The 60948-nt window shown below is 31.9% G+C and overlaps 9 protein-coding genes and 1 non-coding gene across 21 annotated transcripts in view; 4 read left to right on the top strand and 6 right to left on the bottom strand.

The window, feature by feature from the left end:
- Positions 1 to 239: 239 nt before the first annotated feature.
- On the bottom strand, positions 240 to 4546 carry LOC105185819 (uncharacterized). The gene is made up of 4 exons (XM_011145607.3): positions 4352 to 4546; positions 2449 to 2708; positions 1189 to 1534; positions 240 to 729 (listed from the first exon to the last, which is right to left on the bottom strand). The coding sequence occupies exons 2-4, from the start codon at positions 2680 to 2682 to the stop codon at positions 359 to 361; spliced, it is 951 nt and encodes a 316-aa protein (XP_011143909.1). The 5' UTR covers positions 2683 to 2708; positions 4352 to 4546; the 3' UTR covers positions 240 to 358.
- Positions 4547 to 17431: 12885 nt separating this feature from the next.
- Positions 17432 to 21248, bottom strand: LOC105185818 (uncharacterized). 4 transcript variants are annotated; one of them, XM_011145605.3, is made up of 4 exons: positions 20255 to 20601; positions 19540 to 20034; positions 19292 to 19375; positions 17432 to 18451 (listed from the first exon to the last, which is right to left on the bottom strand). In XM_011145605.3, exons 2-4 carry the CDS (start codon positions 19570 to 19572, stop codon positions 18254 to 18256), a joined length of 315 nt encoding a protein of 104 aa, XP_011143907.1. In that variant the 5' UTR covers positions 19573 to 20034; positions 20255 to 20601; the 3' UTR covers positions 17432 to 18253. The 4 variants fall into 4 exon arrangements, 2 of the variants coding, with proteins under 2 accessions (XP_011143907.1, XP_019698204.1); XM_019842645.2 differs by lacking the exon at positions 20255 to 20601 and adding an exon at positions 20151 to 20242; XR_003112583.1 differs by lacking the exons at positions 17432 to 18451; positions 20255 to 20601 and adding an exon at positions 20823 to 21248 and having other exon boundaries at positions 19540 to 20012.
- A 2047-nt stretch (positions 21249 to 23295) lies between these two features.
- LOC112588138 (U2 spliceosomal RNA) lies at positions 23296 to 23488 on the bottom strand. Its single transcript, XR_003112590.1, has one exon. It is a non-coding gene; the product is annotated as a U2 spliceosomal RNA (small nuclear RNA).
- A 1285-nt stretch (positions 23489 to 24773) lies between these two features.
- Moca-cyp (nuclear cyclophilin protein Moca-cyp) lies at positions 24774 to 30614 on the bottom strand. 3 transcript variants are annotated; one of them, XM_011145603.3, is made up of 9 exons: positions 30487 to 30614; positions 29460 to 29764; positions 29269 to 29356; positions 28508 to 28537; positions 27383 to 27528; positions 27089 to 27182; positions 26651 to 26906; positions 26373 to 26468; positions 24774 to 25789 (listed from the first exon to the last, which is right to left on the bottom strand). In XM_011145603.3, exons 2-9 carry the CDS (start codon positions 29740 to 29742, stop codon positions 25088 to 25090), a joined length of 1695 nt encoding a protein of 564 aa, XP_011143905.1. In that variant the 5' UTR covers positions 29743 to 29764; positions 30487 to 30614; the 3' UTR covers positions 24774 to 25087. The 3 variants fall into 3 exon arrangements, with proteins under 3 accessions (XP_011143905.1, XP_011143904.1, XP_011143906.1); XM_011145602.3 differs by lacking the exon at positions 30487 to 30614 and adding an exon at positions 30307 to 30456; XM_011145604.3 differs by lacking the exons at positions 29460 to 29764; positions 30487 to 30614 and having other exon boundaries at positions 28508 to 28641.
- A 594-nt stretch (positions 30615 to 31208) lies between these two features.
- On the top strand, positions 31209 to 33498 carry LOC105185830 (XK-related protein 4). The gene is made up of 5 exons (XM_011145628.3): positions 31209 to 31442; positions 31585 to 31893; positions 32096 to 32417; positions 32595 to 32750; positions 33007 to 33498. The coding sequence occupies exons 2-5, from the start codon at positions 31591 to 31593 to the stop codon at positions 33495 to 33497; spliced, it is 1272 nt and encodes a 423-aa protein (XP_011143930.1). The 5' UTR covers positions 31209 to 31442; positions 31585 to 31590; the 3' UTR covers position 33498.
- A 3544-nt stretch (positions 33499 to 37042) lies between these two features.
- On the bottom strand, positions 37043 to 37962 carry robl (dynein light chain roadblock). 2 transcript variants are annotated; one of them, XM_025296877.1, is made up of 4 exons: positions 37850 to 37962; positions 37587 to 37615; positions 37442 to 37520; positions 37043 to 37305 (listed from the first exon to the last, which is right to left on the bottom strand). In XM_025296877.1, exons 1-4 carry the CDS (start codon positions 37941 to 37943, stop codon positions 37094 to 37096), a joined length of 414 nt encoding a protein of 137 aa, XP_025152662.1. In that variant the 5' UTR covers positions 37944 to 37962; the 3' UTR covers positions 37043 to 37093. The 2 variants fall into 2 exon arrangements, with proteins under 2 accessions (XP_025152662.1, XP_011143903.1); XM_011145601.3 differs by having other exon boundaries at positions 37587 to 37762; positions 37850 to 37933.
- Positions 37963 to 39242: 1280 nt separating this feature from the next.
- Mms19 (MMS19 nucleotide excision repair protein) lies at positions 39243 to 43701 on the top strand. The gene is made up of 11 exons (XM_011145597.3): positions 39243 to 39495; positions 39639 to 39877; positions 39962 to 40294; positions 40386 to 40980; positions 41152 to 41433; positions 41516 to 42231; positions 42312 to 42569; positions 42647 to 42811; positions 42895 to 43113; positions 43276 to 43396; positions 43518 to 43701. The coding sequence occupies exons 1-9, from the start codon at positions 39390 to 39392 to the stop codon at positions 43087 to 43089; spliced, it is 2889 nt and encodes a 962-aa protein (XP_011143899.1). The 5' UTR covers positions 39243 to 39389; the 3' UTR covers positions 43090 to 43113; positions 43276 to 43396; positions 43518 to 43701.
- Positions 43702 to 47304: 3603 nt separating this feature from the next.
- Positions 47305 to 50370, top strand: LOC105185813 (cuticle protein 67). Its single transcript, XM_011145596.3, has 2 exons — positions 47305 to 47451; positions 49885 to 50370. The coding sequence occupies exons 1-2, from the start codon at positions 47440 to 47442 to the stop codon at positions 50266 to 50268; spliced, it is 396 nt and encodes a 131-aa protein (XP_011143898.1). The 5' UTR covers positions 47305 to 47439; the 3' UTR covers positions 50269 to 50370.
- A 1309-nt stretch (positions 50371 to 51679) lies between these two features.
- On the top strand, positions 51680 to 60153 carry LOC105185811 (probable cytochrome P450 6a13). 3 transcript variants are annotated; one of them, XM_019842649.2, is made up of 7 exons: positions 51680 to 51771; positions 54008 to 54374; positions 55500 to 56022; positions 57491 to 57712; positions 57868 to 58119; positions 58222 to 58422; positions 59503 to 60153. In XM_019842649.2, the coding sequence occupies exons 2-6, from the start codon at positions 54042 to 54044 to the stop codon at positions 58386 to 58388; spliced, it is 1497 nt and encodes a 498-aa protein (XP_019698208.1). In that variant the 5' UTR covers positions 51680 to 51771; positions 54008 to 54041; the 3' UTR covers positions 58389 to 58422; positions 59503 to 60153. The 3 variants fall into 3 exon arrangements, with proteins under 3 accessions (XP_019698208.1, XP_019698207.1, XP_011143895.1); XM_019842648.2 differs by having other exon boundaries at positions 59489 to 60153; XM_011145593.3 differs by lacking the exon at positions 59503 to 60153 and adding an exon at positions 58512 to 58855.
- A 401-nt stretch (positions 60154 to 60554) lies between these two features.
- The window catches only part of LOC105185810 (uncharacterized), a 2690-nt gene continuing 2296 nt past the window's right edge, over positions 60555 to 60948 (bottom strand). For 3 of the 4 annotated variants that reach the window (XM_011145590.3, XM_025296908.1, XM_011145591.3), the window contains one exon: positions 60555 to 60869. In XM_011145590.3, coding sequence (XP_011143892.1) covers positions 60668 to 60869 — 202 coding nt within the window. In that variant the 3' untranslated portion in view covers positions 60555 to 60667. The remainder of the gene's footprint in view (positions 60870 to 60948) is intronic. The other variant, XM_011145592.3, reaches the window with a different exon arrangement.

Here is a 60948-nt window from a genome sequence, read left to right as displayed (position 1 = left end):
AATATAAAATTTATATAATAAAAATTTAATTATTAATTTAATTATTAAATATTTATACAGTACTTTCATAGTTGATAGTTAAAAGTTAAAAATCATAGTTAAAAAAATTTCTAAAAAAAAAAAGAAAGCAATTCTACGGATCAATCACCTTATGAACAACAAACTTTTCGAATCGTTAAATTAAATATTTAGATTTTTCTTTTTTCTTGAAACTTTGGTATAATCGATATCTCTGAAATGTTAACTACTATAAATATTCTAATTTGTCTTATTTCTTTTTAAGATATAAAAATATCAAAATTCTTCGTAACAATTCCTTTTCCCAAAATAGTGGTATTGGCAATTGAGATACAGAGCTCTACAGTTGCAGATGCGTGCTTGATATGTGATTATGATACTTTTTATGTCTCGGTGGTGCAACTGGCGGAATATCTTGAGTCAACAATCTCCTTGCCATGAGCCACTTTTTAGCTCGGCCGGCGTGATAGTAATATGTATAAAGCAACGCCATAGCGGCCAGCACCACCAACAGACATGCACCGGCAATGATAATACTGAACAATAAGTACGGCCCAGATTTCGGCAACGGACTTGTATCTGTCGGCGATTCTCCCGTAAATGTAGTAGTTGGCTGCTTCGGTAATTTCGGCAGTAATGATGTCTCATTATCATTGATGGTGATGTCGGCGCAGGCACGGAACTCCTCCTGAGGGCCACATCCAACCGCTCCTGCACATTATTATTGTGCATAGTATCAGAAACTTATTCAATGTAAAAGGCCTAGACTCAATTTGTAACAGATTCCTCTTTTATAGAAATTTTACATTGTACATTTTTATAACTAAGTTTAAAATTAAATTTCTAAAGCGCTTTCATTCGTGAAGTAAAATAAATAATATACAATCTCATGATGTTAACTTCATTAAAGTTCAGTTCACAAGAAGTTTTTATTCGCACATAATTTTCAAACTATAGGTTCTTCAACAGTTTCGTTGTGGAAAATAAACTATATGAGTTACGAATTATTAACAGTGCATTATGCTTTATAATAATATGCTTGATAATAATAAAATCAGCGTCAACTTTCAATACTTCGGTCGTTCGCTGGGTTATGCATTCGCATTTCAATAGTATTGCGCGCATGCATTCCACAACATTCAGCAGCATCAAAAAACAACTGTTATGTACCTGTGCCGTTTCCACAGTCGCCCCAGTTATTGCCTGCGACATATCGCCACTGGAAAACACATTGAGCGCAGGTCAGACCCTCCGGCAGTTTGTAGTAGCTCTCGAAAATTTGGTTGCCAGGACTGGGATAATAACGGATAGATCCGTTTTTGGTACGGAGTAAATGCTGGTCCAAGCAGTCTTGGGTGACCTCCCGGTCGTGATAAGACATCGCGCACGTACGGAACTCGAAGTAGCCGTGATGATTCGCCGTCAACTCCACACGCACCGGTATGATAGATCCAGTACGATAACGACGGACAATCACTCCGTTTCCATACTTGCCACCACTTTCATGCAAACGAGGCTGACAAGGAAAAAGAAAAGGAATAGAATATATTAAAATGGAAATTTAATATCGTGTTCTTTTAATATTTTAATATTTATTGTTTTTTCTTTCTTATCTTTATTTATTTTGTATTTTATGTATTTTATGTATTTTATTAATGTATTTAAGTTAATATCGTGCACTTTTTAATGTATTTATCGTTTTTTTTCTTTCACGTATCCTTCGCGTATATTTGCACTTCAAAAAAGGCCAAATTGATTTTTCAGTATAGTCATAAGTCGTAAATATTAGTAGAAGTTATAAAATTTGTATACTTTTTAAGATGTGAAAGTCTGGAAATTCAACTTAATAACTTATAAATTCTTATGAATTCAACTTATAAATTTCATTTTCCGATTATTAAAGTATTGATGAATCATAGTATAATTAATGTGTGATATACATCATATTTATATATGTCGAATAGAAAAATGTGCAAGATAACAAACATGATGTAAATATTGATAAAAGAAAAAAAAAGAAACATTTCTTTCCATTTTAGACTACTTTCATACGTGCAATATCAGGAAGTTGCTCCAAGAAATGGATGCGCATATCAAGATCAAACATACCGTAAAAAGTGCCTCGAAAATACAATTGGTCGGTTACAAGGGTACGAAATAGGTTCATGAAAATTATGAGAAATATGATTAATAATTCCCATTTAGATAAAGTTTTTTTTTATATGTCTGTATATGATTCTATAATTTAATTTAAATAATCCTGATTTGAGAATCAAAATTTGCAATAATCAATTTTTATTATCTCGATTTTTATTATCTCGATTATTATTTTATGATTGTTCACGGCTACAATTAACAAGAAACTAATGTATTTGTATTGCAATCTTTTTTATTATTTTATCATTATTTTCTTTTTTTACAAAAATTTACCGTTGAAGAATCCCAGGGATCTCCGCAAATGCCACATTTTCCTTTATTCCGTTGCCACTGCCGGGTGAAACCACCACAATAACATTCATGATCATTGTAATCGTGTGGTGTATCAAAGCCATACCTCCACATAGAGGCTCTCGATGGTGGCTCTATCAGTCTTCCATGGGCAGAAACTTTTTTAACAACTAGCATGTTCACGATTAACGTCAAACTAAGCACAAAGAGACGCATATTGATTGTAAGAGATGAGCCGACTTCTGCAAAAAAATTTAATCTCTAGACGTATCAAGTAAATGTAATCAATTGGTTATAGATGCAATATCGGGAATATATGATTTTTACATGTTCGAATGTGTATTTAAATTAAATTTTTCTTTTTACTGAATACGTAGTGCATATCGATTCACAGAAAATGTTGTAGATCGTTAATTATATTATTAATCCACGTAGTATTAACATAAAAAATTATGACGATTATCTCATCCGAAGAGAATTCTGTTATAACATACGTAGCTGTACCAATATATTTATTGGTACAATACATAATTATCCCAAATATTTATTCGAATGTGACGATAAACGACGTCTTAACGATGTCTTATTGACGTCATAATGATATTATTAAGACGTCACTTCACGTCATTTTGCTACTGGGGATACAATTAAGATATTTTCATTTTACGACTTTGCATGGTTTTATATTTACTTGTGAGTAATTCTATTTTAATACAAAATCATGTAGAATTAATTCTTAATTCATATATAAAAAAATCTTTTAAATTTATTGTAACATAAACATGATTATTTAATAGCAAATTTTTTTTGTTTTTATGGATTTTATCATATACTCTGAATAAACAATAATTTATAAATAATATTTCACAATATATATATATATATATACATATATATTTATATTTTATAATCAATTTATTATAATTGAATATAGTTTTGCAATTTATTATTTTATGATTTCACAAAAAATATTCAATTGCAAAAACGACGGTTACAATAATATATTTTCAGGTTAACAACTATATATAGAGAAGACTGAGTAAAAGTTTAACGACCTTTCTCATTCACACAGAATCACATAAATATTTTACTCGGAAAGTAACAAAGAAAGATACATATAAATTGCAACGACGAGTAGTAATAGACAACGTAACGTATATCAGCAAAATATAAATGCAAAAGTAAATATTAATTAAGATTATATATAACTTGAAAATTTCCGGTAAATATATATGAAACACAAAATTATAATTTTTAAGTTTGTTTTTATATACATCTTTTAAATTTGATTTTATACACATCTTTTTGTTGTAGATTTTAATATTGTCAGTTGAAATCGTTTTTTTTTATCACTAAGATTTTTATCCATTTTATAGCAAACTGTTATATAGATATTAATCCTACCATTTAATTAATCACGTTTCATAGCAACTTGAGGAGGAAAACATGTGAAGTCGTCAAGACAGAGCATTCGAAAGTTATGAGACACAATAACGAAGGAGCCACTGAACCGGTTATTATACCGCTACCTTCATGCTATTCCGGATATGGTGGAAATATTCACGAGTATTTCAAGATGAATGTAGATATTTCATACTGAAGATTAAATAACTTCGACAAAAATGACTATTTCTATTATTTTTAATGCGTATAATCGACTACAATTTCTTTATATATCTAATATAATTATCTTAAGTCGATATTGTTTCAAGATGAAAAATGCAAAACTATAAAGCACTGATGATTCTTTCGCTTCACATGTCTCGATTTTTTTGGTTGCATTCTGCGAAACAGGTCGATGTGTGCCTCTTTTTCGACTTCTGATTAAAAATAATTATGTATTGATGGCGATTATGTGTCCGAAATACGTACTTTTTATACTTACCAGTTAGTGCAAGAAGCGAGGGCTCTGCTTTTCTATGACACTATTATCTAGCATCAGCCGTGCCTGTGAGTCAGACTTACGTAGTGAACACAGTCCAGACCTCGGAAACGGTCGCTCAATGACTGAACTCAACTTCGCTGGAACCGACCAAGTATACTCCGACGTCGATCGACAGTGCAGGAGTAGGTCATTAGAGCGAGGTGCCCGTTCGCATTTAGAGTACGGTCCGGTATCACAAATGAGGATGTGTATGCAAATAGTTTCAGACAATTTAATTATCCGAAAATACTACGAAAATACGTACTATGCATAACATCCAAATTTGTGTGGCAAGGTGTGCTTTTTTCTCTTAATTAGGAATTTATATAAAAATTTAATATTGTATTAAAATTATAATATCTGCAATATATATTTTATATTTTAAATATATATATTTTTTTTCTTTTTTATGCGATCACACTGCCCTTGTATCACAAGCATTAATTTAATTTTCTTTCACTAATAACATAAAATTTTTGTAGATATTTTTAAAATATATATATTTTTTGTTTATATATATATACATACATACATATATATATATATACATATATATATATGTACATATTATAAAACCTCACGAATTCCAACGGACATATTTCATTGTGAACTTCCGCTTAGCTATCAATAAAATGAGCAATTTGTAATTATAACGCAATCACGTTTTCCTACTAATTATTCTCAATAAAAATTCTCCCTTCCGTCAACTGTTGCTCACGGTCCTATACCAGGTAAAAGGATTCAGTTCCTTGAACTAAATAAAGGACCATCGACGTACGTCCGCGCCAGATAAAGGGGTCATTCCGATCCTTGATCTGCACCGCAGACTTGCGAGTATGTCGGAGCTTGTGAAAGCAAGCGTCAAGTTACGTTCCTCCTCCAGGACGTAACACTCGCATCATCAATATTGTAATTCTTTCCCTTTCAGTCAATACCATTTTGGCGACTACCGAAGGTAATTTCTTACTTTGCAAAAAAAATTACTTTGACTTGATATACGAACAAGTAATTTGTTACTTGTATGACGAATACGATCTGCATCTAGTATCTAGCAACTAATAAATTTTCTTCGATAAAGAAGGGTCTGATAATCAAAAACCCGTCGACATATTTTTTTGGGTATAGTATATGTGGAGATCACATCTGTGCTACCTTCCTTATCGGAGAATAAGGATGAGCTCGTACAAATGATTTGTAAGTTATAGAGGAAATTTTAATAACGTAAATAATTATCAAGAGCACCTCCCTTCTTCCAATAAAAATTGACGTAAGATATAATTGCAAAACTTGTTTAATTTGTAAATTAAATAAGAAATAGGATATTACACAGACCTCTGTAAAAATTATCTAAACATCTTGATTATTATTTCCAATCTTCCTTAGTAGAAAATTTTGAAAAAGATATACAAAAATTACTGTGTTATAAATTTACTACACATATGGGACCTAGAGAAACAATCTTAATAATAACTTATAATAACTTAATAAAACTAATTCCTTAAACTTAATATTTGTATTATATAAAGATATTTATATATTGAATTTTAATATTCATGATATTCGTAGATTTTTCGGTAAAATTTATCCTTCAAATAGTAAATTTCGATTTCTAACGTTGCCGGAAATCGTTTCTCAATGAAGCGAAATAAATATTACGATTCAGGACGATACCTTCTTTTTATATAGCGCATCGCTGCATCACATAAATCGTCTCATATCTATGCATTTGTACCACTATTGGAGTAAGAATACTTTCCCACGACAACAATGGAAATTGAGCGGAAAATATTGAACGCTGCAATGGTTAATGCCGAAGTGCAAATAATTTAGAAAGGAAGCGAATCCCCTCTTGTTTATGTCCTAGCAATTTTCATGGTTTCTAATCATCAGAGATTCGCTCGGTTTATCAATGACACGCTCTTCGATCATACATTCAAATACGGAAACGACAAAGAAATTTCTCGATCTTCACCGGTCAATCAACTTGCATTAAGTTGAGAAGCGATTCTTACAACTAGTAATACGAATAAAAGCATTTTTTAAAGATCCTAGACTACATACCTAACGATCTCGGATTCTTTAGAAGAAATTATGCTTTAGAAAATTATGTAAGAATTATTTTATTAATATGAATTTATGTTAAGACATTCTATGTGATATATTGCCTATAGTTAATTAATAATAATTCATTGGAGCAAGTATATATTTTTTCGTTACTGTAGCAATTTTAATTGATATATAAAGATCACAATATATAAACATTAATGTTTAATAAAATCAATAAGTTTCCATTGCGGCGAGAAAACCGTATTCTTTAAAAAAAAATATATATATACCCATGTGTATAAATGTATATAGATTCGTACAACACAGATAGTTACAACAACATTGCTGCAACGTTACAATATTGCATATGTGTGTGTCTGCATTATTACATTGCATATGCAATGTTGCTACAATCTGTGCTGTTGTACTATCTGTGGTGTATAGAGAGTGTCCCATTTCAAATAACGATCTTAAATATCTCTTGTACAATATATTTTAACGAAAAATGTTTCAAATAAAGGTTGGAGGGTTCAAACAGGATCAATATACAATCTTATTAGATTTTAGATCCAGCACTTATATTAAGTCCAATAAGATTTAAATTAAATTTTTTAAATAGGAACCCCCTTCTTTAAATTTTTGTAAATTTAGGTTCTACGTCTTAAAATAAAACAATTTAATTTTTATGATTTTTTGTTTAACCTCTTTCAATAGGCTCAAAATATTATTCGGAATTATTATTAAGTAATTTATTCCAAACATCGATCTTTGAGCATAAAATCTTAAAAATTACAGATTTTAGAAAAAAATTGTATACTTTAAGGTTTGAAGCGATCTAATAATTCTATCGAATGTTAGGTTCAAGTGCCAACTTAGCTAGATAGACAAATTTTGGCATATTGTCTGCATATAGATACGTAGAAATTCTAAAACTAAAAATAATAGCATAAATACGTAAAAATGTGTCTTCATACAAGAAGCATTGTAGCAGCATATAAAAAAGCAATCTAATGCTATGTGTTGAGTATGCTACGCAATTAAATTACAATTATTACAGCAATAACATCTGTATATTTTGTTAATATTTTGCTGCGAAGTATGGAATAATAAATACGTATTTCTTACAAGTATACCATTATATCATATAATCGGTATTATATCATATTATACCGATCCAATGGTATTACAAAATATACATTGAATGCATGCATGCTATTGCCAATATGTCTATATATCTGGATAAGAAAAATAAAGCCTAAGACGATTTTTAAATAAAACTTACCAATTTCTCTCTTTTCTGTTTATAAATTCTTTTTGTTTTAATTGCAATATTCAACTTAGAAGTTAATGTTTTATATCTTTATTAGTTCTCTTGGTTTCAGTTGATTTTTAATTTTTAATTAATATTTTGTTTTTCAATTAGTTCGTATTTCGCATTATGTATCAAGGAATTGTAAGAATTGTGTAAAGAGAGTGTAGCATTATCCCAGGCAGAACAGAAAATCATGATGATATTAAAATGACGTCAAAATGACGAGAAAAACTTATTTTTTCATTACGATTCGGTTATTTTCTCGTCATTTTGATATTATAATTTTATACTCTACTTAGGATTGCACTCTGATATAGCCAATGAAATCTATCTTTAAAGGAGTCATCTAGTGTAAATGACCATATTTTCAAGAATTTATTTTTATAAGAAAAATTTATTTTATAAAAGTAAAGCTTTGTGGAAAGTTTCGGACAACTTTAAACTATAAATGAGTATTTTTAATTTTTTTTTATGTTTTAAAATGGCGGCGCTATGGACTGACGGACGAATGCATTTTTGTCATCTGCGTACATTCTGTTGATTTCTTTATTGATCTGAAACATAATAAAAGCAAAATATCAAGATTTAGACCTCTTTTTCTTCTATTTAAACTAAAAAAATATTCAAGAAGACTCGAATTGAAAAAATAACACGTTTTTGAAAAAAAATGCTAATTTCTGAATAACAATTTGTTTAAAAAAATAGGTTTTTTATAATAATTTTTAAAAACAAGTTAGTTCACATAGAAGTGAATATTGTTAGTAATATATATGCGAAATTCCAGCAAGATCGGTCGATTAGTTTTTGAGATATTTTGTACGCAAATAAAAAAAATGCAGTTCTGAGAAAAAGCCGTTTAAAGTTTTGAAAAGCGATAACTTTGTGATTTTTTTTAACTTACCGCCTATTCTGCGATTCCAGGGCCATATAAAAGTCCTTCAAGTTGTTCGTAGGCTTCCTCCTCCTCATCTCGTTCCTCTTTTCGGGTTTTTCGAGCTTCTTTAGTAGATAAAGAGTTGCACCGGTTCTCACATTTTACACGGCGCGCGTCCATGTAATCGGCGAAGGTCTTGCTCTGCCTACCTATAACGACTTTTAAACAGTTCATAAGCCGTAAAACTGATGAGTAGCCTTCATTAAAAATGCAGACTGCTATGTACCCCGTAATCTCTACCGTTTTCTTGCCCGAATGAAGATGTTTAGGATCCAATCTCCAAATGGTTGAGTTGAAGCTCTCGTTCGCATTTTGCGTGTGACCACCCAAACATCGCTCAAGTAAGTCGTCTCTAGAAAGATCTTCGTAGATGGGGAGAATATGTTTTATGACATTTCAGAGCCGATTTCCTATCCTTTTCTGGACGTGGCCAACACACTCACTTTTAATTACTGGAAAGTCATTGCCATACGGATTGAGATCTTTAACACCATTAAATGTTTTTGAGTTCCCATCACCAATATAATTACGGTATTTGATGCCGTACTTTTGCATGAAATTCGAAAACATTTCTTTTATCGCGCTCACTTCCATAGCGCACGCGGAGCCTTCATGATTTTTTGCGCAGTGTTCTATATGTTCAGCATACCACTCGGTATATTCGTTGCTGTCTTTATCGAGGTGTTTTTTCTTGTTACACTGTTCACAGTAGCTACTTTTCACAATTAAATCGATGACTTTGCCCGAGTAGTATGCTATAAGCGTTGTCACACCGAATAAAGATTTAAAACTTGCGGCGCGCTCGAAAACCGAGGGCAGGTATGTCACGTAAATTCTCTACAACTTTTAAACGGTTTCGAATTTCGCTTTGAAATTTTAAACATGTATTTTTAAGGTATTTTAGAGTTATTTTAAGTAGTTTCAAAAGGTAGGTAGTTTCAAAAAATTTTTTTCACATCATTTTACTCTGAACGATCCCCTTAGACACAGAAAAGGCTCACCAAACTAGTAGAGACAGAGAAAAGCAACCTTAGAGCTTTCTCTCTTCGTGTTGCGTACAGTCAAGTTCAATTTAAATATTGAAGATATACACATATACTTGTAGTATAAAACGTTGCTGCTTGGAAACCAAATATTTTTGCAATATTTTATGCGACAATTCACTATCATATTTAATTAAACATAATATTTACTACAATATCATTTAAATTGCGCTTTTCGATTAAAGTGCATGATTTCACTTTTAGTCTGACTTATACTTTCACATTTATACGCATGCGTTGAAGCCTGTAGAAAGAGATAGATAGCCCTAAACATCTATCTATACCCAGGTAAAACAGAAAAGCATGATATCAAAATGATGAGAAAATAACTGAATCACGATGAGAAAAGTTTTACTCATTTTGACGTCATTTTGATGTCATCATGATTTTCTATTCTGCCTGAATAATTGCATTTAGTAGAAAAAGCTACTTTATAACTATTATAAAATTTGTGAATCTAATTGGCACATACTTTTAAATTTGACTGAATCCAAGAGCACGTATTAATCAGATTCACGAATTTTACAATAATTGCAAAGCAGCTTTCTTTGCTGAACGTAGCCTATCTCGTTTTCCCTCAAGGCGTTATAGCAATGAGCTTTCTAGTATAGATATACAAAGTATGTTTCAGATTATTCATTTATCCTTTTTATTTTGAAAAAGGATACTAGAAAGTTGGGACAACATATTTACCACAAAAGCCTATCTGAAGTTTCTGATAGTGGTGCTTTGACTTTTAGGAAACCCTAGGAAATACCGAAATCCAGTCAGAATCACAACGTTGATTCGATGTCGATAAGAATTGAATTAACGTTGATTCAACATTTGATTAATCATTTCAACGTCAAATCAACGTCGAATCAACGTTATAGTTCTGACTGGGAGGAAGAGACTTAAAAATTTTAAACAGCAATATGGGACAATATGAGTATTGTTGGATAAAGCTTTTAAAAAAAGAAATAATTTTTGCTCGAAACAAAATTAAATATCACTTGGATGAATGAAAAGATAGTTACAGATATTCAAAATATCTGCCATTTTTCCAAGCAGAACATAAAATCATGATGACATCAAAATGATGAAGAAAATTCATTTTTTCATCATGATTTGATCATTTTCTCGACATTTTAATGTCACAATTTTATGTTGTACTTTAGTAACGAAGACATCTTTTTATCCTTTGTCTCTTACTGTCGACGGCTCTCCGCTGAAACTAATTTTTATGTTTATTTTTATTTCCATTTATGTTTAGCTTGTAATCCGTATTACAAGTCTGACTTATTACATGATATTACATGATGATGATGTTTATTATGTTTGTGTGGTTTGGACAACGATATGAAACAGCGGATTCAAGAATCTGCTTTATTATGATTGTCATTCTCTAAATTCTGCGAGTTGTTGACAATATCAAACAAAGGATGGAAAGATATTTTCGTCAATTAAATTATTTTTTAAGTAAAAATTGTTTCTTTTTTTAATACTTCTATCCAGCGACCCATATTGCTCTATGTTGTTATTTAAAATTTTTAAGTTACCTTCGGTTTCCGATATTTTCGAGAGTTTCTTAAAAACGAAAGTATCATTATTAGCAATTTTACATAGACTTTTGTAATAAACATGTTTTCACAACTTCCTAGCACCACTCCTTTTCAAGATAAAAGGGGAGTGGATGGAGTCATCTGAAATACCCTGTATTTCAATGGATATAGTTAGAGCAGCTAGATTTGTATAAATTGATAGGGAAAGACGGCCAAATTAACAAACAAACAAAAATTCTGGTAATATGCATCATCTTTCCAAACGTTATTTTACAACTACATATATTCTACATTTCATATATGTATTTAAGATGTATGTATTATTAATAAAAGTATATTGACAAAAATATTACTAAGTAATAATCATGATAAGCTATTATGACAGCATATGTGATAAGTAAAAAAAAAAAACGGCGATGCAGTAGGGAAGGAAAGACAAAATAGCGTCCTTGATAAGACATAACAATTTTGACAATTTATGGCTAGAAAGAAAGACAATCCTTCCCGGAGGAGGACATCTAGCAACTCTAGATATAACCCAGGAAGAAATAAGAGTCGAATAGACATCGAATTAGCCGTCGATGACGTCTAAAAGACGTCGAATCGACGTCTATTCGATTTCTCATTTCTCTCTGGGAACTGATCGTTTACACAGAATGATCCGAAACAACTTCCTTAAAATATGTTCTTGAACAAATCCTAAAACAATTTTTCTTTTTGCAAAATATTACCTGAAATTTAATTTTTGAGTTATAAAAATTAGTTTGTTTAGTATGGGTCGGGTATAGAGAAAATGAGGAAAAGACTACACAACTCACCATCAAACGCAGGACCGGTCACCCTGTGATATAATGATAAAAATGCTTTTTATTTACACAACATGCTTACTTTTATAACCTATTTTATTTAGAGTTGTTTTATAATATAATATTTTATAATAACTATTTGCAATTTTTATAATAGTATAGATAATGATATAAATAAATGTTCTACAGGGTGTCTCACATAAATCGTATTAATGTTCTTGTAAATGTAGAACACATCAAATCGAGCAATAGGATTGTTATCATTTTGCAAACAATTACATAAAATTGAATTATTAACAAAAGAAAATTGACGAACTAATGTACGCAATATGGTGGAACGGCGCGATCGCATGGAAAATGGCTGACCACACGATCGTTTCTTAGCAGCGATTATTATCGGACGACAACAAAAGACGGAGGAAAAATGCAAGTAGCACGTCAGTGATGGGGAACGTGGGGCAAAAAGCAAATGAAAGTTGTGTCACGCGTGCGCGCGTAGCTCTCGCTTTTCAGTGAAGTACATATGTTACAGAAATATAAGATATCGCTAAACACTTGTAAAAAAGAAATGTAAGAAATCTAAAATAGTATATAAAATAGTTGCGAGGGACAAAATAATACAGTTTATTAATAAAAAATAAAATATATAAATATATTATATTATATATAATATTAATGCAATACATTAATATTAATATTTATTATTTCTTACTTTACTTATAAGTGATTACAATAAATTAACGATATCTGAGTTTACCAATGCTTTAGTAATTATTAAAAATATAATTAAACGATGATAAAATATTACTTTAATAGAAAATTTGATATAACTTTCATTGGTACGATAATAACACGTAATTTATGCACAAAAACCATTTTAATATCATATATAATAGAGCTCAGCAAAATCTATACATTTCGTCCGATTTTCAGCTCACTCCTCCTACTGCTGTTCCTCTTACGTCTTCCCCCGAGCGTGGCCCATGAGCCGCGCAAGTAACATACGACGCATGAATTTGTTTCCAATAACTTCACGTCACCTATGAAGTACTATTGTCAATGCATTTTTTTTTCATTCGTCATACGTTACTGAGCCTTGCGCGACTTGTGGGCTGCGCCGAAGGTGGGGAGAGGGGGAAAGGGGGAAGACACAAGAGGAATAGCGATAAGTGGAACGAGCTGAAAATCAAGCGAAAAATGTAGATTTTGCTGAGCTCTAATATACATATAAATTATAGTAACATATACACACAAATTAAAATAAATTCGCAACAGTTTATATCTTCATATAATTATACTGGGACCGTAACTACGCGATTGTATAAATTATATGTATATAGGGTGTCCGGTAGTTAGCTGCCAACCTGAAGTGGGAAGGTAAATTAAGTTAAGCTGAAAAGGAAAGTAATATACAATTTTGCAAGATTCATAATAATTATCAAGTTATTAATGAAAGAAATCTGAGGAGTGGGAGCACGTCGACATGGATGACTGGAGAAGCGTTGCAGCTGCTCAGCCCACAGCGCGGCCCAGTCGATCGAGAAATTGTTGCTAGTGCGCGGCAGGGAGAAGGACAACGCGCCGCTATATTCGTTGTTTTACGTATTTCGCCGCCCGTCGCCAATAGTTGCTAGGTCGATTGAGCCGCGCTATGGCCCGAGAGGCTGCAACGCTTCTCCAATTATCCATTTCGACGCGCGTTCACTCGTCAGATTTCTGTCATTAATAATTCTATAATTATTGCGAATCTCGCAAAACGGCATAGGACTTTTATGTTTGTCTTAATCCGCTCTATATTTCCACGAGTTCTACAACATTAGTTATGAGACACCCTGTATATGTAGATCATAATATACGTATACATTAAAATAAAATTTATTTTTAATAGATTTATATCCAAAAAGGAAAAGACTGATTTTACTTTATCAATTTTAATATAATTGGAAATATTTAAGTTAAAGAAAATAAATTAAATACGTTGCTTTGTTTTCCAGGTACAAAGTCTTGCATAGTAAAAATAGTTGATCGGATTATTATAGATATTATCAATGATTAAGTATTTTAGAACATAATGGATACATATAATTTTAACTTGACAAAAGAAGATATACATTCTCATTATCTGATAATAATGTGTAACTACTTATTTTAGAGAGATAAAAGCAATAAGATAAAACACAACGACCGATTTACATTACGATTAATAAGCGTAATGTCGAAATTATATTCTCTCTTGTCTTTTCGTTGTAACTGATTAGATATATTCTTGATCAATCGCAATACAAATCAGTTTTAATAAATACGGGATTCACTGAGTATCACAAATACCGTTCTCTCAATATAATATTATTGACTTAGAGGAGTTTTCCGCAACGATACCATCGATCTATGTTTAAAGATATAAGAGTACATAATCATTTAATATTTTTAAAATACAAAATGCTGTCATGCATGTAAGCAACAGCAAACGATATACCTACGATTATAAAATTCAATTTACCTGCGAGAAATTATATTCTATTGGGTTATTCGTTATCGATCGATTAGCTTTAATAGTAATAACTTACATGAAAATGCAGTACAAATTCACAGATAAAAATGTTGAGATAGATATATAATTGTTACAATATTTTCGTTGCATTGACAAATAAAATAGTTTATAAATGTAAGAAAAATCCTAACGAAAAAAATAGAAAAGATATTCTTTCAATATCTGTAAAATGCAACGAAATATTTTTAAAGTTTTTGTTCTTTTATAAAAATCATTTCCACTTGTTTATATATAAATTTATATATAAATTATATGTATAAATATTAGATATTAGATAAATATTAGATATTAGATAAATTAGATATTAGATGAGCAAAAAAGTTCTGGGTTTTTTTTTTTGCAAAATTCAATCTTTATTTAAAAACAAATAAAAATATATTAATCAGCAAAATATTCCCCGTTTGCATCGATGACCTTTTGCCATCTTTCGGACAGCTTGCGAATTCTCTGATGATAGAAGCTCATCGGCTTCGAGGCGATAAAGTCATCGATGCATTTTCGTATCTCTTCAAATATTACGAAACGTGTATCAGCCAAGTGATGCAACAACCGGAATAGGTGGTAATCGGAAGGAGCTGTCTGGGTTATATGCCATATGCGGGAGAAGTTCCCAGCCTAACGCTAAGTATGGTTCTGAGTCGCTTTCGCAACATGTGGTCGGGCATTCTCATGAAGCAGGATCATTTTACGACATCCTTGGCTAGTAAATAGCTTCTTTTCCTCCAACGCATCGCTCAAATTGGTCAATTGTTGTTGATAACGGTCTGCCGTGATTGTTTCACCCGGTTCACTGTGGGATGTTTGATCTGAAAAACTGGCCGAAACTCAATTTTCTTAAAATCATTCCTGTTCTACATGAGTGACTAGACAGTTGAATATCTGCGGAATAATAGGCCGCTATGCTTTTGTTCATCTGTGGTAACATGAAGTGGTCGGTTAGTCGGAATTTGGACATCATTCGTATTGCACGTATCAATTTTCAGCACTTTATAATATACGATCTTCAATCAGAATTTTAAAGTTCTTAGAAGTGGCAGCGCGAAATTTTTCGTTATGGATTGTTTCGAGGAAGGTATGAAGAAACGTTTTAGACTATATTTATTACAATTGAATTGTTATTCACGTAAATATACGATTTTGAAAATAGCATTCAATAATGTATCTTTTTGCATTCTCGATGTCAAACTCGAAAATTTTAATTATACTTCAAGGTGTATCCCTGTTACGTTTCTTGGATGGAATACATTCATTAGATGAATTTGAAGTTTATCTAGTTGAATACTTATTGATGTGGAATATTATGCTTTCTTAATTATTCAAATATTTTCACATATATATTTGCACTTTATTTCATGAAAAACTTATACGAAATCTTTATAATGATCATACATATAATTAATAGCACGTTTTAAACCGAAATTCGTCAAACAATAATTTTGGCCAACTTTTTGGTACAAAAGTCCCACTATACTGGCTTTAATATCTCATAATACAACACCGCCTTTCTAATCCTGCCAAACGCAGGACAAAACCTTAGCGTGAATATTGGGCTTTAGTCGATATCGAAGGTTGACCAAGGTCAATCCATGATTTTTTGCGCTTGGAGTTATCATAAAAAATCCACTTTTCATCACCTGTAATGATTTTGTGCAAAAAGTCCTTTTTCCGGAACTTTGAAAGCAAAATGAGTGCGGTGTCACAGCGTCGATTTTTGTTGTCATCGGACAGTTTATGCGGAACCCATTTGCTTTCCTTCTGAATCTTTCCCATTGTATGTAAACATACGGAAATGGCTTGCCGCGTAACACTAAGCTGCTCTACAAGCTCCTTTTCAGTTTGTACAGAGTTTATATCCAGCAATGCTTGCAGTTCGTCCGTTTAAATCTTTTGAGGACGTCCAGCACGCAGTTTATCTGCAAGACTGAAATCTATTTGGCGAAATTTTGGATACTTTTACACGTATAATGACTTACAGCGTTCTCACCATATGCAACACAAATCATTTCAGTGGCTTTAGCAGCATTTTTCTACAGATGAAATATGAAGTAAATAGAAAATCAAATATGCTCTTCCCAGTGAGAAATGATTCGTCGATTGATGTCGAAACGAGGTCGAATCGACATCGATTTGACGATTTCGATATCGATTCGACATCGTTTCAACATCGATCGACGAATCATTTCTCACTGGGTTTCGTTATTGTCATAATGAACACTACTGATTTTTTAAATTATGTGCATCAAACGCCAAACCGCATGACATTTTAAAAGGCTAAATGTCAACGCTTTAAGACCGCAAAACAGCGGGAGAATAAGTAAAATTTAAATTGTGGTTTCGATGTATGAAATCTAAAGCCCAGAACTTTTTTGCTCACCTAATATATTAAAATGAGATGATAAAAAAAGGAATATTTGATGAAATATTTTATATATCGTAGTGTATCAGAATAAAATATAAAATATTTCAGGAAGTATTTCTTATTTTATATGTGCAATGTGATTCTATTTCCATACTTTTGTACATAAAATAATTAAAAGAATTAATTTGTATTGAAAAAGTTTTTAAAAAAATATTTCGATATAACACAATAATATTAGTATCTTATGGCTTATGAATTATACAATTTTTATCTAAAACACTTTCTCAATAAACTTTACCTATCTAATCGCGTATATAGCTTGAAAAACCGTGTCTATGTTGCATGTTATGTTAACTAAATATGTAGATACATAATGTAGACATTATTAGTGATATTATATAATGTAGAAAGAAAGAAACGCGTTCGCGCGCATCACATGATACTTTAATATCATATATATCACTTAAGATTTTTAAAATATTAAACTTATTATTCCCGAAATATCGATGTCATAAAAGCATAAATATCTAACTTAAACTAGTTATAAATATACACAAAGATTTCATGCTAAGCTTGTCCTAATTTGAGTGCCTTAGAAAGCGAATCGATTGATACAAGGAATGAAATCTTCAATTGTCCACAAAATGATATAAGAAGAATGTATATAGATAACTTTTTTAACAATAGGATAATATATATATGTGTATATGTGTGTGTTAAGAACTAACTATTGAATTAATGTAATATTGGAATCTTAATTCTACTTAAAAATTAGTTATAATATTATTACATATGTTGTTTGCAATCTATCAATATATTTGAAATAGTGAATAGTGACAAATAATAAGAGCTATATACAGCATTTTTTTAAATCTGAAAGCAATCCAATTCTTTCCATATACCAGCGCATAAATTGGCCCCATTGTCATGTTTATGGCATAAGTCAAATAAGTTATCCATCAATAATAACTGTTGATTACATTCTATTTTAAAAAGATCTAGATGTTCGGAAACAATATTAAGCTTTATTAAAATTTTCAGAAGAAAATGTTAAAATATACCATGCATTTGTTTCTTATTTGTCTTTCATTCTTTCTTTGTTATCAACTATACTATTTGTTGCAGTTTACTAAACTTTTTGTTATAAATGTAATAAACATAATTCTGGCTATAATCAAGCTTTAATTTGCATCACAAAAATTATGCATGAATTTTTCATATATTTTATTGAAACAATGGATGACTTTCTGGAAAATAGATGATAAAATCTTTTACTTCAACTGTGGTGATTTGTGTCCTACGATCTTATTGCGCAATAAATTAAAATGTCCGTGCACCTGTGTAAGCTGAGCTTTAAGTGAGTCAGAAAGCTGTTTTTGTAACTGTTGAACCTCCAAAATTTCTTGACGGAGATTCTGATAATCTTTCGTTACTTGAAGGACAGAATGTAATAGGCGAAGCACAGATATCTGTTGGAAGCATAAAATAAAAAGCGGTTTGATAATTGAAAATATAGAAATGTCATAGACAATAAAGTGCACATAAAAGAAGTTCTCAAATATGACATTGCTCATAATACATCTAATGCCAAAAGTAACTGATATAGTCCTGGTTTTAAGCAGGAAGTCTCATGAACGCCATGTAACATTGCTGTATCCGACACATTATCACAAAAAACTACACAACACAACAAATTTATTCTTTTTAGTTGTATTTTTTGCATATATTTTGATATTTTATTTATATTTCTTTCTTTTCTCATTTATACTATATATTTTGAAAGACAGACTACATTAAGAATTATTATAAAAATAAATATTAATCAAGGTTGAATAAATACATATTTTCATATTACAAAAAGATATCTTACAACATATTTTAGACAGTATGAAAATATTTTACATTTTTGGCAAACAACCTTTAAGCTAGATATTTAAACCAATTGGAAGTTTAAAAAAATATACTTGCATTATACATATTATAAATATTTTATATCTGACATTAAACATTTTTTAAACTAATGGTTAAATTAAAACTAATTGAATCAAAGTACATTTAGCATATTTTACTTAGCATTTTATTTAGCATATGAAATCTAAAATATATGAAATTTTCAATTTCCATCTCCTATAATTCAAACACTATCAAAACTTTAATATTTTAATATTAAGATCACATGTAACTTTCAATTTATAAAACTTTAAAGCACCAACTATTATTAATTCTGAATTAAGTACAGCTAAAAAGAATATTCACTCAATATAGTATAATCATAACTATTATTATGTAATGTAAATACGGAATCTTACCTCGTTTTCTGGGTCCTCGAAAGCTTTCTCAAAAGCGTCAATTTGCCAGGCAATCATATCTAATTTTCCGTCAGCTTTCTGAACCTAAAGCGTAGTAAAAACAACAAATTTTACACACGAGTGACAATTTATCAATTATTAAATATCAAATATTTAATTTATATCAAACAACAGTAGTGTTTGTGTCACGACTAAATTCGCGAGTAATTTTCTACGGAAATATGTAGCATATATGAAATAATACTCACGCTTTGTTCGAGATGCCCAATTGCAGACTCCATAGTCTATATATTTTGAATTAACCAGTGTTCTTTTATAAAACTGAATAACGTAATTATCGCGAAAAATCAAACCAGAGGACTAGTTTGATCGCAACAAGGTCGATTTGCATCTCGCCAAAAAATGATACTTGCTGTTTCCAATAGAGAGAAAGATATCATGGGCCGGTTTAAGCTAATCCGCGTACCATCATGTACACACGAAGTGCTATTAGAGAGAAATCTGATGAGGGAAGTGCACGAAGTGATAATCGCGAATGGCTATATATTATTGGAAAGTTTAGACTATGAAGTAAGAGTACAGTATATACAGTAGCGCAATTCCTTGTCAGAATCTTTGGTGTCAATGAAGGCAAAAATGGAGTATCATGCACGACCAAGGAAGGTGTAAAAGAAGAGAGAGAGCTCTATTTATCTCTTTCTGGCGTACGCTTTGCACAGGGCTGTAACAAAAAAGATGCGTGCCTGAAACAGTACAATTGTTAATACGAGGAACCGTGTCGGTTATCATAAAAATTATTTTATTATATAACTTATATAATTACTAATACATATATTATCTATTATCTGTCTATAATTACTTAATGATTATTGCTATCGCTACTTTTTTTTTGGTCACGAGGGAAAATCCTCATGGATACCTCTGCCCCTTTGGGGATGGATGAGGATTATGCCAGACCCTTACCGGCTAAACTTCCACCCCCCTCCCCCCGGTTGCATCCAAGCGGGCTGAAGTGGCGAGCCGGGAGAACTGCGCCTGCCTTCCCTCTCCGGCATCCCGGTCCTAGGGTTCTGACACGAGCCTCACGCCCTAGTGCCGTGTTCACTCAACATTTTACGGGAAAGAGGGTCACGGCGCCTCGACCGGACAGGCTTGCCCGGCCAGGTTGGCCATCCTGGTATTACCAGAGAGAAGAAAAAGGAGAGATGCCATGGGCAGAAAGAAGAAGGAGAGGTCACGAGCCGCTTTTAGCCGAGCCCAGTGTGAGGCGCTTTCTATACAACCGTGCACATGAACTACGATGTCAATGTCCACGACTCTTTTCTGATTTCCCCCACCACGCACGCACTCATAGCCGGCTCAGTTCAGAGAGAAACCTGAGAGCGGCGACCGAGCGAAAGCATATGTGATAATGATCAATTTATATACGGTCATTTACATGACTTCTAATTGACGTCAAAATGCTATATCACTTTGACGTCATACTTCAGTCATGAACTGATGATAATTGCATACTAATATAAACACTCACGCAGCTTACCGATCCGGGAGGTGGCGCCCTCATCCTCAAACGCGGCGGCCAATGGCGGCGAGGCTTCGGCCGCGCTAGTGACTTCGCGTCTAGCGTTCGCATATGTCATGGCCGGCCGCACCAGCTGCTCCAAAATGGTCGTCGCATGTGCACCGCGGGCTTCCGCCGACGAAGATGTCCTCGTCGACATTATCCGCGCCCGCGGTGTCGCCGCGACGGCCTTCGCGTATGTGGTTGGTGTACGCGCTCGTATGTGTAGTGGTTCGGTGCATCCTCCTCCGACGACGACGACAGCAGCACGACGGCCGTCGGCTGTGCACGTGGTGGCGGTGTTGTGTGTGGCGATGGTGTTGCCGCTGCCGACGACCTCGATGCAGTGCATGCTCTTATGATGCGTGTGGTGGTGCGTGTGTGTGCCGACGGTGACGGCGTCGCGCGCTGCGTCCTCGCAGCCGTGCCCTTCGTGGATGGCTGTCTGCGCGTTGCCGCACTCCGCGTCGCGCGGCGCGCATCATCCGAGGCGAACGGCGGCTCCCCACGCGTCGCCGCCGTTCTCCCGGCCCGCGACGTTGACGCCACCAACGCCGCGCTCGCCCGCGATGACGACGATGGTGATAGTGTCGGTGTAAGACGCGGAGTACGCCGACGGGCCGACCCCGGAGATACCACCGCCGGCGACCCTGTCACGTGCAGGCTCTCGTAGTGCTTTTTTACGAACTTCAAGGTACTTCAAGGAACTACCCACCGGTCTCCAAGAAGCCGCAAGCCGAGCACCTGTAGGTGACGGTGTCGTCGGAGTGGCATTTCTTCTGGTGTTTAGCCAGACTCAGCCCGTCGACGTAAGATTCCCACGCCTTTTGCCTAGGCTCGTGCTTCCCGAAGCACCGCGAACAGGTTACCCTGTCCGGAAGTGAATCGACGAGTGTGCGGAGTGAGAATGCAATCCGCGACAATCGACCGATGCACGACGTGGAGAAACGGTTGCTTCGCCCGCAACTCGAGTGCCGCTTCTGTTCGCGACCCGGAGAGCGAGAAATTGCTTTGACAAGCTTCTCGCCCCGTCGGTCGCGGGCACCGAGACGGCTCTCGTATGCTACGCCTCCACCGATCGGCCCAACGCCGCGGAGCGTCCGCGACCGATGAACCTCGCGGAGGAGGTTTCGCCTTAACCGAGTGTCCGCCTGCGGTGATGTTCCACGAACGACCGGGCGAGAAACAAGCGTGCGAAGGTCACGGCGCGGGACGGCCGGCGCCCGTCAGCGAGCACCTCTCGTCCGCTTCGCAACGGCCCCGGTGCAGCGTGTGGTGCAATGCCGCGCTCAGTGACCGGTGTTCCGCGTAGTGGAGGGCACGCGTCACTCGGGACGCCAAGTCCCGTCCCGATTCGCGACCCCGCGGCCGAGCGGCGGACGCGACAAAACGCGCGCGACGGGCGAGCGCGCGCCGACGGTGGCAGCGAAGACGGACGTGCACAAGCTGACCTCCGGCAGTCAGTAACACGACATACACACTCGGAATTAATAAAAATGAATTATTCGCCCGCGTGTCGATTCCGCGTGTGAGAAGCGGCCCTCTGACGGCGCTCGGCAGGTCCGACCGGCGGCCCGCGGCGGGCGGTTTGCAACGTCGAAAAAAAAAAAAAAAAAAGTAGAGAACGACCGTGGTACCGCCGCGGGACCTATGTTTCGTGTGCAGTGGAGTGTGTTTTATCTGCCCGTGACAGGTACGCTGTGATAATGTGCTTAATTACTGAGATATAAGCGTTGCACCTGTCACGGGACTTATGCTCGGCGCGCGGCCGCTTCTCTTTGTATTTTATAACGCCTGTGGCGGGACTTTTTATTAATAAAAGATGTAATTAAATGTGTATATGTGCCCGCCACAGGCCTCGCCAACACTATACGACAATTAATAATTAATATTTTATTGCCAGTGACGGGCTATTAGTGGGGCAATGTGCGAAAGCGACACGCCGCCCGTCACTGGACTTAGAAAATTTTCGCTACTTTCTCTCAGATTTATTCTACAGCTCCACTGCACGCCGGTCGGATTTCAACGCAGCGTTAACAAAGTTTTATTAATTTTTCCTGCCTTTACAGCCATCCACAGACATCCGTCGACAGAACCAGTATATTCGCCGCTCCTCGCCTCCAGGATATCAGCGCAACAGGTAAATATAATCAGTAAGTATATCCCAGAGGCACTTTACACTAATAATCACAGTAATTATCACAATTAATTTCAGACGCGGAATCGCACGAGGCAATCGCCTTCCCTGAACAAAGATCAAGTTTTCTTCCTATACATGCGGTCGACGGGAGGCAACGCGCGCGAGCCCTGGACAACGGAGTTACTCGGGATTTTGAAGTACCCAAAGATAGGCCGAGAAGTACGCGACGTAGCGATTTTTTTATAAAAAGCACCCGAGTAAACTGTTTTTTGAAACCAGAAAAATAGAATTGTTCTTGAAATAGCTTGTTGGGCCAGACTGCACGGCACTGCAATGCACAGTCGACCCGCGGAGGGGGCGGAGCAAGCTCCGGGCGCCCTCCCGGTCCCAAAAATCAGTTTAATATTCTGAATCCCCTTTGGGGATTGTATCAGATATTAAGCTGATAAGAACAGATACTACACTTTGATCTTAGCTCAGAGAGCCGAGAAGCGATGCTTTCCAACTGCTACGTTCGCATTTTATCCTCTCCGAGTCGTTAATTCAACTCCGAGTATGCCAATGCCGTCGGGCGCCACGTAGCGGCGATAGTTGTAAATACAAGGTACGTCAACTGCTGAAAGAGAGCTGTAGTGGTTCGTGCATCGAGATAATAATATGTAATAATAATAATATAATAATATTTTTCCCTATACGCGGATAGGCAAATATGGGTCAATCGATTTTCCACCTCGATCACCGGATTTTACTGTCCTGGATTATTATTTATGGGGAAGGGTAAAAGACAGTACTTATACCGTAATCGTCCAACTACAAGGAATGACATGATTACCAGAATAACAGAAGCAATTCAATCTTTAAGTAGCAATGAAATTCTTCGAGTAACCAATTCTTTTCAAAACAGAGTAGACGTTTGCATTGAAAAGATTGGTGCTCACTTTGAACACTACCTTACTTAAGTACAGACACATACACACACGCATACGCACGCACACACTTGAGAGGCAAGGGGATTATTCATATTAAACCTACATCCCAAAGGGAACAGAATTCTACTACGTCCACATCGTTCTTCTTGGATAGCGCTAAAAGTAAGATGATCCGAATTTTTTTAAACATGCATAACTACAGAGATTTGAGTGAAAAGGTAAGTTGACCTTAAAATAATACCTATTTATTTGACCCTATAACAACGTACAACATATTTTGTACTTTATGTCAAAATACTGCAAAGTACTGCTTTGGAGCCTCATAACTCGAAAAGTACTCAATGAAAAAATATTTTGTTATAGTGTTTTGGAAAACTCTCGAGATAAGCTACAAGAATATGTAATGAGAAATAGTAATTCTTTAAGGTCAAACCAATGATACCATCTTACGTCACCCTTGCAGCCATATAACTTTTGTCAGAAACATTTTTCTTTAAAATGTTCTATTTCCGAAATAAAAGGGCTATACGGGTGGTCTAAATCACCCTATATATATTAATAGATTTATATTATCAGATATGAAGGAAATATTTTGTTAACGGAACAGTAAACTCATAGCAATTGTATGAATAAGAGAGGACAATTTATTACAATTATACATAATACATTAATACAAGAGATTTGCATATAAAATTTTACATAAAGTGTAATGTTGTTTGAATAATTAACTGAATGTATTCTTATAAATTTTTTCTATAATTTAGAAGTACAACAAAAATTCAAAATCTGATTTTAAAAAAGACCTTGATATATCAGAAATCTCTTAAGAAACATTTTATCTATACAGAAAAATTCTTAAGATTTTTCTCTTAAACACAATATAATCCAACAAGAATAGCTTTAGCTTAGTATAAGAGGTAGAGAAGATTCGAAATATAGATACTTTTTTATAAGATTATATGTAGATCGATCTTATTGTAAATTTCAATGATGAAAAATGCACACTAGACATGAATAAGTGATCAAAAGGGAATCGGTCTATATATATACCACTTTATAGTATTATCAATCTGCAAACTAGTAATATAAGTGACTTTATCGATAGTATACAGAATTTCTCGTGCTCAATAAAAAGCGGGGAACGGGAGGACATGAAGCGACAGAGATTAATCTTTGGAGTGCTGGCTACTGGAAGTGCTTGAACGCGAACGACGTTTAAATTTCGGTTGATTCATTGTATCCGGTACGTTATTATCATTTCTTTTGTATTTGTTCTTGTCATAGCGAGAATTAAAATCGTTATCCTGATAAGAATTCGAATTATTTGAACGTCTATGATCGTTGCGTTTATCGTAGTACTTATAATGATCCTTTTCGGTCTTATTGATTCTATGAAAATCTCGCCTGCGAGGAGAATAATTTCTCCGATTTCTCCTATCACGATTCCCCCTGCGATCATAGTCTCTTTCTTTAGATCGTCTGCGATCTTTCGATCGAGAATGTCTGCGTCTTCTGTTGTCTTGTGAGTTACGTCGGGAGCTTCTATCGCTGTAAGATCGATTAACACCACGCCTCACCGATTTTTCACTCTTATTATATTTAATCTCTTCTTTATTCTGCGTAATAATATTATTTCCCTCTGCATTTCTCTTCATAATATCGCCTTGTTGTTGTAATATTTTATTTATAGTCACTGCCTTGTCCGTTTGATCGTTTTCTTTATTCTCCATTAACTCCGTTGTGCATATATTATCTAGATTATTCGGAAGTTGATTGTCCTCTTCGGGATTTTCTCCAAATCTTCTAATTCTATCAGTTTCACGTTGTTTCAACTCTTCTTCTTTCTTCATACGCTCTTTCTCTATTTTCTGCAATGCAAATTCACACTGGTCTAATAGGTTATAACAATTGTATATTATAGATTTTTATGTGCTACCCTAGATTGTGCTAACATATGCAAGTAAGCTGTATTTAGTATCAGTTGAAATAAATATTTTGAAAATAATGTTCTTTCTGTAAATAAAAAACTTCAGAAAATTTTAGCTGTAAACTGATTTTTCTAAGATCATACATGATCTCTTCCGTAATGTTGTCTAAAAATTTTTTCTAATTTATGTCATCGATACGTCTTGTTTTACATAAAAATAGTACACAAAGTCATGAATAACTTATCATTTTGAATTGTGTACATTGCATTTAGGTATTCGTATATGATTTGAAATGATTAATAAAAATCATTTTGTGCTATTTGTTCAACAATCTTAATAAATTACTAAATATGATATATTAAATTTAGAAATATTTAAAGTAATATTGAAAGATATTAACTACAGTGTGCGTATATGTGCGCGCGCGTATGTACATAAAGTCAATATATATCCTGAACTTTTGATATATATATTGTTAATACATATTATATAGTGTATATAATATAAGTCTAATATGTAATACTTGAAATTCATGTAGTTTAATAGTACGATTCTGAGCTTGCTTCCAATGAGGTGGTGTTACACTTCTGGAACGACTTCGAGAGGGCGTGTGATATCGCTGAAATTTTATTCTAATTTATTCAATATATTCCTTATTTTTTAAATCTTTTATAATAAATATAAAATGTTCTATAATAAATAAATAAAGATAATGGAGAAAAGAGAGATGTTTAGATATACGTATCTAATGTGCTGCGTAGACATAATCGGATATCATAACTATACGCGCGAGCAACTTACAAATATTCCTCTCCCTTTAAAAATACGACCAGCCTTTCTATGAGACCGTATACGATCTCTACCGTAATGCTGTCTAAATTCTTTTTGGTTTGCATTATTGGTAGGTCCCGCTCTATATAAAAATTTATTCGCTGGTACTTCTGGTATTTCATCTGGGTCAATTTTGGTGACTGATACTAATGGATGAGGTTGTCCATTATCTTCTTCTTCATTAGAGTCTCGAATTTCACCATCTTCTGGCTTTGTCCTCTTTTTACTAAAACAATCGCAAATCATCATTATACTATTAATAATTAATTAATATTTAACTATAACATGATATAATTTGTAACGACGATATAATTTATACAATATGATATAATTAGATGAGTAATGATTAGTCTGTAAATTATACAGAATCTATAAGTTCAATTATACTTATTATCTGCTTTTACATACCTCTTCTTATTTTTCTTCTTTTTCTTTACCTTATCGACATAAGAATCAGATTCCGAATCCGATGAACTGCTCTGTTTTATTTCACGTTTCTTTACTGTAAATACATATGATACAGTGCTTAATTATGTTGTATATATGTAAATAATATAGGATATAAGTATAACATATATGTATATATATGAATAAAAGAAACACATATATATATATATATATAATAAGAATAAAAATAATATAATTGAATATAATTGAAATATAAATATAAATATAAATAAATACAATAAAAAATAGTATTACCTTTATTTTTTATCTTCAGGATTAATTCTCCACAGTTTACAACCTTAGCATCTTGTAATGGACGTGACATACGATCCACTGGAAGTCCTTCGATGTGTGTAACGACTTCTTGCCCAGATACTACTTCTCCAAAAACCACATGGACACTGAAAATAAAATATTTGCATATACAGAATAACATACTTTTGAGCAAGTAAAATTCAAACTGTATCACTAATACTGCAAAATACATTAATGTATACAGGGTGTCCCATTTTAAATCCCAGGCAAATATCTCAAAAAATATGTAAGATTTCGAAAAATATTTCAGACAAAAGTTGCATATTTTTAAAGGGAACATAAAACAACTATATCAGTTTGTCTACAGATAATACTACTTTCGACATATTCACTGATCATTACTTTTCTTAAATGGAAATCCCAATTTTTTATTATATCACCTTTTTCTATCAATTAATTTGAACAATTTTTGTCTCAAACATTTTATTATTTGCCTAATATTTTTTGAGATATTTAGGGAAAACTTGGTAACTTTTTCAATATTTAACTTACGATATCTCGCTAACTTATTGTCGAAAGAAAAAATGGTACTAAACTTTTTTACTCTATTTAGTCTCATGAATATATTGTTACGATAGCATCCTGATTTTTGTTAATTGGATTTTGAAATTTCCAAAAGTCGATAGGTTAACAAAAGTTAGGGCACTATTGTAACAATATATTCTTGAGATCAAATAGAGTAAAAAAGTCTAATATTATTTTTTCTTCCGACAAATGGTTAGCGAGACATCGTAAGTTAAATATTGAAAGTTACAGTTTTCCTTAAATATCTCAAAAGATATTAAGTAAATAAAAAAATGTTTAAGATAAAAATTATTCAAATTATTGATAGAAAAAGATGATGTAATAAGAAATTGGGGTTTCCATTTAAGAAACGTAATGATCAGTTAATATCTCGAAAGTGGCGTTATCTGTAGACAAATTGATATAGTTGTTTTATGTCCCCCTTGAAACCATACAATTTTTGTCTGAAATATTTTTCTGTATCTTTCATATTTTTCGAGATATTTGCCTGGGGAATTTAAAATGGGACAACCTGTATATAAAATTTTTAAGTGTACTTACTTGTCGAGGTGAGGCGCTGGTTGTGTTGTACTACAACAACAAAATATTATTAACGGGATGAGAGATGAACAGAAAGAGCCAGCTTTCATTGGTCATTGTGTTGCAGTAGTGGTGTGCAGACCCTTCCCTCACGACTACACAGAAACATCGCTAAGTTATTCATTCCTCCAGAATTATTCTTATTTATATATTTTTCAATACTCTCCGCGAGTCTGCCTGCATAACTATTGTGGGAACAAAACTGTATGTTCATGTTGAATTGAAGTTCGCTGGCTTTTACCACGCATTTATATCTACTAATTCTGGATTAGGAGAATGCTGTTATTATTGTTATTATGTTCGAGCTTTGTTTTTTTATCATTTATATATTCTATTTCTTATATATAAGATACCTAATTATTAATAGGTGGAAAGTTTCAAAAAAACTTCTTTCTAAAACAGTTTCTTTGTATATATTATAATTATAATAAAAACAGTAATAAATGTGTAATAACCATGTTGTAACATCTCATGCCTGTAAAGTTTTACTACATATATAAGCAGATGTTATATAATAACATTGAAAATATGTAACATTATTATGTGTCAATTTATATATGTAGCAAAATATGTAATATTTAAATACTTGATGAGTTTTAAAATATATGGTTAGATGATATAGATTAAATACAAATCATAAAAGCATGAATGGAAGAAATATAATATATATATTTTAATAAAACAATATTCTTATATATTACTTGAAGATAATTAGTACTTACATAAAGAATTGCGAACCATTAGTATCTCTGCCACGATTTGCCATTGACAATAAGAATGGTTTATCATGTTTTACAATAAAATTTTCATCTGCAAAAACATCTCAAACATGAACGATAAGCAATATTATAATATTGGATCAAATTTTTATTAAGTTTATACAAAACTTTGTATTAGAACTTTATATATTTACCTGCAAATATACCATTGTAAATTGACTCGCCACCTGTTCCATTGCCTACTGAGAAATCTCCACCTTGAATCATAAAATCTTTTACAACTCTATGGAAAACGATGCCTTGATAATACAATGGTTTGCCTGTTGTTTTTCCAAGTCCTTTTTCTCCAGTGCATAAAGCACGAAAATTTTCACATGTTATAGGACAAATATCAGAAAAAAGTTCAAAGATTATTCTCCCCATAGGCAGCCCACCAACTTCGATGTCAAAGAATACTCTCGTATTAATGTTAACCATGATGAAATAGTGTATAATCTACCTGTAAATTTCAAAGAACAGTTATTTAGGAAAATATATGAAAAAATTAGTAAAAATTTCAAAAATTATTAATCTAATGTTATGATATGAAAAGACAAAGATTTTTATATATGTAATTACAATAATACAGATTTTGGAAAGCAGAAAATAATAATTGAAATATGAATATGTGAATTTAAGCAATATCAGTATTAATATATCATTTGTAATAAAACATATTAATATGTACTTATTCACAATGTGTTATAATTCATGTATAAATATTAATTATTATTTCTTTAGTACACTGACATAATCTTGTTTTATATATATAAAAAGGTTTTATACAGTAATTTGTGTGTTGCTTTGAAAAAGTCATATGAATTTAAAAAAAATTATCTATTATTTTTTTACACGCAGACTTAGAAACAAATTTAGAAATAATCGGATAAAGATTATGAATTGACAAAAATTTATTGCAACTTATCAAACGACTGTTAGAAACTGTTAGAAACACCTGAATTCTATGAACATGCTTTAGACATACGATTTAATAAAACTTACAGAATGTACTTAGTGTTTTCAAGTTTGTGATATATAATATATAATACAATATAACTTCAACTTTTTCTATCTCGCTAAGATATTAGATGTGATAAAACTTTATCATACTCCACCACATTAACTAACGTGATGCTACGTGTTACAAGATCCACCCAGAAAACTGTGCTATACTGTACTTACTCAATGCAGCGTTGCCAAGTTTGAAAGTATCAATGCGCCATTTCTACTGATCGTATGATCGCGTTCAGAAAACACAACGGTTGGATGTAAACCCTAAATTAAAGCCAGCGGCACACGGTGCTTGTTTTCGTGCTGGATTGCTTGCTGGATGAAAATACTGCGTTCTGATTGGTGCATTTCCATCCATCCTCGGAAATGTACCAATCACAACGCAATATTTTCATCCAGCAAGCAATCCAGCACGAAAACAAACACCGTGTGCCGCTGGCTTAAGCGTGAACAGTAAAGGTCATTCTACAATGAGATTGTAGTAGTATGCAGTAGGCAAATTAACCAATCACAGTCGATTATTTTTCGATCGTAAAGAGAACAATCGATCGTGATTGGTCAATTTGCCTACTGCATACTACTACACCTCATTGTAGAATGACCTTAAAGGTCATTCTACAATACGTGTCGTAAGTTGTAAGCCGTAAGAACTAACCAATTATAGTCGATTATTTTTGTAATAATCGACTGTGATTCGCCAATTTTTACGACTTACAACTTACGACATATATTGTAGAATTACCTTAAGAAATGGACTAACTACAGTTGATTATTTTTGTCATAGTCGACTATGATTGGTTTATTTCTTACCGCTTATTCCGAAGATGGATGGAAATGCACCAATCAGAACGCAGTATTTTCATCCAGCAAGCAATCCAGCACAAAAACAAGCACCATGTGCCGCTGGCTTTATGCAAAAGTCTGTGCTCTTGCCCTTTTTATTCTGGAAAAATTTCTTAACAGCATAGGAAAAAATATATAAAATAAGAAAGCTTCCATCTACTATCCTCAATACCATCAGTAACCTCAATGGGGGAGAAAAAAAAAAATTTTCACCAAGGAAATCTCACCAATAAGACTGGTTAATGGAATTCCCAGTTCCGGGCCAAGTGTGAAGAAGAAGATCGGTATGACAAATTTCCTAACCTCAGAACTATGACTTTTCAGCACTTCATAACTCTTATTTCACTTTAGAGTGACACTTTTAAATATTTTGATTAAAATATTTAATATAAATTTTATAATAGTATATGTGTTAAATAATTATAGGAAATTATGGAAGAAAGAAATCCTGAACATCATCTTCTGGGCTATCTTCCTCAAATATCTCCAACTGTACACTTTGGTGATGATGTGGATATTTCAATGAAAATTCCTTGCATTCCCAATTTACTTGTTTTTTGTATAGTTTGTTCCATAGTTATGCATATTATGGATATAGGATTTGATTATAATATTGCCATACAATACTTTTTAGATGATAAAATAACATATTTTATTTGGACAATTTGTCTTATTATCATTCCTTCTTTGATAAATGTTATTATTAGCAAGAGAATGCAATGCCAAGATAAAGAGGTAAAGTATACTTATGTATCATGTTTACTATAGTTGCATTATATGTTTTATGTTATAAGTGTTATTATGTTAATAATTATACTTTACATCTGATTATTGTTGTACTTGGGTATTAGTTTTTTGCCTTAGTAGTAATACCACAAAAATTTCTATAAAATATTAAAAAAATTCTAATGTTTTTTAATATATTTTTTTTATATAGATAAATTCTAATATGCATAATTCAAAGGATAAAAAAATTTTGCACCTAATGGTGAACAATAAATTATGTTTTGTGATTACTGTAATTTTTCAACTAGCACCAGTTTTACATTATTATGAGACTTTAAAGTATGCATTAAAAACACGCAAATGTGAGAAATCTAGAGATCGCATTGGCACAAAACAAAATTACTTAAAAATGCTGAAGGAAGATCAAGATGTTGCATTATTAAGAATATTTGAATGTTTTCTGGAAGCTGCACCACAGCAGATTTTACAATTGACTTTAATATTAAAACATTATAATGAAATTAATTTTCAATGTAAGTACATTATTTCTTTTCTTTATATTTCAGTCCAAACTTCTTTTTTACCATGTAATTGTATAATATATATTTTGAGATACAAGAATATATGATGAGAGAATCACTAAATATTCTATTTCTTTTAAATATTTTGCTAGTCAATCATTGTATAATATAACTGTATGTTAATTCTAGTTGTACATCAAGTAGCTAGTATTGTCAGTTCATTTGGAAGTATGAGTTGGGCAATGGCTAGTTATCATCGTAGCATTCGCTCAGCTCAGCAAGATAAATCAAATATCAGATATATGGCAACTGTTTTCCAATTTCTGTGGCATTTCTTCATTACAGGTGATTTCATAATTACTAGAGACTTATAAAAGTAACAAATGTAATAACAAAACTATATATATATATATATATATATATATATGTATATATGTATATATATATATGTATGTATAGTCAAAATATCTTTTATTACAATTATTATTTTATTCCACAGTCTGATTTCATACTTATAAGATAATTCATTTGATTAAAATTTTAAAAATCATAAAATAGGACAATTAACAGTAATTCATAAACTTTGATATAATGGTTGCAGTGGCAAGAATTTTGTCAATTAGTGTCGTCGCAAGCATTTGGCCTATACTTACTATAATTTGTTGTGTTATACATTGGATAATCATGACAATATGGATTATAATCGATTCTCATGGAATATTAGAATTCTGTCGGGATTACAGTCGTCCACCACATATTAAACCAAAGTTTAAAGAACATATTTATTCCATATTATTTGCAATGATCATTGGCATAGTTCATATTTTTATATATTTTAATACAATAGATAGCAATACATTATGGAAGCATATATTTTTTTATATGTTCTGTTTTTTGGAAAATATTTCATGTAATATAGTATGGAGTTACACTTCTTCTCCAGAGATTAGAAGTGTTTGGTACTTTTATATATATTTTATTTTCTGTGTGTTGTCCTTTTTCTTGGGAATTGTAGCAATGATTATTTATTATACCATGTTTCATCCTTCAAAGAAACAACATACTTCGAAAGTATCACTTCAAATAACATAAAATTTAGATGTTTATCTTTTATTTTTTAATATAATTATTATTAATATTTATATATATATATTATAATATTAATATATATATATAATATTAATATATATATAATTAGATATTAAAGCAAATTTAATTTTAAAATTTAGCATCAATGTAAACAAAGGGCATCAAATATTGTTTCCAAGAAATTGATAATATACTGCGATAAAAATAACAAATTGTTTTAAGATAATCAGTAATACGCAACTATTGGGTTGGCAACTAAGTGATTGCGGATTTTGTCGACAGTTGGATTTTACACTTTCTTTTGTTTCGTTAACGTGTTCAAAGTACCTAACCTATATTTTTTTCTTATTGTTTGGACTTCTACCTTTCATTTAGTACAAAAATTATATCGATTAATTCTTTAGTTTTGTTTTTATCCCAATTTAAAAATGGAAGAGCAAGATGTGCACTTCAGACATATTTTATTGTATTATTTCCGAAAAGGCAAGAACACATCGCAAGCACACAAGAAGTTATGTGCCGTATATGGGAATGAAGCCTTGAAAGAAAGGCAGTGTCAAAATCGGTTTGCCAGATTTCGTTCTGGTGACTTTTCATTGAAAAATGCTCAACGATCTGGCCGTCCAGTTGAAGTCGATGAGAGCCATATCAAGGCCATTATCGATTCAGATCGTCATAGCACAACACGTGATATTGCAGAGAAGCTCAATGTATCGCATACATGCATTGAAAAAAATTTAAAAAAGCAAATTTAAAATTTTGAATTTTCATTCTTATTTAAAATCCGCAATCACTTAGTTGCCAACCCATTATAATAATAGCATTAAGATTCTTTCTTGCAACTCATGATTGATAACATCAGAAGCAAAAAAATATATACTATACATTCTTATCAAATATATTAAAATGAAGGGTTACATCTACAGAATAACATAATCAAGATTTATAAAATAACTCGAATTTTTTCTTTTTGTATAAACAAGTCAATAACTCACTGTAAAATTAACATGATACCTACATTTTCAATCTATCTTCTCTTATAATTCTTTTGTCACGTGAATCCTATCTAATATATTTATTTATTTTTGTTGAGACAAAATAAGCATTTAAGCTATTTTACAGATTTGCTTGATCTATAAAATTTACTGTAGTGTGTTATTTGATGGTATACTGACTTCTTCCATATATTTTTGAAGAAGTATAAAGTATATTTCTGTACTTGTATAAAATTTACTGTAGTGTGTTTTCTGATGGTATACTGACTTCTTCCATATATTTTTGAAGAAGTATAAAGTATATTTCTGTACTTCTAATGACATACAGGGTGAGGAAAAAAGATGGAAACCCTAAAAAATCTCAAAAGATATAAGTTTTACAGTAAAGTGTTTCAGACAAAAGTTGTAAGGCTCAAAACGATGTATTTACTGATCTTATCAGTTTGACCTTGAGTGGCATTGCCAAAGTCAGGTCAAAATCAACTTATTTTTTTTTAACAGAAACCCCCATTTTTTATTATATCATCTTTTTCTGCCAATTAATTTAAACAACTTTTGTCTGAAACGTTTTTTTATTTGCCTAATATTTTTTGAGATATTTAAGGGAAACTTGATGACCTCGCCAACTATTTGTCGGAAGAAAAAAATACTATTAGACTTTTTTACTCTACTTAGTTTTAAGAATATATTGTTACAATAGCATACTGATTTTTGTTAATTTGATAATTTTGAAATCTCCAAAAGTCAATAAGTTAACAAAAGTTAAGGAACTATTGTAATAATATTTTCTTGAGACCAAATAGAGTAGGAAAGTCTAGTACCATTTTTTCTTCTGACAAATAGTTAGAGATATCGTGAGTTAAGTATTGAAAAAGTTATCAAGTTTTCCTTAAATATCTCAAAACATATTAGATAAATAAAAACATGTTTCAGATAAAAGTTATTCAAATTAATTGGTAGAAAAAATGATATAACAAAAAATGGGGTTTGTTTAAAAAAAAATAAGTTGACCTTGACCTAACCTTGGCAACGCCACTCAAGGTCAAATTAATAAGATCAGTAAATACATCGTTTTGAGCCTTATAACTTTCGTCTGAAACACTTTTTTGTAAAACTTATATCTTTCGAAATTTTTAAGGGTTTCATCTTTTTTCTTCACCCTGTATAAAGCAAGATAACCATTACAAAAGAACAATATAAATAACAAATTTATTTAAATTGTTATTTATATTATTACTTATATTGACTATTTAATTGAAGCTACTAGTTATAAACATATGTATGTATTAAATCTTTGTCTTATGTACAGAGTATAAAAAACGATATTACTTTGATTTATTTATAAGGTTTTAGATCATTAGTATTAATAAGATTCTAGATTAGTAATAAACAATAGTAATAAACAGTATTTATTATAACTTTTGTAATTATATATGGATATGTAATTATAATTCATTCAAAAATAAGGTCTACTATTGTTAACTGCATATATTTTTAAATATTTTTATACTTGAACACATTTATATTTAACTTTGGAATAAAAAGAGGAAAATTGCAAGAAAAATTACAAATAAAAGATATAATTTTCCGTTAATATCATTATTTATAAAATCAATTATTATAACGAAATGACAGAATAATTTTGAAATAATATGGTTAAGTTTAACAAAACAGTGAAATAAATTTCTCCATATTTACATATCTTTTGTCAAATTCAGACTAGATATACATGTATTTTTAATATTCCAAATATCAAATCTCACACATACATGCATATATGCATATATACAGGGTTCTCAAAAAGCTTCTTCGTACGTGATCTATACACACACATACACACACACACACACACGAGGTGTAAATCCGATTGTGCAACCTCCACGCGGTACACCTTGGGTAATGCTAATGCCGACGGATCTGTAACTTTGAAGCTTCATAACTCGGGATGTACTTAACAAAAAAATACTTTGTTGTAGTGTTTTGGAAAGCTCTTGAAATACGTTATAAGAATATGCCAAAAAAAGTAGGGCGTTCCATTTGAAAAGTTCAAGGTGACTTTGCCCTGACCTTGTTGACGCTAGCCAAGGTCAAACTGATAAGATCAGTAAATAGATCATTTTAAACCTTACAACTTTTGCCTGAAACATTTTTTCCAAAAACTAATTGTTTTCGAGATATTTTATCATTCGAAGACTTTTCGAGAACCCTGTATATATATACACACACACAACATACATAAACTTAAATATACATAATATATTAAATAATATAGAAATAATTATATTACCTTAAGAGTATATTTATTTAATAAATATATTTATTTATACTCCACTGCTAAATTAATCTGGCAAAAACATAAAATACTATTCATAAAAAGAAATAGAAAAGAGCAGTATTTTGACTTAAAAAGAAAATTACAATTTATAAATTTAATGTTCAAAGACAAAAACAAGAATATAAAATAAAATAAGTAAAAATAATATAGTAAATATTTTGTTTCTATTAGCTGATTGTTGCATTTTTCTTTATTGACATCAAATATAGCACACAGAATTAATGGCCAAGAAAACAAATCTTTATTTTATAATATAATTTTGTTTTTAATTAATCAACTGGATTTTGTACCACTATTAATATAAACTCTTTATCAGGTGCAACCATAATTTCATGTTTTTTGCTACGTATACGCAAAAATGTTAGATCATTTGTTGGATCTAAATCTCGTACAACAGAACGGGCTTTGTCAGACAATTGACTAATTAAGCCTGCATATTGAACTGTTGTTGTATTATCCAACGTTGATTTAATCGGAATACCTGAAAAAACAGGTGCATATATATATATATGTGTGCATATATATACACACATGTACCTATATATACATATTTATATATGTATAAATTCATAAACATTGCTGTATGATCATAATCAACTTTCAATTCTCTTTGATACCTTCTGCATTCACAACTATTGTCCCAACTACTCCTTTGTGAGACTGAATTCGTTTCATAGTTTCTTCAACTTCTTGAGCCTAAGAATCATATATTTTATAAATAATTAGCTAAAATTAGGAAAAAATAAGAAATAATATACGTACCATTATTTTATGCCAAGGAATCTCAAAATCTTCAAAAAATAATAATGAGAACTACAATATTCGGTGAATTATCAAATCGTATTCAACTATGGATTTATTTATTTGTTCTTTTTTCCCTTATATATTTTGCTTTTCTAGGATATCACTTTTCTGATAGAATATTATCCACTATTTTTCTTTAAAATTATAACCAGAAACATTTAAGTGTTATATAAATTCCTAGTGTACCAAAAAAAAAATATGTATTTTAAATATAGATTTACTTATTTTAGCTACACATCCAGTATTTCTATTCTTTTTTAAGATAGTTTCGAGACTGAGGTATAATGGAGGGTCATCCTTCTTTACAGTTGACATCGATTTCGGCTGTGTTCCGAAATCCACTGTCAGTACTGAAAATACATGGTTTGTGTCACGTATACTATAGATTTTCAGTACTGGCAGTGAATTTCGGAACGCAGCCTTCATAGGCCAGTGTTCATACAGTTGGGTCTTATATTTAAGGCCAGAGCACTGACTTCTGCATAACGCATAATGCATAACGCATAAGAGAATAAACCAATCAGAGTTCTTCATTTCTGTTCTGAGGAGGGAAATGAAGAAAACTAATTGGTTTAAGCTAAGACTCCATGCATGCGGTGAGCTGCGGCAAATGCTGCGATGACCAATCAGGAGAGAGGCGCAAGTCCGGTTGCGGCAAGCTCCGGCATGCGTCTGTCTCCTGATTGGTCACCGCAGCCGTTTGCCGGAGCTCACCGCATGCATGGAGTCTTAGCTTTATTCTCTTAAGCTAAGACTCCATGCATGCGGTGAGCTGCGGCAAACGGTTGCGGTGACCAATCAGGAGACAGACGCATGCCGGAGCTTGCCGCAACCGGACTTGCGCCTCCCTCCTGATTGGTCACCGCAACCGTTTGCCGCAGTTCACCGCATGCATGGAATCTTAGCTTTATGCGTTATGTATTATGTGTTATGCAAAAGCCTGTGCTCTTGCCTTTAAATTCGTTTTAAATTCATAGAACCTGATGCTTTAGCAGAGAGAAACCTGAGAGTTTCTCTCTGCTAGCCACCAGGCCGGTTACGCCGGGATGTCTTTTCTGACGCTTTTTTTATATCATAATTATATTATTATGATTTTTTGTTTCACCTGGAGTGTGCCTCTTCTAAATAATTACTTTTTACAATTATAATAATCTTAAAAAATAGAATAAATTATACCCACATATGAAGTGTTTCCAAACATCCTCTTTTTGTATCGCACCACACGAGCAACAATTAACCATTTTTTTATTCTTAAAATACGTTAAGTCGTCTTCTCGACTACTCGATGATAGATGTCATCAAACATCTCGATCTTATCTCGATTCGCTGATACATCGGTAGTCAAAGTTAAGCTAAGACTCCATGCATGCGGTGAGCTCCGGCAAACGGCTGCGGTGACCAATCAGGAGACAGACGCATGCCGGAGCTTGCCGCAACCGGACTTGCGCCTCCCTCCTGATTGGTCATCGCAGCATTTGCCGCAGCTCACCGCATGCATGGAGTCTTAGCTTAATTCATTAGTTCAGCTATAAAGAACAGACCCCTTTACACTTTTCACCACGTATTTTTGCCAAATGCTCCTTCCTTATATTCTTTATTCAATGGTTTATTCATACTATGTATATGGAATGAACGCCAGGTTGTAATCTAAAAAACCTCATAATTCTCAAGAAACCTTTATATTTAGGAAGGACAAGAAGACAATTCATCATATCAAAAGAAAAAGAAGAATTTACTCTTGGCTCTTGTAAACAATAACACATGTTGATTATGGCTTTGTCTTTGAAATTTAACTTAAAAGAGAAGTTAGACATTAATTTCACAAATACAACAACATTGAGTCTATTATGCAAAAATATAGCTTCAGGTATGTATTATACATATATAAATATTAAAATTTTGTTTTGTTAAAATATTTAAACATTTTATGAATTATAAATATATTAGACAGTTGTAATTAAAGAAATGAATATTCAACAAGTTGTAAAAGTCTAAAATATTTTGCTTCAGAAATAGCATCAGGTTCTATGAAACTTTGTACTTTTGTGGAGACACTAAGTTCCTATACAACAAACCAAAATGTTCATGTAAGAGAAAGAGGTGTTGCTATACTTTCTTCTGTTTTATCACAACTACCTCAATATTATCTTAATGAAACAGAGCTACATTTCATTGCAATGTTTTACTGTGACAGGATAAAAGATCATGATAAAGTTATACCTTCTGTATTAAATGGTATTCTTGCAATTGTAAGTATTTGTTTATAAAAATTTAAATCATTGTTCTTGTAGCCACTGTATCTGTCAGACTTTTATGTATAAACTTTGTTTTAGGTGAACATGAATTATTTGCCTCAAGATTCACTATTATCTCTCTTAAGATCAATATTTGAACATATTCAATGTCAATCTCTACTAGTACAAGAACGTCGCAATATATATTTAATATTTAAAATTTTAATAGAAAACAGATTAAATGATTTGAGATCTATGGGATCAGATTTAGTTCATGGAATTATTAATACTATGGATGGTGAAAGAGATCCGAATAATCTCATGATACTGTTTAACACATTACCATATATTATAAAAGAGTTTCCATTGGGTCATTTAACAGAAGAAATGTTTACAGTTATGGCGTGCTATTTCCCAGTTGATTTTAATTCTGTAATTATATATATATATGTATATATATACACAAATTTATTTCTTTTATATAAAATCATTAACATAAAAATTTATGATTTATATTTTACAGTCTAGCAGAGAAGATACAAATTTGAAAAGAGAAGATTTGGTAGAGAAATTGGCACCTTGTTTATATGCTACCTCAGAATTTGCAAATTATTGTATACCTGTCATAATTGAAAAATTATATTCTTCTCATAGAGTTGCTAAACTCGATAGTTTGAATTTATTACATGACAGTGTTCAAATATTTGGTGCATTAAAATTGCAACATTATTTATGTGAATTATGGACAGCTTTAAAGAAAGAAATTATGTCAATGAAAGATGTTAAGGTAGCAGATGCTGCTTTGGAAGCAACAATATCTTTAATTACAGTGATGTCTTCTACTGAAATCTTTTGTAAAGATTTTGTTGACAAAATAATTGCTGATATAAAACCATTAATATGCGATGTGCAATTTAGTTTATTTAAATCAGCTGAAACACTATTAAAAAGAATAGCAACAATCAGTAAAGAAACATGTATGCAAGTCGTATTAACTATAATACCTCTATGTATTGGACAATACTTCACAAATATTTCATGGGACAATAAAATTAAGTTGATGGAGACTTTAAATGATGTTCTGAAAATATGCTCCAACCATGGATTTTGTATTGAAGGTATTACATTTATTGATATTTTTACAAATATTTTCAACTTTTTATTACAATGTATCACTAATGTTATATTACTGATCATTATTAATTATAATGTAATATTAATGTAATATTGATTATTATTAATTATAAATAAAATAATTACAAATAAAGCAAAATATATATATCTTTTAGATATTCCAGAATTAAAATGGACAAATATAACTCAATTATACTTAGATGGTTTAATAGTAGAAAACATTAAATTAAGAAGTAAAATGTTCTGTGGCTTAATAATTCAAGGACCATATTTAAATGAAACACAACGTTTTATATTATATAACGTGATATGTGATCAAATTGAAATAGGATGTGATGAAATACAGACAATATGTCACACAACTATTCTAGAATTTGCTATGTTGTATTCTCAAGAAATAATATTGTTAGTTGAAGAAAGATTTTTATTAAACATAGGTAAGTTACATGTAAATTACAATTGATATGAACTAATTTTTATGAATGAAAATGAAAGTAATATACCATTTGATTATTCCAGATGATACAAAAATCAAATTACTAAAACGCAGAATAAGGACATTATTAGCAATTGCAAAGCTATATGAATTAGGATATATAATTCTTCCAGAAATCATTAACTTATTAACTAACAATGTTTGTGCTGATATATGCATTACAATACTACTGAATATTCAGAAGCTGATTGCTTCAGGGAAATTTGATTATAATATACATCAGTTTCTATATGAGAAATGTCATGTTATAGATAAATTAATTTCATATAAAACAAGCGTTATCAATCACAAAATGTTGATAGATAACGTTTGTCAATTAATTATGCGAAATCTTACAGTTGAACAGCAACGTACGATTGTGACGAAGTACGTTGTGACTTTAAATGTAAAATCTCCAGAAACAGACGTGGCTCTGATAATGAATCTTTTAATCCCTCTGCGAAAAGACGTCAACTTTTATATTAATGATAATATGATAGAAAATCTATACAATCTGGCTGTTAATACTCACAGCTCACAATACACAAGACAAATAATCTGTAAATGTTTATCCGTTTTATTAAATAAAATGGAAGCTGAAGATCTTAATCGGATTGTATCTTATTTTGAAGAAAAGATAAGCAATAATTTGAAAGAAAACATTGATATGGAATTGGAACATGTAATTGATTTACAAATTTGGATGACTAAAGCACTTATCATAAGGGGATATAAGAAATCTCAAGATCTTTTGGAAAATGTACGTATGATTCATACATCGGCGATTCTTGAATATAAGATTTAAATATTAATGCACTAATATATATTTTATTTTCACAGCTCACACATTTACTAACACATGATCGAGTAGGCCAATACGTAAGTCAACAATATCAAATTTTAATAAGCAATCACGAGGATGTTTTAACGAAGGAAAATTTTTGCGATATTAAAATATTTCACAAACAAAGGGTGTTTGAGTATTTACTGCAAGAAAATAATAATGTCGTAAATTCAATGAGACAGAATTATCTTATCGCGTTAATATATTCATTGGAACAAATATCTACGGAATTAAAGTTTTTACATTTAGCCAGGGTAAGTACATTGCTAATGCATGTTGATAATATTCCATGTAATATTCTATGATAAATAAAATTTTTTTTATATATCAGCTAGTACCACTATTAATCGAATCGCTGTCTCTCAGCGACGTACAACTGATTCTTTGGACGTTGAGATCGCTCAAGTCTTTAATTAATAGTAAACACGACATATTTTCTAACAACGTACAATGCATTATACCGAGACTCTTACAATTAGCGACGAGAGAAAGCATGGTAATTACTAATTGTATCAAGTTTGATTTCTTTCGAACTTTCTCTTTTGTACAAGACATCATGTAGCATTTCAATGTTGACAGAATGTTAGAATTGCAGTACTGGAGTGCCTGTCATATTATGCTGATTATCCTACCGTCATAATTTATCCATACAAAGTACTCGTATTAGACAAGCTGGGAATCATAATCGACGACCATAAACGTCTAGTTAGAAAGGCGGCTGTGGAAGCAAGAACACGATGGTTTATAGTGGGTGTATCCGAAGATTCAGAATGAATATTTTTTTATATATGATTTTATGTAAATATTTTATATAATAATTTTCTCTATCCTCTGTAAAATATAAATTTCTTATTATTGAATATTAACATGTTATATTCAGAAATAAGTATGATGAATAAGTTTTGTTTTTATTTATGCATACAGTTTGCATTAGTTTATCAAATTGGTTTCCTTCTCTAGAACGACTCCCTTATCCTTGATGCCTTTCTTAATTAAATAAAGACCTAATCTTGATAAATGGATTATAAGATCCATAGCTATTACCGTGGACATATTCAGTACAGTGCAAGCATGGGCGACGGTAAGAACACGCAATTTTAACACTTACCTTATTTGTTTCCTAATTAAAAATTTCCTTATGTTTTTATCAACTCCTGTTCCTCTTTCTCGCTTATTCTTTGTTATTGTCTTTACGTGTTTAGATGTGGTAAAGAATGGCGCGTACAAGTACGATGACGGTACGAAGTATATCGGGGATTGGAATAGCAGAGGTTTGAAGCATGGCGCTGGTTTATTAGTTCTTCCGGACGGAACACGATACGGCGGAGCATTTCAAAGTGGATTATTTTCTGGATTAGGAGTTATTATATTTCCCGATGGAGCAAAGTAGGTTTCCGTTTTTCCTTTTTATAACCTCGTATTTTTGTTTGTGACCTTGTATCTTTGTTTCGTTTTATATTCATTGAAATGTATAGGTATATTCGTGTAAAAATTTTACGTCCTATATTTTTTAGATATGAGGGAGAGTTTATGCAAGGATGGTTTCATGGTCATGGTGTATTCTGGAGAGCTGATGGAATGAAATTCGAAGGGGAATTTCGTGGTGGTCGCGTTTGGGGCTTAGGCATGTAATCGTATTGCAACAACTAATTGTGTTAATTATAATTACAGCAATTACTAACAGGTACATTGTAAATATAATTTGGAAATAACTAGTTTATTTATCTGATCACCATAGGTTTGGTGACTTATGCCGATGGATCGCACGGATTTCCGAGAAACGAAGGTTTCTTCCAAGATTGTAGATTGGTAAGACGGCGACGTTGCCCGGATATTGTTCAGAAGGCGCAAAAGATTTCAATGATGGCCCGTGTTCAAAGCAGCTAAAGTGGAATAAGATTGATTATAAATTTAAATAGCGCAAACTTGTAAAAGACATTTTAAAGAATATTTAAGAAAAATAGGATGTCCTTTAGATATCTTTAAACTTTTCTGGCTGCGATTGAACTGGATATAGATTTTACCACTACATACATACAGTCGGTTGATTAAAAGTTATAACATATTTCCTCGGTTATTCGACGCATTTCGTATCTAATAAGAAAATGTATCTCTCAAAAATTATTAAAAAAATATTTTAATTAGCCAAGCATATATAACTTGGCGTTAAACGTATACAAAATTAGCGTTATATGATGTATGATTTCATGCTTTTTGATATGCATGCTAATCAGTATGCTGTAAATATCTCAGTTCACTATATGGATCATCAACTATGTATTAGAAGGTCTATATAGTGAACCAAGTTGCATGTTAATCAGCATGCATATCAGAAGATATGATCAGTGTTTGTTATTTCCTACTAAATTTTTATTAATTTATTGTATCTATGTTGGTATGGAATAACATTTAATGACTGAAATTCGTATTTACAATGTTAAAAATAATAAACAAATTGTTATTTAATGGACACATACACATTACATTTTAATGAAAATTTTAGGAGAGCCACTATAGTACCATTTTATCCTAAATTATTATTTAACGGGAAACCATTATAATGTTAAATAGTCAAGGGATTAAAAGACGTCTTTTATAAGTTTGTATTTTCTGAGAATGTGCAGAAGTATACATATATAAATAGGCAGAATAGAATAAATTACCAGGCAAAAGAATATAGTAGTTCCTTATTTTTCTTTAATTAGTTAAAAGTTAATTAATTTAACAATATTTAATTGTATTTAATCTTTACATATGATCTTTTTCTATTACTGAACACTGATTACCGGCATTATTATTTACGAGTAAAATTTTGGTTTATATAAATTTTATCAGAAGGTCGACACATGATTGGAAAGAAGAATATATCTTTGCGAATTATTCACGTGCAACTGAAATGCGGGCATACCTGCAATGCCAGTTTCTTAAATATAGAATCGAGACCATAATTACAACGAGTTGCGCTCCAGAAGAAAAAGTTGGAGAGGGAACAACAAGGCTAGACTACTTTCCGTTCACATTTCGCAAAGGCGTGGCCGAGCCAGATGTTCCAGTTTTGAAGACGAAAGTGTAGCAATTGATCGATTTCTGATAAAAAAGAATGTTTTAATGTAACTATATATGCAATTCACTTTAATTTCAAAAATAATATTATGTGTTGAACACACATAATACTTTGTGTTGAATATTTTAACATCTAAGGATTAAAGTATATATTAGATTATCTGAGACAAAAAGAGACAAAAGATCATATATGATTATATATAATTATATAAAATTATATATATGACTATATATTTTGCCTGTAAATGGTCAAATATATATCCAATAAAAAAAATATTACAAATGTTTAATCTTTAAAAATATTAAAAAACATTTTTAAAATGTTAAAAATAATTCTAAACGAATTATTAATGTAAAATAAATATTAAATAAACGTTAAATAAATATTTTTTGTATAATGAATGGGAGAAATGTAAAAAGAATATAAAGTTAATATTTAAAAAACGTTCAAAAAATATTGTCTGCTAATTGGGTAATATATCCACACAGGAAAAGGATAATATTAAATGAAAAAAGGAAGAAATAGTTTTATTCAAATAAACATCGCCATCATGTGCTGCTAAAAGCATAAGTATTTACTTCAATTGTATTTGTACAAGAATATTTTTTTCATTATTGATATATATGATTATGCATGATTTTATATGGCTATATATGAACAAAGTTTATATATTATCTTTTTTCCCGAGTATATTCAAACTTCAAATTTATAATCTTTTATAATTTTTTTAAATTTATAATATTTTAATTTATAATTTTTTATAATATTTTAATCTATTAATTAATATTACAAATATAGAATAACAACCCTGCATAAAATGTCGGATTAAAACGCATTAAATAGTATTGACATTTTGAATACTTCGGAATTCTGTTTTCTGGCTTGAACAAAGGGATTAAAAAGTATTGGTTCGCATTAAACTTTGCTGCGCTGAATGTGAGACGACAATGGTGAATGCTTTGCATTGAAAATGTTTATAAATTTTTACTTTCTTATTATAAGGAATTGTTTCTTCTTTCTGATTATTAATTAAATTAAAAAACATTTGTCTACAAAATTGTATTGTCAAACAATCAAATATATTTTATTTCGCCCTTATGCATTAAAAAATATACAAGTCTCTTTTCAAAATAGCAAAAATTAAATGAATACGCACTTTCGCATTAAAAAGAACTAACCAGTTCAAAACGTTCTTCGTATTCAATCGCGATCGATAACCTTCAAACGCATGCGAATTCTCGTATTAAAAAGGATTCACTTAGCTCAAAATATTTTTTGCATTCAATCGCAATCGATAACCTTCAAACGAATACGAACTTTCGCATTGAAAAGTATTTACTTCTTCTCCTAATTGTTTTCGGATTCAGAGGCATACAAGATTTTCACATTCTATTCCCCGCATCGCATTGAAAAATATTGGCCCGCTATCCAATTCGAGATTTCCACAAAGCAGAATTCACGACGAAATCTCGTGAATGCGAAACAATACTTTTAAATACGATATTTTATACAAGAAAGTCAATCTGTCGAATTTTTACCTTCACAATTTGATTTTAATTTACTTTGGGATATCAATTGACTTTTTTAAAGATTTTGCAAGAAATATAGATGCTATTCTTTCGTTATTATACGTAAATACATATATACGTTCTAATTTTGTAAGATTAAAAAGAGTTGAAACTCTTAAATTAACACAATAGTTTTAAAAATTATATTACTTTTTTCAAATCTATATTAACTAATGAATTATATAATTTAGATTTAATTTAACTTTGTTAATAATCGAAATAAATACCCAACATATATCCGATAAAATAACTTATCGCCGTTCTGTCGGAACGTTATATTTAATGGAGAGTAAGATATTCGACACAATGGCGCAATAATCAAATTTATCCTTGACACTACTTCTCCCACCATAACAAACTGTGCACACCGAAAGATTTCGAGGTTCATCGCCGTTTGTTGGGCCAAGTATAAAAGTACCGATTGTCACTGATGGTAACATTCACATTTCGGTACAGATCCGATAAAGTCGTCGCACAATCGTTCTAAGTACAATGACAGCTAAGGTACGTGTAACTGAGTTATTTGTATAAAATAGTTCAAGTAGAAAAAATCAAAATTAATAATTAATTATGTGGTAGAAATATTAACAATATAATTATTAAGAAATATACTATACAATAGTAGCTACGAGAGACATATGAGACATACATGCATGTGCCTAGTGAGAAATGATTCGTCGATCGACGTCGAAACGAATTGATGTCGATTTGAATTTTTAGACATCGATTTGACGTCGTTTCGACATCGGTCGACAAGTCATTTCTTGCTGGGGTGTATCGCTCATATGTCTTTCATAACTATTATCGTATAGTAAATTCAAAACATATATCGAGTATAAATAGATTAAGATAACCTAAACAGAAAATACTTTTATCTAAGAAAGAAGGCAGACTAATCTATGCTTGAACTGTAATGGGATAAGCTCTGTAGGGACGATCTCATTGAAAATAGCATCGATTTGTTGACTACTTCTTAGCAATAAATATTGGCATACAATTTCTTCCTCTCTCTCTCTCTCTCTCCCCCTCCCTCCTCTCCCCCCTCTCTCTCCAGCTTTATACATTACTCGTTGCTCACGTACTTCGCTTTTCACTATTAGCTGACATTCAATATTGCTAGGAGACAGTCAACTATTTCTGTTTGTTTTATAAAATTATGGCTACAAAACTCGTCTCAAGGCATTACAGATTAGTCTATATTTTCTCATTGATATTTTAAAATTCCTCGCGGTTATTTACAAAGTGATAAAAGAATTTTCTATTCAGTTTGACCCAATTTAACCTTTTCATTTCTAACGTCGACTTTAATCGGCATCCATGCGAGGATATATCTGTACATACTTATATATACGAAAGCTGACTACAGTCAGTATTCACGCGATAAGCTATCCATACTAGCGCCGACTTTAGTCGGTTTTCGGTACTTTGCATCAATTTCACATAGCCTATAATAATTATTTTGATTTATACAATGCCTACCAAAAGTTCCAGGCCACCTAAATAATTTTTTAATGGTTTGAAATGTAGGACTGAAATTTATAGGGATACAATAGGATCACAAAGTTTATTATTTAACCACAAAAACACCCACCTCCACATCCCCGGGGGACAGGAGGAGGGAGAAGGGAAAAAATCTTAAATGGCATGTGAGATTGACTGAGGGCTCGTTCGAAAAGGCTTTCCGAAACGAAAACAACGCGAGGTCGCCGAGGTCTCTATAATTTGTTTTCGCAGAGTTATGATCATTTGAACATTTCTATTGAGATTTTGCGATAGCGAGGGCCTACGGCGACAACAGAAGAAAGATAAGGCTTCACGCGGGCACGCGCGTTCTTGAGTGTGTGTGTGTATATATGTGTGTGTGGGGTCCTTATCTTTGTTGACACACCAAATGATGATGATGGTAGAAATGAATTGGATTTAAAATCAACCAAAAGTATGTTAAAGTTGAGACTTCAACCTTTAATTTAAAAAGAAAATCATTGTCTTATGACCATTTGTCGCTGAGTAATCATTGTTCAAGGTTAAGCAATATTCAACGCATATTTTTTGATGCCATAATTTTTTTTAATAGTGTATATTGTTTTTGTTAATATATGAATGGTTTAAAGTAATGCAATATAATTAGGAGAAACATTATCTCCATTTAAATTCTTATTCTTATATTTTTATTTAAATTCTTAAATATTTTTAACTAACCAAATCTAAATTACTCTATAAGATTAAACATATTTCATTCTATCTACAAAGTGGACACTGCTGGCGGAATTCGTTGTACGGCGGAAGCTTACTTGTGGAAAGAAAAGATTAATTGTGTATGACGGGTAATATTTTCAGACAATTCATATCGTCTAAATCAATATTCGGAATTACTTTCATTTTTCAGATGATTTTCAGAAGCTTTTCCCCACTTGTTTCCCCCTAATTTCCTCGTACTGCACTCGCTAGCCATAGATCTGATAATCACCGCCTTAGGGCTGTTGACATCATAGGCGTTTACTAGTAGTTATAATTACAGATAATTATATAACTATTAGTAAGTGCTTCTTAGATGTTATGATGTTAACGGTCTTGAGGCGATGAGTGCGACTGTCAGATGTACGATCGTGCAAGTGCAATAAGGAGGGAGAGAGATGAAAGGAAGTAAATGGGAGAAAATTCTCAAAAATTGCCTGGAAAATGAAAGTAATTCTGAGCACTGGTCTAAATCATAGATTTGATCGACAGCTTTTTAAATAACGTTATTTTAAACAGAGAGAGAGAGAGAGAGAGAGAGAGAGAGAGAGAGAGAGAAAGAGTAAGTGAATGGTGTATGTAAAACGTATTGAGGAAGAAAAACGCTATCGGTACCCTCCCTCCCTTCCCTGTGTGTGTATTATACATAAAATATAAAATACACATAAATATGGGTATATTATAGAATGATCTCTTTTTCAGTTTTTCGTAATTTGCGCTTTGCTAGCCGTAGCTAACGCTGGCTATGTTGGAGTGCCTACATTGCAATATCAAATCACACCGATAGCACAGATTCAATCTCACGCTATCACATCAACATCTGACAACATATTACGTAGCCATGGCAATTTGGCGCAAGTGGCCACGCAAACGAAGACTATCGACACGCCGTTCTCCAGCTCGAGTAAAGCCGACATTCGCGTGACCAATCCAGCGGCTGTCACCTACGCGCACCTTGCTCATCCGGCTACATACGGCGCCGCTCCCGCCGCTCCAGCGGCCGCTCTTGGAGTTGCTTATTCACCAGCTGTTGAGGTGTCCCATATGAGTTATAGCAGCCCGATCGGAATCGCATATGCTTATTGAAACAAATTGTATTTCCTATATCTCGTTATGCATATCAATATAATATAATATTTATTCCTGGTTAAAATTTTGACACATATATAACTGCTTATGCGATTATATAAATTAATGATAGTAATGATTAATCAATGATAATTGTTATCATTAATTTATACCATTTTCTATATACGATTATAAATAATATATTATCAAACGGGACCTTCTCTACTTTTTATTGCATATTCTTGTAGCCCTTCTTCAGACCTTTCCAGACGTCTTAAAGACTTTTAAATTATGATGTCATAAAGACGTCCTTTTTCAGACGTATCATTTATTACATATAAATGACGTCATTTTTAAGATATTTTAAAGACTTTTGAATTATGACGTAATCGTGACAGAAAGAATTGGCAGTATTTTGACGCCTTCCTCTAATAATGCCAAAAATCTTCCTAATAGAGTAGATAGTATGTATAAATCTCTTCCTCCTTCATTACGTAATTGCTTTATTACATAACACAGAATATATATTGTATATGCTCCAATAGAGGACGATTCAAATATTCATTTTGAAGTTTTTAATGATGAGCTATCATTGATAGACAAACATACGTTGGATGAAGAAAGATCATTAAGTGATAATGCTGATCGGGATAAACTACGATGATAAGAAGTATTCCCATATAAATATTTAAGACACAACATACATTTTTTTTCCATTATTATAAATTTTTAGTGATCATGAGTTACCGGACATTCTGTATATATATGTATATATATATATATATACTTTTTTATTTAGCTCTTGATAACACAGATGAGGTATCAGATGATGCTACGATTGATATGGAACACGCAGAACATAACATAATTTCTATTAATAAATATCATGTATTGTATGTTATATTATATTAAATAAAATCACATTTTATTAAATAAAATTAAATTTTATTATATAAAATTACGATTATTTATTAAAATTACAGTTACCTATATTACCGACTATTAGATTATAAACGTCTTAAAATTATCTTAAATAAGACGTCGTTTAGACGTTTTAAATTAATGTCTAAAAGACGTCTTAAAATAATGTCTAAAAGGCGTTTTAAAGTAATCTAAAAGACGTCTTAAATCGGGACATAAAACGTCATAAAGGCGTCATTTTGACAACTTTTTAGGACGTCTAAAAAATTTTAAGACGTCTTTTAGACGTTTTTTAGACGCCATATTGTTGTGTGGGATTTTTTTGATGCGTGTTGTAAGACATATGATGTATTTTGGTGTGACCAGTTAAACCAGATAAAATTCTTGCTTCTCATCGTGACGCACACTAATATTTGTATTATCATTTCCTCCTCTCTCTCTTTCTCTCTCTCTCTCTCTCTCTCTCTCTCTCTGTCTCTCTCTCTCTGTCTCCTTATAACTAAAGCCAACATTGGTCGCAGCGACCAGTCGTATTTCCGTAATATCGTGGAAAGTTGATATAATCGCAGTATTGTGGACATAATTACTAGTTATTTCCAGGTATATTATCCGCTGCTTGTTCGTTACGCTATTTTATTTGAGATCGTATCCACTAGGAAACTTTATTACATTATGAATTATACAAACTATATATTTTATTTAATAATATATATATAATTATTTATTATATACAACAATTAATTATTATATGAATAATAATAGTGATGATTTTAAAAAGAGAAAGATTTATAATTTTTATAAAAATGGAAATCAAATAATATTGCTCATTTATGTATAGTACATAGTGATATTTATTTTAAAAATATAACTATTTGTGACTATGTGATCTTTATTATTTACGAAATGATTTCTCCATTTTTTCTCTTAATATTATATTTTCTAATCTAAGAATATATTTGAATAATCCTATTCTTCTCGAATTATAACTGCTTATGAATCCGGATCAAGAACCATCGTAATTTTGGTATTAGCGTATTAGAATTTTCGCAATTTTAATATTCAAAACATTGGAATATACGACGATTGAGATATCTTCTATATACAGGGTGTGGTAAAAGTCTGGGAACACTCAAATATTTCTTAAAAAATGAATTTTAGAAAAAAACGTTTCAGACAAAAAGTTGTAAAGTTTAAAAAGACGTATTCAACGGTAATATCCGCTTTACCTTGGGTGGCATTGTCAAGGTCAGGTCAAGGTCAACCCGATATTTGTAATTGGAATCCCCCACTTTTTATTACATATTCTTGTAGTTTACCTCGAGAGCTTTTCAAAACACTATAATAAAGTTTCTTTTCGTTAAGTACTTTCCGAGTTATGAGACACGAAGGTTGCAATATCGCCGACATTAGTATTACCCAAAATGTACCGCGTGGAGGTTGCACGGTCGGATTTACATCTCGTGTGTACGTGTGTGTGTGCGTGCGTGTGTAAAAAAGTGAGTGAGTGAGCAATTGAATGAGTATATATCTACAAATATAAATGTTGGAATTGTTGACCTTCTTCAATTTGACACTGAAGCAGTCGATCATGAAAGCTCCTACTAATATTTTCCAATGTTTCGGAGATAATTAATGCCACTTCAGTGGTAATTCGGTGCCGCAAAACATCCAAATTTTGAGGTTTTGTTTTGTAAACGCGATCTTTTAAATATCGAGACGATATTATTCCTGCTATTCACAATATTTTCGGTTTAAATTTTGATACAGTTTGGTTTCAGCAGAATGATGCCCCTCTCCTTTTTGGATTGCAGGTACAACAGTTTTTAAATAACACTTTTCCTGAAAAATGAATAGGAAGGAGGGGACCAAGTTGAGTGGCCATCGAGTGGCCACCCCGATCACCTGACATGAATTCCTTGGATTTTTTCTTTTGGGGTTATTTAAAAGATCGCGTTTACAAAACAAAACCTCAAAATTTGAATGATTTGCGACACCGAATTACCACTGAAGTGGCATTAAGTACCTCCGAAACATTGGAAAATGTTAGTAGGGGCTTTCATGATCGACTGTTCCAGCGTCAAATTGAAGAAGGTCAACAATTCGAACATTTATATTTATAGACACATATTCATTCAATCACCCACTCACTCACTTTTTACACACGCACGCACGCACGCACACACACACGCACACACGAGATGTAAATCCGACCGTGCAACCTCCACGCGGTAATGCTTGGTTGCGGTTACTGTCTTGGGTAATGCTAATGTCGGCGGTACTGCAACCTTCGTGTCTCATAACTCGGAAAGTACTTAACGAAAAAAAATTTTATTATAGTATTTTGAAAAGCTCTCGGGTAAGCTACAAGAATATGTAATAAAAAGTGGGGGATTCCAATTACAAATATCGGGTTGACCTTGACCTGACCTTGGCAACGCCACCTAAGGTCAAGCGGATATTACCGTTGAATGCGTCTTTTTAAACCTTACAACTTTTTATTTGAAAAGTTTTTTTCTAAAATTCATTTTTTAAGAAATATTTGAGTGTTCCCAGACTTTTACCATACCCTGTATATAAAAATAATAAAAATATAGATTTTAACTCTAAATTTTTTTATTCTATACTTTAAATCTTTGTTCCTCTCCTCTTCGCCCTCTCTCTCTCTCTCTCTCTCTCTCTCTTTCCTTCCTCTCCATTCTTCCCATCTCTCTCCCTTCCCCCTCTCTCCTTCTCTCCCTCCCTCTCTCTCCTTCTCTCTCTCTCTCTCTCTCTCTTTTCCTTTCTTTGTGTCTTTTTCTTTTGGAAGGTGAAAATTTACTTGAATTTTGTATTTTAGTGAAAATTTACTTGTGGTCAACGAGTATAAAATAATGGAACCTTTCACAATATTGTGCAGTGCCGCTGCTGCAATTCTTGTTTTTTATTATTACTTTACTTTGAACTATAACTTCTGGAAATCACGGGGTATTCAAGGTCCAACACCAATACCGCCGTTTGGCAGTATTAAAGACGTTCTACTTATGAAAACGAGTATGACTGAATATTTGACGGAAATTTATCACTATTATAAGAATGAGACTATGATCGGTATATTTGCTAGAAGAACACCTATTCTTATCGTGAAAGATCCAGACTTAATCAAAGACATTCTTATCAAAGATTTCTCCAACTTCGCAGATAGAGGACTTACTACACACAAAAAGGTATCAGTGCTTACAAATATTTTATGATACATGTAATCAAGAGGGAGATATATAGGATGTCCCAAAAGTAACGGACCATCCTAATAACTCTTCAGTATTGAAGTTTCAAGGGAAATGATCTGAATAAAAGTTGTAGGGATTTAAGTGAGTTACCTTATGATGACCTTAACTTTGACCTTGACCTCTATTTTCCAGGTCATTTGAAGGTCAACTTGCGTTTTTTAAATGGGAACTCTTATTTTTTATTATACTGTTTTTTCTACTAATTAATTCGAATAACTTTTGTCTAAAACATTTTTTTATTTGTCTAATATTTTTTGAGATATTTGAGGAAGACTTGATAACTTTTCCAATATTTAACTTACGATATTTTGCTATTTGTCGGAAGAAAAAGTGGTGCTAGATTTTCTTGCTTTATTTAGTCTCAAGAATATATTGTTATAATAGCGCCCTGATTTTTGTTAATTTGATGATTTTGAAATTTCCAAAAGTCAATCCTTATAACTTAAATCCCTACAATTTTTATTCAGATTATTTTCCTTGAAACTTCAATACTGAAAAGTTATTAGGGTGTCCGTTACTTTTGGAACACCCTGTATATATAACTTCCTAAATTATTTTTATAGTATTTTTCTAGTTAATATTTAAAAAACTATTATTCAGAAACGGAAAAAATGTTAGGAATTGTTTCAAAATTTATCTATACAGCATACTTTATCTCAGGAACATCCGACAGATATCATTTGGAGATACTGCAATATCTTGAGGATATAAAAATGTCCGTTGTTTTAGATCCCACAGATATCCTACGAACATCCTTTTTAGTAACTGTAGTTATTTTTCAGAAACTTTTAGTTTCCAAAAATTATTACTAAAAGAGATATCCGTAGGATATCGTGAGATCTAAAACAGTGGACATTTGTATATCCCCATGATATTGTTATAGGACGTCCTTTAAATAACTTATGTTGTGTGGGATGAATTTTTTTATTTGTAAAATTTTACACAGTGTAACTTTCAACAATAAAAATCATTGTAAATTGTATTACGTTTTTGTGATAATTCCGTAGAATCGTCTTGCAATTTAATAAGATCCCTTTTAAAAAGATACAACATTTGTTTTAGGCCGAGCCGCTGTCGCAACATCTTTTTCTCTTAGAACCGAAAAGATGGCGCCCTTTAAGAATAAGGCTGTCACCTGTTTTTACATCTGGCAAACTAAAAGATATGTTCCCCTTAATATTAGAATGTTCTAGTCATCTGGAACGATATGTAGAGACATTAGCGAACAAAAATGAGTCCGTTGAATGCCGTGAACTGACGGCCAAGTATACGACTGATGTTATCGGCAGCTGTGCTTTTGGTATCGATACGAATTCTCTGTCAGAAGAAGACAGCGAATTTCGTAAAATGGGAAGAGAAATATTTGCTCCAAGCTGGCATAATATGATACGAATGAGAATGAGACAATCCTTACCATGGCTCTACGATAAGCTTGGTTACATTCTACCGCAAACACGAACCACCAAATTTTTTACACGCATCATCGTAGAGAATATCGACTACAGAGAAAAAAATAATATCGTCAGACACGATGTCGTTGATATGTTGCGCGAAATAAAAAAGCACCCGGAAAAACTCAACATCGGTAAATATCATCCAATCAATTGATCATATAAGTATACAGGATATTCCATCTTAATAGTGAACCTCGATTATTATTGCAGGGAACGATCGTAGAGAAAAATGTTTCAGACAAAGACAGTTGTAGGGTCCAGAGAGGGTCATCTGATGGTGACCTTCATATTGACCTTGGGGTCAAATTTGAAGGTCATTCGGAAGTCAATATAAAAATTTTAAATAGAAACCACTATTTCTCAGTACATGTTCTTGTAGCTTAGCTCGAGAGCTTTCCAAAACACTATAATTAAGTATGTTTTTATTCAGTATTTTCCGAGTTACAATACTGGATAAAAAAATATTTTATAAAAATTAATTAATAAATTAATTAATTAATAAAAATATTTAATTAGTGTTTTGGAAAGCTCTCGAGCTAAGCTATAAGAATATGTACTGGATAATAGAGTTTCTAGAGAGAGAGAGAGAGAGAGAGAGAGAGAGAGAGAGAGAGAGAGAGAAAGAGAGAGAGAGAGAGAGAAAGAGAGAAAATAGAAATCCGTTTAAAATTTTTATGTTGACCTTCGAATGACCTTCAAATTTGACCCCAATGTCAATAAGAAGGTCACCATCAGATGACTCCCTCTGGACCCTACAACTTTTGTCTGAAACATTTTTCTCTACGATCGCTCCCTGCAATGATAATCAAGATGCACTATTAAAATGGGCATCCTGTATATCCCTTATTATATAAACGAGAAATATTTTACATCGTAAAACGCGTTTATGTGAAAAATCATTTAGTAAATAATGATAAAGTGGAATTAAAATTCATTAAATCACCGATCAATTGAATCATTTATCGCATATTTAAAACGGGGTCTACAATAGGTGTAATAAGCTTTCAGCTTTTTGGTCTAAGCTTTACCAATCTCTTCCCATTTCATATCCTTTATGTTGTGATCCTTTATAATATTTATTATCCTTTATAATATTTATTATTTTTTGCATACAAACAGGGATTTGCTTGTACAATTATTATTGAAACTTCCTCGTCAATGTCAGCAACGTGTTCTTTGTTATCGGACATTTTGCCAAACCAGATCGAAATGTACGTGAAAACGTGTATGTGTACCTAAATAACTTTTCTTATTGGCTGAGAGGAATCGGCCTTAAGCTTTAATTCCTAACTTTAAAAGTTGGGCAAATCGATAACAAAGAACATGTTGCTGACATTAACGATGAAGTTTCAATAACAATTGTACAAGCAAATTTGTATGCAAAAGATAATAAATATTATAAAGATCACAACATGAAAGAAATGAAACGGGAAGCAATTGGTAAAACTTAGATCAAAAAGCTACAAGCTTACTACACCTATTGTAGACCCGGCCTAATTCATCCAATTCATTCTCAGTTTTCACTAATTATATAAAGATCAAATTGTTCTTAAAAACGTGTCTAACCAAGATTTAATAGAGAGACATAATATATTCCAGAGCTGACCGATACTTTGTTGACATCTCAAGCATTCGTATTTTTTATTGCTGGCTTTGAAACTTCATCGACGACCATGAGTAATGCACTTTATGAGTTAGCGCTGAATCAGGAGATACAAGACAAGCTACGCGAGGAAATTCACCAAAAATATATGAATATTAATGGTGATTTAACATATGATAATATTAAAAAGATGAGTTACTTGGATAAAGTTTTCAAAGGTTTGTTTAAAAGAAATATTAAATAGACACTAAATATATTATTGATTTTCAACGATATTGTGTATCGCAGTCTTAACAAACTTGGAATTAATTATAATGTTCTTAGTATTAAGCGTATTTTGATGACTTATCTTTATTGGTTTTGATATATGTAGAAACTCTACGAAAGTATCCGCCATTGACATTTATCATGAGGAAAGCAACATCGAGTTATACCTTCGCCCGTAGTAAAATTACTATACCAGAAGGCCAAAGAATATGGATTCCGGCTTATGCAATTCAGCGAGATCCAAATATCTATCCAGAACCAGACGTTTTTGATCCAGAAAGGTTTAGTGAGGAAATTATGCAAACTAGACACGCAATGACGTATCTGCCTTTTGGTGATGGTCCCAGAAATTGCATTGGTAAAAAGTTAAAATAGATTTACTAAATATTCTTTTTCAAGCACATTCCTTTTAAATTGAAGATTATTTTATTTTAAATTTCTCCCATAATTATTGTGTTAGGTGCGCGCTTTGCAGTTTATCAGACCAAAGTAGGACTTATCAAAATATTACGATATTATAAAGTCGAGGCTTGCGAGAAAACGCAAATACCTTATGTAATTGATCCCAATACATTTCTATTAGCACCAAAGGATGGAATACACTTAAAAATAACCAAAATTGATTGAGCTCAATTTAAGCTCATTTGAAATTTTCTTTAGAGTAAGTATAAAAAAGGGTTGAAGAAAGCATATAGTAAAAGCTTCCGATTTTGAATAGATTGTAACATAACTTATGTATTACATATACAGGGTCCTCAAAAAGTCCGGGAACGCTAAAATATTTCGAAAAATATGAAAGATACGAAAAAATGTTTCATACAAAGTTATAGGGCTTAAAAAGATCTATTTAGTAGTCATATCAGTTTGACCATAAGTGGCGTTGCTAAGGCCATATGAAAGTCAACTGTTTTTTTAAAAGGAACCTCCTATTTTTTATTGGAAATTCTTGTAGCTTATCTCGAAAGCTTTCCAAAACATTATAATGAAGTCATTTTTTATTAAGTTCTTTCCGAGTTATAATGCGACTTACTGATTTTCGGAAATTTCAAAATCATCAAATTAACAAAAATCAGGGCGCTATTGTAACAATATATTCTTAAGACTAAATAGAGCAAAAAAGTCTGGTACCACTTTTTCTTCTGACAAATAGTTAACGAGATATCGTGAGTTAAATATTGAAAAAGTTATCAAATTTTCCTTAAATATCTCAAAACATATTAGGTAAATAAAAAAATGTTTCAGACAAAAGTTGTTCAAATTAATTGCTAGAAAAAGATGATATAATAAAAAATTGGAGTATCCATTTAAGATTTTTGTTAATTTTGACTGGACTTTTCAAGGTTACCCCAAGGTCAAATTCATAGCGTCAGTAAATAGATCTTTTGAAGCCCTACAACTTTTGTCTGAAATATTTTTCTCTAAAATGTCGCGTTAACGAAAAAATCGGGTGATCCGGGTAGTCTAAAATACCCAGTACATACCCTCACTCGAGTATTATATTTGATGGTTAACTCTACAATTACACTGAAAACAAACACCATCAAAATGAATATGATACAATTAAGTGAAAGTATATTTAGCCTATTTATTTATTCGATCAATTGCTTATTTTTAAGTTCTTAAGTGAAAACAACAAATAAACAAAGATTTTACTAACATATGCTTTCATTTGTCTTTATTTGTGTATATTGCCGTCTATTGCAAAATTTGGGTGCATTTAATTTCAGGGTTTCCTTTTCAGGATTTTATTTGGGTGTTATTTTGAGGGTTTTCGTTAAGCGTTAACCTTCATTTGGGTGTAACCTTCAATTGACGATTCGAAATCACACCCAAAATTGAGCGTTTATTCAGTGTAGTGTGTATAACGCTCAAAGTTGAGCGTTTTTTATCGGTGTTTAACACCCAAAGTTAAGCATTTTTTTAGTATTAACACCCAAAATTGAGGATTTTTTCACAAGGGTACACTCCCTAATTGGTTATAAACCACTTTTAAAGTCATTTTTAGTAATAAAAGAGGTTTTAGAATATAGGCCTTAGAATAACTATATTCGTGTACACTGTTTGTCAAATATATATATATTTCTATAATTATATCATGTAGAATCATTAAGATTACATCGTTAGCCATTTTGGCAAGAACAGTTGAACAGCCTTACAAACAGTCAAATAACTAAGTCGTATGTTATAATCAAGTAAAATAATATATCTATATGATATTTTCATTGTAATTACTGCTAAATATATTTTTACTCTTTATTATTACTATTAAAAGTGAGTACAATTATTGATATACTTGAGTTCCGCCAATATCTTTTGCATAACATCTTATATTTTTTCTACTAAACGCGGCCAATGGGGCATAAGTGATGTTCAAAAGTTTACGCAAAAAAAAGAAAAAAAAAAAGAATTCAAAGAAGGCAGTAAAATTGTTAATTTTTTATTGACATATGAATAGATATTCTTCAAACTAAACTTGGACTCATTGGTATTTTGCAAAATTATAAACTTGATGTTAACATCGTATGGATATATTATTCAGTCATTTGTTTGATATAATGCTAAATAAAAATATATTCATTAAAATAATGAAAATAAACTTATTGTTTTATACTGTTGTTTATACATATATGCATATATATCTTTACTGTTAAATTAATGTCTATAAAATAATAAGTATAGAAAATAAAAATTAATTCTACATTAAAAATTAAAGTAGATATTATACATAATATCTACTTTATTAATTACTTTATTACTTTATTAATTACTTTTATTAATAATAATGTATGACCTAATGTCTATATGTATATATGTATAGGGAAAACGATTTCATTTACCTATTTCCATATTTAATATTACAACATATGTTATTCATAATTTTCTATGGATTACTTACAGGACATAAGTTATCGCATAGTTACATAATCATCTTGTTTTGCATTTTCTATAGCATCAGATTTGAACAAGTTAAGGTTTCTCAATTGTGGTGACATTGGAACATAATTGGAGTTTTCTATAAAAATAATTTCCTGTTTACATACATCAGTACTTTGTAGATTTTCCTCAAGATCACAAATTTCTGCATCAAAATATTCTTTTGTATCTAACCTGTTAAAAAAAAAAATACTGATCCTTATTTATTTTATATTACTATAAACTTATATTAATCTCATATCTCTCTTCACGG

Source organism: Harpegnathos saltator, unplaced genomic scaffold (genome assembly GCF_003227715.2).
Source record: "Harpegnathos saltator strain DR-91 unplaced genomic scaffold, Hsal_v8.6 scaffold160, whole genome shotgun sequence".
NCBI lineage: Eukaryota > Metazoa > Arthropoda > Insecta > Hymenoptera > Formicidae > Harpegnathos > Harpegnathos saltator.
This window is presented reverse-complemented; position numbering and strand designations above follow the sequence as displayed.

Bases quoted from the DNA above. Each gene is read 5' to 3' on its own strand.
- LOC105185819 (XM_011145607.3), bottom strand. From the start codon at position 2,682: ATGCGTCTCTTTGTGCTTAGTTTGACGTTAATCGTGAACATGCTAGTT. The intron at 1,535-2,448 runs GTAAATTTTTGT...TTTCCTTGTCAG, and splicing joins ATCCCTGGGATTCTTCAACG to CCTCGTTTGCATGAAAGTGG. The intron at 730-1,188 runs GTACATAACAGT...AATAATGTGCAG, and splicing joins CGACTGTGGAAACGGCACAG to GAGCGGTTGGATGTGGCCCT.
- LOC105185818 (XM_011145605.3), bottom strand. From the start codon at position 19,572: ATGGAGTCTGCAATTGGGCATCTCGAACAAAGC. The intron at 19,376-19,539 runs GTGAGTATTATT...ACTACGCTTTAG, and splicing joins TTGGGCATCTCGAACAAAGC to GTTCAGAAAGCTGACGGAAA. The intron at 18,452-19,291 runs GTAAGATTCCGT...TGCTTCCAACAG, and splicing joins TCGAGGACCCAGAAAACGAG to ATATCTGTGCTTCGCCTATT.
- Moca-cyp (XM_011145603.3), bottom strand. From the start codon at position 29,742: ATGGTTAACATTAATACGAGAGTATTCTTTGACATCGAAGTTGGTGGG. The intron at 28,538-29,268 runs GTAAGTACTAAT...TTGTTGTTGTAG, and splicing joins AATGGTTCGCAATTCTTTAT to TACAACACAACCAGCGCCTC. The intron at 27,529-28,507 runs GTAAGTACACTT...TTTTATTTTCAG, and splicing joins CCAGCGCCTCACCTCGACAA to TGTCCATGTGGTTTTTGGAG.
- LOC105185830 (XM_011145628.3), top strand. From the start codon at position 31,591: ATGGAAGAAAGAAATCCTGAACATCATCTTCTGGGCTATCTTCCTCAA. The intron at 31,894-32,095 runs GTAAAGTATACT...TTTTTTATATAG, and splicing joins TGCAATGCCAAGATAAAGAG to ATAAATTCTAATATGCATAA. The intron at 32,418-32,594 runs GTAAGTACATTA...TGTTAATTCTAG, and splicing joins TAATGAAATTAATTTTCAAT to TTGTACATCAAGTAGCTAGT.
- robl (XM_025296877.1), bottom strand. From the start codon at position 37,943: ATGTCAACTGTAAAGAAGGATGACCCTCCATTATACCTCAGTCTCGAA. The intron at 37,521-37,586 runs GTACGTATATTA...TATGATTCTTAG, and splicing joins TTCCTTGGCATAAAATAATG to GCTCAAGAAGTTGAAGAAAC. The intron at 37,306-37,441 runs GTATCAAAGAGA...CTGTTTTTTCAG, and splicing joins AATAGTTGTGAATGCAGAAG to GTATTCCGATTAAATCAACG.
- Mms19 (XM_011145597.3), top strand. From the start codon at position 39,390: ATGTTGATTATGGCTTTGTCTTTGAAATTTAACTTAAAAGAGAAGTTA. The intron at 40,295-40,385 runs GTAATTATATAT...TATATTTTACAG, and splicing joins TCCCAGTTGATTTTAATTCT to TCTAGCAGAGAAGATACAAA. The intron at 41,434-41,515 runs GTAAGTTACATG...TGATTATTCCAG, and splicing joins AAGATTTTTATTAAACATAG to ATGATACAAAAATCAAATTA.
- LOC105185811 (XM_019842649.2), top strand. From the start codon at position 54,042: ATGGAACCTTTCACAATATTGTGCAGTGCCGCTGCTGCAATTCTTGTT. The intron at 56,023-57,490 runs GTAAATATCATC...AATATATTCCAG, and splicing joins CCCGGAAAAACTCAACATCG to AGCTGACCGATACTTTGTTG. The intron at 58,120-58,221 runs GTAAAAAGTTAA...TTATTGTGTTAG, and splicing joins TGGTCCCAGAAATTGCATTG to GTGCGCGCTTTGCAGTTTAT.